General features: G+C 48.6%; 1 long non-coding RNA gene across 1 annotated transcript; it reads right to left on the bottom strand.

Moving 5' to 3' along the window:
• Positions 1-2,277: 2,277 nt before the first annotated feature.
• Positions 2,278-31,121, bottom strand: LOC114206684 (uncharacterized). Its single transcript, XR_003608705.2, has 4 exons — positions 30,979-31,121; positions 7,654-9,171; positions 4,082-4,343; positions 2,278-3,354 (listed from the first exon to the last, which is right to left on the bottom strand). It is a non-coding gene; the product is annotated as an uncharacterized LOC114206684 (long non-coding RNA).
• Positions 31,122-62,673: the final 31,552 nt, after the last annotated feature.

Genomic DNA, 62,673 nt, shown 5'->3' with positions numbered 1-62,673 from the left:
GGCTGTCAGCCACTGCCATGAGGACTGGCACTACAATGAGGTGTCTGGTGATAGGAAACGGGGAGGAGATAGGGGTGGAGGCAATAGTGGTCACCTTCCGAACAAGGGTTTTATGAGGCTGTGAGGATTAATTAGTTTGTATCCTTAAGCAGTTTGAGAAAGAGGAAGTTTCGATGAACACTAAACTGGAGTCGTAGGTGAGTGTGACTCAGTTGCAAGCTCTGCCCCCACCCCCAATCCCAGGTTCTGAAAACTCCTGTCTGAGCTGTGATGCTCTCTACAAAGGAAGTGGTGGAAAGGGAAGTGAGGGGGAAGTCCTCGCTTAGGGAAAAACAGAGAAGGGGAGAGAGGCATGAGTCAGGCTAGCATCCCTCTGAAGGCACAGCTAATGAAAATGCTGCAAGGGGGCGCTTACCAAAAAATAAAAATAAGAACCAGCCAACACCTTGCTTCAGATATGCCTTCCAGAGCTGGAAAATAAAAGGGGATCTGGGAGGTCTCATCTGTTGTTTTGTAGTTTCAGAAACAGCCAGGAATGCTTTCGAGTGAATTCAACAAAGGTACTTCGTATCCTAGAAAACACTTACGTGGCTTCCCCTCTGTTTAATAGAGAAGGGTTCAGGGTGCAAGATGACAAACAAGCCTCTACAATACAAAGTTTGAACTGCAGGCACATAATTGGGGATGGAATAATATATCCAACATACGTGGAAGTTATAAAAGTTGCTTCATTGTGGGCATATTAAAACATTGCATGTGCTTGAAGACGCGCTTTCGGCTCAATTTACAAGGCAGACAATTTGCTACAACAAAAGATAATTAATGCCACCCAGGGAAAACCGAGATGCTGGGTTGCTGTGCATTCTGGTATTAGTTTAATCTGAGTCCTTTAAAAAAGATGATTTCACTGTGATTTTAAGCCGCTGGGATCACTGAAACAACAATGGCTTCTAAAATACAGCTGTGGCAGTACCATTTCCCATTTGAACTTGCGACAAAGCTCCTCCTCCCCTCCCACATGTGTCCTGAAGTGGAACCCGAGACAGGAGCACGGACACCTATCTCTTACCTGTCCCCACTGGGCTGCCATATAAGGAGCACAGATTTACCGTCCATGGTTTTTTGGTTCTGTTGTTTTTTTTTTTAATCTGAATTTGGACCTCCATATTCATACGGGTAGACTCCTCGGCTGTTGGGATTCAGCACAGGCATCTGCAGTTTCATTATTTGTATCTGCTTAACAGGAACAATTAGAGAACTGAAGAGTGAGGACGCCTGCTTGGGGACCATTTCGGTATTGTACCCAGACCACACATTCCGGCTGGGAAGGAACACAGTAATGCAGAGAGCATTAGTGGATTTAACACTCTTGTGTTGTGTTTGGGGAATCGAATTGTCGATGTTTCTGGCAAGAACTCACACTCCAATTGAAATCTATCAAACACCTTAATTAGCTGTGGGTACCTACAAGCACCCAACCCAGAGGCAAGTTGGAAAGCAGGAGGAGAGGATTGGCGCTACATGCAGGAGGCAGCCCAGGGCCCCTCCCTCCATCCCTCCATCCCTCCATCGCCCCCCCCCCCGCCCCCGGCCCCACCAGCCTCGGTTTGCAGACCAGGGTGCACGGGCTGGGATGACTTGGGACAAGCCCAGGCTCTCCCTGAGGCATCCCCAGGGGACCCGGCAGAGGCGGCCTGGACCGTGTGCGGGGTGTTGGCGAACGGGATGGGAAGAGGCCACAGTGACACAGAGCTGTTGCCCACGGTAACTGGAGTCTTTTCCTCAGCCAACCGTTCCACCTGGACCTCAGCACAAATTATTGTTTTCAATTACCACCTGTGTATTCCTTCCCATTCAACTTATTGATGTAAAATTACAGCTACACCGGTATAAATAAGTTATGCTGCAGTTGTAAAATGGAAGAAATTCTGTTGTAGCAATTATGTTCAGCAAGATGACAAAATAAATTTCCAGAGCGGTGCCTGCAGTAACCTGGGGAATTTAAACCTCATAATTTCCATTCATTTCAGATAATTTGGAGTAATTTCTATATGTAATAACTTTGTAATGAAAAACACAGCGGTGCTGAAGTGATTTCGCTCTACTTTTTTCTCTGATGGTATACATGGCACAAAATAAATGATAAAAATAATATTTCCTTTTTATATGTGTGTGTGTTGAGTAATTCCTTCAGCAAAAAAATCATAAACTAATACCCAGACTAAATCTCTGTCCACAAAATGAAAAATAAATTGAGTTAAAGAAAGTGAAAAAGTATGAAAGGCTTTGGATGTTTTATTGTGAGTTTATTGAATTGTCTTATCCCCATGCTCCTTCTGATCTCTAAGGGTTACAGTTCCCAAGTAAGGGGCAGAGGCACGTGGGGCCCCAGGACTCCCAGGCAGAGGCCGCGGGAGACCCCCACAGCTAGGATGGCCGTGCCAGTCGGAGGCCATCTCTCCCCCAGAAGCGCTAAGAGACACGGTCCCCTCCTGAGATGAGCCGGGTTGTGCCTGGCTGCCGCTCCCCACCAAGCTCTTTGACTGCAACTTCCCTGGTAACAAGAAAGGACCTGCTAGGCTGAGCAGTGGTCACATAGATCCTCCTTTAATGAAAGACATGGCACGGGTTCCCTAGCTGCATCAGTGCCCAGCCCGGCCTCTGGTGGTGACATCCACCATGGACGTACGTGGCCCTTGAACAGCCACATAGTCCAGCAGGAGCTCCCGCCAAGTTGTTAGGAGGTGACGAGGCTCACGGTGGCTTCATTAGCCCCAGCACCAAGCCAGCCGCAGCCAGCCCGCCAGCCTCACAGCGCCCATCAAGGGTTTCCTCTGAGTGAAAAATGGACACTGGGGCTGGATGAGGCGTCCACCATCTAAACCCTGCCTGCTAGGAGTGGCAGCCAGGCCAGTCATCAGGCCCCTCCCCACCAACCAAGAGGGCTGCCTGCTGTGTCGGGTCCCCCCCTTCTGCCCCTGCCCTGCATGCAACCAGGGGCGCAGACCTGGTATCTCAGACCGTGTAAAAGGCGCCCAGTGGCTGCATGGTCTGGGGAGAGAGGAGAGAGTGTTCACTTCCCCACAAGGTGATCTCCCTTGTCACGCGGGGCTTCTGAACACCTGTGGGCTGGCGGTCTAAGCAGCGGTAAGCGGGCCTGGCCCAGGCTGTGATTTCGTCCTTTCAACAGCACACACAGACAGGGCACCTGCTCTGTGCCAGGCACAATGTGGAATACTGGGCCCCAAAGATGGCAGCACTGTATGATGGCTAGTACCCAGGGTTCCTCATTCAGACAAACCTGAATTTGTCTGAATTCAAACCAGACAAATCAGGTTTGTCACCGCTCCCGCTCTGAAAAATATAAAAGGTAAAGCAAAAGTCAATAACATGGTGATAAGACTATTCTAGATCCTAATACAGCCCACCGAAAGTACTCTAGCCTGCGTGCCCCAAGTGACATGGGAGCAAAGGAATAAGGGGCAAAGGTCCTGGTCACAGATGACAGGATTCTCCAAGACCCTCAAGGCCTACTAGGTCAAAGAGAGATGGTCTGATGACACCGTTAGGTGGTTTATCTTATTTTATCCTGGCAAGACAAGGACGTTCATCCCCAGGAAACCCAGGGCCAGCTGCCAAGAGGCAGGGACAGAACGAACCCCAGGCTGTCTCTACGTACAACCACACCAGTCTCCGCCCAGACTCAGTTTACAGCCCCCCTGCAGCAGGCAGCCAGAAACACCACCAGATGTGGAACTAGAACAGCAAAGGCCGGGTCAATGCAGGATGAAGACACAGAGGACGAAAGAGAAAATTAAAAGAGAAACAAGGTCTACAGTGGGGTCTGTAAGAGAAGCTTTTTTTCTTTTCATTCGGGAAGGCAAAATCCAGAAAAACATGACCACGGCTCTGAAACCAAATAACGGAGGGGGAGAAAAATGGGAGGAAGGACAGATCAAGAAGATCTGGAGATGTTGCGTCCCAAAGAGAACTGACCAGAAGAAAGGGGCTAGTGTAGTGAGAGGGGGTGGAGTAGACAGCGGATCTCCTGGTGAGATTCTGGAACAGACAAGTAACTCACAGAGGTGCAGAGTGTCACGGGGGATGGAGGCCTTCCCCGTCCCTGCTTGCATCTGCCCTTCCAACAACCTTGTGAGCCATGCAGGACAGGGCACAAGCAACTCGATGCACGCCTCCATTGAGGTGCTGGTTTGGGTCCCCACAGGGCCCACTGGGAGCTGGAAGACCTCATGCAAGCAGCCTCTCTTCTTGGCGTCCCAGGTCCTCCTGTACCACATCCGAGACTGTCATGAAGAGTGCATCAGATCATCCGTCCGCAGGGCCTGGCACATAGTGGGCATTTAATAAATAATATATACTATTAATCTGGAGGCCTTGTACTGGGCTCTGGAGGAGAACCACATCCATCCGAAGTATGGCACACACCTCAGCACTTCATCTCAGGCACGAAAAGAGTAATTTGCCCCAGGTTTCACTCATCAATAGATTCAACGAATACTGGTGAAGCTCCCACTATGTGCCAGAGACCCAGCTAACCTCCGGAACTGCCCAGAGGAAAACATGACACTCTTTATCGGCCAGTAGGTTGCCACAGATCAACTGGGCCCTGACCTCCACACAGACAGCCAGGGCGTGCCTCTTCTCCCCTGCTTGTCGCGAGCACATAGTAGGTCATCAATGGGTGAGCCAGCTAGACCTCACTACAAGACTAATACCTCTGCAAATTGGCATGGGGGCTGAAAAAGCCGAGCCCACAGAACAAAGGCTGGGAGGAAGCCTCTCAGTACGTTAATGGGTGTCGCTTGAGAAACGGGGATCACAGAGCCACCAGTCATTCCCTCCTCATAGTCTCGAAATTCCCCAGAATCAGCACTTGTGCCTTTTATGGTCAGCCCCCCAAAAGTTAAAAAAAAAGTTGCAGCAACAGTGCTTTGGGGGTGGGAAACCTCCTATGGAAAAAAAGATTGGAAGGAGATACAGGAATGGCGGCGCTACTGTGTTAGGATTATGGGATTAGAAGGGCTTTTAGAAGAACTTCATTTCCTAAACCTTCTAAAATGTCATTAAAGACTCGCCATATGTTTTTTTATAAAGGTTTGTGAAAGAATCAAAGAAGCTGGCACTGGGCTGTGAAGAGCTCCATCGGGGCATCTGAGATGCATGCGATCACAGGAGGACCCTGTGCTCGCACGGGGTTGTCCTGGGTGCAGGGAGACTGTCAGACAAGGCTGGATGAGAACCTTTACAAGAAGCTGCTTTGTTTTTCCCTCATTTCCAGCATCTGAAACTGCTCGTTGAGCTAAGATTTTCTAATGTCCACAGGGGCTGATTTTAAATGCCACCTCCCACCCCACCCGCCAGGGATGCGGAGCTCATGTTCCTGGTCCAGGTGGAGCTCAGGCTTCCACCCCGCAGCATCGGCCCTGGACTCGGAAAGCAGCCTGGCTGGGCTCTGTGCTGGGTGCACGCTAAGTGTGGGGTACTTTTAGACACTCACAATGAAGAATGTCCTCTTGAAGCTTCCCCCTCCTTCCCACCTTCTGTCATCCGGGGAGATAATTCATTTATGCAGCTTTCACAGAAGACTGACATTTTCGACTTTTTTAGCAGAATAAATTTATAAGGTAAATTAGGGGGTGGGAGCCCTAGTGTCCTAGGCAGATTCAAACTGGTAATTACAGAGGGCCTAATTATGTATTCACCACAGAGCCTTCTGGAACAGGGAAGTCTATAGGATGGCTCTTATTCTTCCTGCAGAGGACATTAGCCCCTGGAACTTTCACAACTGATGTTTGAGATGCTTTTGCTTCCAGCCCTGAGCAGTCGTGGGGAAGTACGCTTGTCATCAGCACTGCAGCCCTGATTATTTGTAGAGAATATCCTAACCCTAGTCAGGGCACCCAGATTTTCCCCAACAATCATGAGGTCAAATAGTTTTCAGAGCAGAGGTCCTGATTTGGATAAAATAAAACTCGAGAAGGGGGCAGGTTTAAAAAAGAAATTCTTGCTCTGCCGCATCTTCCCCAAATTCCTTATAGGGTTCTGTATCTACATCTACCAGCCTAAGGTATCCAAACCCCTGTTGTCATAACCACCTCCCCTCCTTGGCTGGGAGCTCCTGCAGGGAGGGAAGTATATCTTCTACTTCTCAGCCTGGGGTCTGGCCTCCATATAGTCACTGAATGAATGAAAGGCCTGCAAAAGTGCACAATGGCCCTTAGAAGAGAAAGACCCTGGGCCTCAGCAAAGTGGTGAACTGGGTAAAAAGCATTTCTTTCTCATGTATCACAGTGTGCCATGATGTGCGGATGGATATAGAAAGCACGTTTGACATGCAAAGCCTCCTCTCTGTGCCCCGTTCTGCTTCATTTTCCCATTAGCTCTCTGCTCTCAAGCATCTGATTTTCCACTTGGTGAATATGGATTGTGCTCTGTTTTGGGTTGAATTGTGTCCCCCCAAAAATATGTTGAGTCCTAACCCCTGTACCAGTGAATATGACCTTATTTGGAAATAGGGCTTTTGCAGATGTAATTAGTTAAGTTAAGGTGACATCATACTGGATCAGGGTGAACTTAATCCAATGACTGCTATCCTTATAAAAAAAAAAAAAAGGAGTGGACACACAGACAGACACACACAGGGGGAAAGGTCATATATCCACAGAGACAAGGAATGCCAAAGATGCCCAGCAGCCACCAGAAGCTGGAAGAAGCAAGGAAGCATACGCCCCTAGAGTCTTCAGAGGGAGCACAGCACTGTCAACACCTCGATATCAGACTTCTGGCCTCCAGGACTGGGATATAGTAAATGTCTGTTGTTTTAAGTGCCCCAGTTTGTGATACCTTGGTCACGGCAGCCACAGGAAACTAATAATGCTCCTCTATGAGCATGGCACAAGGGAGCAGAGCTGAAGAGGACCCTACCCTCAGGGGACTCAGAGGCCACAGGCCTTCCCTACAACTCATGAATGTTATATTTGCAAAGAACGTTGGTGAGAATTGTTGACCCTCCTTGTCACCCTCAAAAAAGAGTAGTTAATAACTGGACTATAACTATCTTGAGGCCAAGATGAAGGCAGACTCATCCTTCCATCCTGAAACCCACTGGTACATCCCAGGCCAACCTCTCGTCCTAGCTCCGTGCTTGCGGCATACTTCAAACTCCAATCATAATGGCCGAAGCTGGGGGAGAGCCACACTTCAGTGGAGGGAATATCCTGGAGCTCAAGTGTCCTTCCAGGAGCCTCAGATCACAGCCCCCAACGAAGCACACTCAAAACAAGCCAGCACCCCTCCGAAACTCTTCTGCCCCTGGAGGTGTTAGCTTGGTGGGTGTTTGGGTTTCATTTTCACTTTGAGGTTTAACAAGCAAAGAATTAAAAAAACAAGAGAAAACAGGAACCAACTATTTAGTGGTAGCAACTGACCATAACAGTGCTAAGGAAAATGGAATTGGATAAAAGACCCGTCTCGGCTTTTTACTGAAACCATTCTGGATGTAATGAAGGGAGGAACCAGGCTCTCCCCGAACCCCACCACACATCCCTAAAATTATTCAGGCAAATAAAACCAGCCTTGCTCTGGCGTGTGGAAGATCAGAAAGAAGCCTCTTTACCTTCCTCATCCACCTACCCGCTTAAGAAAGCTCAGGCCTGCGGCAGGACTGACTCCGGACGGCTCCGCCGCTTTTGGTCCCGGGTGTGCAGCCATAGGGGAGGCGAGCGCAGAATTCACACTTCTGAGAAGTGCTGGGTTCACGCCCAGACACAGGCATCTGCACCTTTGACCAAATGCACCCGCGGATGGCAAGGTGATATCACTCGGCCCATGGAGGGGACTGTCTCCCTGTGAGACCGTGAAGCTCCGGAGGGAGCGGAGTCATGGCTCTGGGGTTCCGGACGAGAACTGACATCGCCCGGGCCCCTCCCGGGTGCCAGGCACTGGCTGGACGTTTAAATGCACTCCTCCAGCACGCCCACCCCGCCGGTTAGATCCTGCATCCCAGTTTACTACGGAGGGGACACGGAGTTCCGGCGCGCAGTAGAGGCGCGACCCCACGGCAGCTGTTCCAGGGGCGTGGCCGACTCCTTTCCACGTCCTCACGTACGCAGGAGAAGCCAGGCTGCGCTACAAAGTAACCTCTAGCTGTAAGAGGCCCACAAGTCTTCCCCCCGACGGCCGAGGCTTCCACGCAGCCCTCGGGCTGCTCCAGTCACACCTCGGGGCCTCCATGGCCACAGCGAAGGAAGGGGGACCTCGCAGCGTGTCACCTGCTGTTCGCGGCCCCCGCCCACTTCCACTCACAGCCCATTGGCCACGGTCAGTCACGTGACCCCGCCTACCCGCAAGGGAGTCTGGGAGATGTGGATGGGCATCTGGGATACCGGCGGGCTGGCCCTCTCGCGGCCACGGTACCCAGGAACCGCATGCACTTATGTCCTCAGTGAAGGGTGAAGGGGGTTGAACTAGGAATTTATTCATCAGTCAGTTTTCGGGGCAGGAGTATGGCCCCGTGGCAGTGATGACATGCCCGATTTGTGACAAAATTGTACTTCGGCTACTTGTTCTGAGCCAGCTGGGTTTCTTTCCCTCAATCCTCTGGTATTTTACTGACGCCACTGTGTCTTCATCCATCTCTTACTGCGCTTGGCCGCATCACACTGAAGAACTCAGGGGCCGTCAGGGTAATACAGAGAGGTCTTAATTTCGGAGAATTAAGTCCTCGCTGTGCAACCTGCTGTCAGGAGCAAAGACACCTGCAGGATTTGGAAGTGACCAGTCAGCTCCTCGGACGAAGAGGCTCCCAGAGAGAGCCCCTCGGGCCCAGAAATGTGTCCGTTTGACATGCCACTCAAAAGAGACTTTTGAACTCTAGAAGGTGTGAGGTAGGTGTGTGGGATAATGTAAAACACCCAGGCTGCACTTCGAAACCCTCAAAATAGTGTTTGATGGATGGATTTAGAACAGAGAACTTGTAAGCTGGGAGGAACCGAGAGATGATGCTGTCCACCTACTTCAGGAGAGAGTCTGAGGCCAGGAGAGGAGGCACATGCCCAAAGGGGTGCCTGAGTCCTCCTACGTGGGCCATGATGCCTCTGGTCCCCAGGTCTGTGGCTGCGGCCCCAGCCATTCCCCAAATCTCTCCTAAACCTGTCAATCAACAAATGAGAAACAAGGTGTTGGGAAACCATAAGACTTTGTCTCCATTAGGCCTGGCAAAGGTTAGGACAACACCAAGTGACAGGGAAATGATGGGTGTGGTGGGAATCTTCAATCATCAAGGAAGGCAAGGGGCACTTTGGTGCCTCTCTGAAGACTCACTGAGATAATGCCGGGGAAAGTACCAAGCTTAGCATCTGGGTATGGAAGGTGTCTGATACACATAAATGGAATCCAGAAAAATGACCTAGACCTATACCAATACCAATACCAGTTCTAAGGAGACAAGGATGGGGAACTGACTAGGCAGATCATGGAAAAGCCTTCCATGACCCTCCCAAGGGTAGAGACCCCTTTACCTCCTGTTCAAGTCTCAACCCAGCACCACTTCCTCCAGGGAGGTTCCCCCGATTGCTCAGATGATTCAGGCCTCTCTGCAGGGTCTCACTAGGCCCTGGACTTCCCCATCATGGTACATCTCACATTGGGCTTTCAATCTCGGTAGACCTGTCTCTGGTTCTGAACTGTATGGGGGCAGGGATGGTGTTTCCTTCACCTCTGAGTCCCCAGAGTGCTATAGCAATGACACACTCTTGGTAGGAGAAAATGGCTCCTGTATTTGTGGCTTTAATTAAAATATGCTGTACTTTCTTCACATCTCTCCCAGGTGCCACTCTGTTTCTCCAAGAAGAGCAAATTCCTGAGAGGAGTTGTCTGTCCTTACTTGGTTGAATTACTATCTTCCCATTTCCCCTTGAAGGCACTCTGTTGGCTTTGGCTCTCCAGCTCTGCCCAGCTGCTCTTGTCAAGGTCACCAGTGACCTCCATTGCTGAATCCAATGGTCAGCACTCAGTCCTCACTGTACCAGACCCACTGGCTATAGTAAGGCTGACCTCTCCCTCCTCTCCAGTGGGCTTCAGGGAAGCCATATGCCCCTGGTTGTTTCTTCCTATCTTACTGGTCAGCAGTCTCTTTCCTGGTCCCTCCTCATCTCTCAACCTCTGGACATAGGACAACCCCAGAATCATCCCTTAGACCTCTTCTCAATTTACACTCACCCCCCTTGGTGACATCCACCTGTCCAATGGCTTTAAATACTATCCACATGACAATCACTCCCTAATTTATGTCCCTACCCGCTGAACTCTTCTTGCATGTATCAACCACCTGCTCTAACTCCTCACTGGGTGCCTAATAATAAACTAATAATACCTCTCCAAGACCAAGTTCTGAACTCTCTCCCTCAAACCTGCCCCTCCTGCAATATTCCCTAACTCAGTAAATGGTCATTGCTCAGGCCAAAACCCTCAGAGTCTTCCTTGTCCTTTTTGTTTGTCCCACACCCAACAACCAATCCATCAGTGCATCCCACTGGTTCTGCATTAAAAGGCTTTCCAGATATGCCAGTTCCTACTACCTGCACAGCCATCTATCTGGACCACGGGCCTCCAATCTGGTCTTTCTCTCTCTCTCCTTGAGTCTATTCTCAATAGTCAGTCTGACTTTTGCAACATAAGTCAAACCACAACACTCTTCTGCTTGAAACCCTCAATTGCTCAGAATAAAAACCAATGACCCTACAATGGCTTAGATGGTCTTAAGTTGTCTGGGCTCCATTACCTTGCTGACTTCATCACCATCATCCCCCTCTCCCCACTCTCACTCTTGCTCTCCACGGGCCTGCTTGTTGTTCTTCAGCACGCCAGGTACGTGCATGCTTCAGGGACTTTGCACCTTCTGTTTTCTCCCTCTGGTATAATTTTTTAAAACTGTATTTATTTGAAATCAAGAGCAAGAGAGAGAGCACAAGTGGCAGGAAGGAGCAGAGGGAGAGGGAGAAGTAGGCTCCCTGGGACTCGATCCCAGAACCCTGAGATTATGACCTGAGCCAAAGGCAGATGCTTAACCAACTGAGCCACGCAGGCGCCCCTCTGATATATTTTTCCCAGTCATCTTCATGGTGTGCTTCTTCTCCTCCTTCAGGTGGCTGCTCATATATTGCTTTCTCAGACAGCCTCTCCTGGACCAGCCTATTTTGCTTTAAAACACCAACAATTTAGATTAAATGGACAAATTCCTTGAAAAACACAACTAATAAAATGTGACATAAGAAGAAACAGAAAATTTTAGCAGTCATGTCTGTTAAACATTGAATCTGTAATTTAAAACCTTCCTCCCCTCCTACCTCTTTCCTCACCTTTCCCCAACAAAACAAACGGGAAAAAAAAAGACCCACATGATTTCACTGGCAATTTCTTCCAAATGTTTAAGGAAGAAATAACACCAATTTTATACAATTATTTTCCAAAAGTAGAGAAAGAGGGAACACTTCCTAACCCCTTTTATTAGGACAAATAATAGTAACACCAAAACCTGACAAGGATGCCACCAGAAAAGAAAGTTACAGACCTTTATCCCTTATCAACACAGATGTGAAAATCTTAAACAAATTATTAGAAAATTTAATACCATAATGTATTAAAAGAATGATATGTCCTGATCAAGTGGGGTTTATTCTTGGAATCTATGGTTGATTTATTATTCAGCAATTGATGTACTGATGTGGAGTGATTTCTAGGATGTAGTATTAAGTGAAAATGCAAGCATACTATAGTATACTATATTTAGTGTAAGAGAAAAGGAGAAATAAGGAAATATGCACACATGTGCTCATATGAACAAAGAGAAACAAGACAGAAACCAAGGACTAGTGAGATTGGTTACTGTATCAGTTTGCTGGGGCTGCCATCACAAAGTATCACAGACTGGGGGATGAAAGAGCAGAAATTTATTTCTTCACAGTAAGGAGGTTGGAAGTCCAAGATCAAGGTGTTGGTGGGGTCGGTTTCTTCTGAGGCCTCTCTTCTTGGCTTGTAGATGGCCATCTTTCCTCTGTGCTTATCTGTGTCCTAATCTCCTCTTCTAAAAGGAACCAGCCCACGCGTATGACCTCACTTAACCTTAATTACTTCTTTAAAGACGCTGTCTCCAAATACAGTCACATTCTGAGGTGCCAGGGGTTAAAGCTTCACCATACAGACTTCCGAGCTACACATTCAGTCTGTAACAGCTACGTGCAGGGCTTGGGCACAATCGCAGTGGGAAGAATAGAGAAGATGGGAGACAGTGGAATTTACTTTTCTGACTATAATATTTTGTATAATCCTGACCATGTTAATGTTTCTTTCAAAAAAAGAAAAGAAAATGAACAAGGAAGGGGACTTAAATGAGAATACAAACAGAATACAGAGTGATACTTCAAACAAAGGACATAACTGTACTGAAAGGAAAGAACTAAGTAACTGTTGAACCCAATATTTGCATTATATGCCCTCAGACAATAGAAAATAAGAACTTTAAACAAATACTGAATTCTAATTAGTATTCTTCCTTTTTGCAAAGGAATGGGTTATCAATTCTGAAACTACTCTTCGCACATTCCAGAATAGAACAGATAAGTAAATATATTGATAATGGGAGCCAGGCTGTTCACTGTCAAGAAAGGAATTGCAAATACAGAGAGGCGGAAATATAAAATGGACCATGAAGCATTGTTTGGATTTGGAGTTATTAATGTGAACTCATAGTTTTAATATACATAGATAGCTAGATATAGAAATAAATATACATGTGTATGGCTGCATATATGAGTGTGTGTACATGTGTGTGCGTGAAATTCCCCAGCTCTGTGTGCTAACAGAGCTGAGTAGCAATCAGCATATGTATAGACAAAATCTCAGTTTATAAATACTCCAATCTCCACTAAAAGGAATCAATGGCTGATTCCAGGGCTGGAGCAGGGAAAGTATGAGAAGAGCTTGAATATCTTCTTGTGGCAAAAAGTAAAGAAGTACCCCAAACTGATGGAAATATGTGAAAATCACAGAGCCAGATTGAGGGGGGCTTTCACTGGACCAATTTGAAACAAAGCATCAAAATAAATAATGACAACAAGGGATGATAACCTGCAGAATGAGGTAAGAATCTATGAGGTCATTCTGACTCATAAAATAAAAAATAAATACATGCGAAGTAAAACTCTTCCTTACAGTAGAAAGCCAGTGAAGAAAAGTAGAAGGAATGACATAATTAGAAAATCACCATCTGGTAATAATAATGATGATGATAAGAACCCTAATAAATAATTCCACCTGGAGTTATCAATGGATGCCAAAACTAGTGGATAAAAGTTTGAGAAATAACAAGATATTTACATAGTCTCAAAGGGTCTCCCCATGATACTTTTTAATTACAAAAGATAAAAAAGTAACTACACTGGAGAAACCTGGCAGACACCATCTTAACCAAATGATTAAAGTTCACATTGCCACCAATACAATTAAATGGCAATATATGCCTCCTGATATGATGCATGAGGACATATCCCTTCTGTGATTTTCCCACCAAAAGTTCCTAACCTGAATCTGAACATGAGGAGTCATCAACAAACCCATCCTACAAAATAACTGGCTTGCGCTCTTCGAATGTGTCAGCATCATGGAACAGAAGACTGAAGAGGCATGACAAATGGGTAGAGTGGGTGACCTTGGGTGTTCTTCTAGCATAAAGGACATCATTGGGACAATCGATGAAATCCAAATAAGGACGACAATTTATAATAGTTTTGTACCAATATTGGTTCCCTGATTTTGATGATTGGACTGTAGTTAGGTAAGAGAAATCTTTGTTTTTAGGAAGTACAGACCCTGAAATATTCAGAGGTAAAGTAGCATAATATCTACATTTTATTCTTAAATAGTTCATGAGAGAGAAAGAGCGGAAGGAGAGAGAAAGAAATAGGCAGAAAAAAAAGAGAAAGGGTGAGAAGAAGTAAATGTAGCAGAATATTAGCATGTGGATAGTCTGGATGAAGTGTCTAAAAAATATTTGTACTATTCTTGCAACTTTTCTGTAAGTCTAAAATAATATCAAGTAATTAATTCGTGAATGCAGTAAATTACAAACCATTCCTATCACTTCCTATCTCCTTCCTGTGCTTTATTTTCTTCTGTAGCTGTTCTTGATAAATCAGTATAGCATATTTCACTCATTTTGTTTATTTTCTCTCTTCACCTAACAGAATATAAGCTCCACGAGGGCAGAGAGTTGGATCTCTTCTATTTCCTACTGTGTGCCCAGCCACTAGAACAGTAACTACCACAGAATTTTATAATAAATATTTGTTAAATCTGTGATTTGCCTGGTTGTGTTTCATATCTCTTTGTTGAGTGCATGAGTGGGAAAAATGAATGTTAAGCTGGGCCTAAGAAATGAGGTCCTCTCTAGCGAAAGACATCCCTCAGGTGAGGGTCTCAAAATTAATATTTGAAAGCAAATATTAATGGGGAGATCCTGATAGAGCCTCCCCCGCAGGCTGTCACTGGAAACTGTGCTGTTAATTAACCTCGTTTGGACAAGCCTCACTCCAACAGGAGTGAGGCTGCTGTTGGCATGGCGCCAAGAGAAGAACCTGAGACATGATTCTACTTAGCCCCCGAGGTGAAATGGAAATCAATTCAATCTGGCAGCCTCCAGAACCCACCAAGACCCAGGACTATGAGTTAAAACCCCCTAAATATTATCTCTGAGAATACTCTGCTTTTCCTCGTGGGCATGGCTGGAGGACAGTGGAAGATCCCAGAATGCCTGGTTTATAACACACGTTTGGGAACAACTTGGGAAGAGGCAAAAGAATGCAAGGAAGTTAATGCTGCAGAGAAAATACCTGTAGAGCTGTCCCCTCCTCTCCCTCATTCTCTCTCTCTCTCTCCTTCCTTCCAGAACATTTATAATCAGCTGTTGTGCTTTGGCGGTTCTAGTCAATGTATCTTCATCATTTCAAGCCCTCCTTTTAGAGCAATAGTTCTCCAACTTGTAGAAGCATGAGAATCTCCTAGGATACCACTGATTCAAGCGGCCTGAGGGGGAGCCCAGGAATGTGTATTTTTAACAAGATAAAAGACCAGGCTTTGAACCCAGAAATCTGGCTCAGAGCCCATGCCCTCAATCACTGTGCTATGCATTTCTGATTCTCTGACAGAGCCACAGAAGTGCACAAAAAGGAGCCACAAAGATGTCCATTGCACGGTTTTTAATATCGCACAAGACTGGATATGAACTAAATGCTTAGCAATAAAAGTGTGATTAATTAAATTATGAGGTAATGGAACTCTGCTTTCAGTTAGAATGAAATAGCTTTCAGGAGACCAATGTGCCTTTTAAGAACAAGAAGAAAATCAAGATAAAGTTTAAAAAACATTTTTAAGACATTGGAACCATAGTGAGGACCATAAAGCAATTCCCAACAAATTTGAAAAGATTGAAATTGTTCAAAGTTTTTTGGGGGCCATGGTGGAATTAAGCCAGAAATCAGTAACAAAAGGAAAATAATAATTTTTAAAAACCTCCAAATGTTTAGAAGTGAAGTAAAACACTTTTAATAACCCCTTGGTCTACAATAAATCAAAAAGAAATTAGAATATATTCTGAATGAAATTATTGTAAAAACACAGCACATAAAAACATGTCACAGACCTAAAGCTGTGATCAGAGAGACATATATGGCCTCACAAGCACATGTAACAAAAGAAGAAAGGCTGAAAGACAAAAATAGGAAATAATAAAGACAAAAATTGTTCTTCAAAAAATATGATTAAAATTGATAAATATTCAGAAAAATCAGACAAGAAACAAGGAAAGGATTACCAATTTAGAGATGAAATCACTACAGGTTCTACGGACTCATTATGAATATTTTCCAAATCATTTGAACCTTGAGATGAAATGTCCAAAGTTGTAGAAAAATGCAACTGTTCAAAACTGATATAAGAAGAAATTTTAAATGTGCCTAGTATGTAAATATTTTTAAATTATTTTGTAATTTAAAATCTTCCCAAAAAGAAATGTCCTTGCACATACAGATTCCCTGGTGAATTCTTTCAGATATTTAAGTGAGAAATAGTGTCTTCTTTTCTATATTAAGGGGAAAAGATAGAGATGATAATAACTGTAGATTTTAAAATATATACTCTTTACCAGAGTATGGAAGTTTATTTCTATTCTGTGTTTGCTAGGTTTTTTTTTTTTTTTAACTGGGAGAGCGTGTTGAATTTTATCAAATGATAATATCCTTTTCCTGCATTTTCTGAGAATATAGTGGATCAAATGGGTTGATTTTCAAATATTAAACCATCCTTGCATTTCTGAAGTAAATAATATATGGTCATGATATATTATCTTTTTAAATAAATCATTTGATTCAACTTGCTCAAATTTTATTTAGGATTTCAGCATCTATCTTCATGAGAAGGATTGGCCTGTAATTTTCCATTCTTATTATGTCTTTTGACAACAAGATTATGCCGGTCACATAAAATCAGTTGGAAAGTATTCCCTCTTTTTTTATTCTCTGGAAAATGAATACCTCTTAGATTTTTGGCTTATAATGGCAGAGTGAATTGGTTGGGCAACTACTTGCAAAGGTAACAGTTGTAAGGTCCAGGAAAAATTTATCAAAAGAAAAACGATTTGAAGGTATGAAGGTGTTGTTGTTGTTGTTTTAAGATTTTATTTATTTATTTTAGAGAGAGACAGAGAGAGCACAAGCTGGGGGAAGGGTAGAGGGAGAGGAAGAGAAAGAATCCCAACCAGGCTCCCCACCCAGATGTGGAGCCCAACGTGGGGCTCAATCTCAAGACCTCGAGATCACGACCGAGCTAAAATCATGAGTTGGACGCTCACCGATGCCCCCATTTGAAGGTATTGTAAAGCAATCAAAAGAAGGCAGAAACCAGAGACTTTTGTCACAAAAGATGACCATTGCAATGGGAAAGAATTGCAAATATATGGGGTTTTTTCCCTCTGAGGTGACTAAGAGTGATCTCCAATCCTTACAAATTCTGTGGCAGAAAACCTTATGTTTACAGGCATGGGGGAGATAGCTCAGAGCTTGCAGAGTAGCTGGAAATGTATTGATGGGAGTTGGTGGGGAGGGGGGTCCTGAAAGCAAGAGAGCAACAGAAGAACAAGACTTAAAAATATCAGTGTAAACTCGGCCCAAATCCCTGGCTGATTGCTAATTTTATATGCGTAGAGGAGAACTCAGGGAGCCCAGGAAAAAGCAGACAGAAATCACAGAAGTGTCTGCCTTTAAAAGATAGAACTACACTGGGAAAGGTTTGTAAGTTGGCTGCATTTTTTTTTCCCTAAGGGCATTCCCCAGCTTTGAAAGCTCAGGCAGCAGAAAGTTGAATCCTTACTGGCTTTAGAGGTCACGGCTGAGGATTGGCAGACTGCTAAAAATTTAAGAGAGAAACCAAAAGAACAAGGAAGTCAGAGGAAGAGTGAATGCCAGAATGTAGGTATAAACTCAGTTCAAATCCTTGGCCAACCACCAAGGAGCCAAGCTAAAAATACAGCTAGAATTTGAGAAATTGAGGATGAAAGGTATGGTGTTCAGAGACTGAGTCCTGCCAAATTAACTGCCTTCTAGGACAAAACAAACAAACAAACAAGCAAACAAGCTGGGGGAAGGGTAGAGGGAGAGGAAGAGAGAGAATCCCAACCAGGCTCAAACAAAAAAAAAAAACAAAACAAAAAACTAACAATCCTTTAAAAACAGAATCCAGAATCACAACAATATGTTGTCTATAAAGTCTGGTTTTCAACAAAAAAGTACTAGACATGCAAATAAACAGGAAAATGTGATACATATGCAGGGTAAAAAGACAGCCAATGGAAATTCCAAATGGGCACAGACATTGGGTTAGCAAACACAGACTTAAAAGTAGCTATTATAGTTACTTACGATATATAAAAAGAAATGTAGTATTTTATTATTTATTATGTTTAAGTAGGCTCCACGGCCACCATGGAGCCCAATGTGGCATTGAAACTTATGACCCTGAGATCAAGACCTGAGCTTAGATCAAGAGTCAGGTGCTTAACTGATTGAGCCATCCAGTGGCCTCAGAAATGTGGTATTTTGAAAGATTAAGCAAAAATGTGAACTTAATGAGTGAACAAATAGGAAACTTTAACAAAGAAGATGAAACTATTAAAAAGTCAAATATTCTGTGAATGAAAAGTACATAACTGAAATGAAAAATCAAAATTCACTACAAGTGCTTAACAGCATATTGGAGATGGCAGAAGGAAAAATATCAGTGAACTTGAAAATAAATGAATAGATACTATCCAATCCCAAGCAGAGAGAAAAGATCAAAGAAAAATGAATGTCAGAGAACTAAGAAAGAATATCAAGAAGTCCAACATATGTAAAATTGGAGATATATAGAACAAAGAAAAGGAGAACAAAGAAAGAAGTGGTCTGAAAAAATATTTGAAGAAACAATGGTCTAAAAGTTCCCATATTTGGTAAAAAGAAAAAAATATATAGAGTTACTGACCAAGAAGCTAAACAAACCCAAGCAGGATTTATACGAAGAAAATGACACCTAAGCACGCCATGATTAAAAGGCTGAAATCCAAGATATAGAGAAATTCTTGAAAGCAGTCGAGAAAAATGGCACATTACATAGAGAGGAAAAAGAATACAATTAAATACTGACTTCTCATCAGAGACAGTGAAGACTAAAATGTATGCAAATTACATATTTGAAGTACTCAAGGAAAAATAAAACTGTCAACCAAGAAACTGTCCTTCAAAAATAAGAGCAAAATAGAGACAAAAAAATTATATGATTAGTTCCACTTTACAAGAAAGAATAAATGAAACTGGAGGGAAATGACACCAGACGGTAATTTAGATCTATAGGAAAGAATAAAGTGCACCAGAAATGGCAAATGCGTGGATAAATTTTGGAATGTACATTTTTTGTCTTAATGTCCTTAAAAGGCTTATGGTTACTTAAAACAAATCTAACAACACTGTATTGTTGGGTTTATAACGAATACAGATGTGATATATGTAATGAGAGCTATAGACAAAATCATTGTTTCAAGAGTCCTACATTTATCTGAAGTATTTCAATATAAACTCTAAGTAGATAAATTAAAGATGCCTATTGTAATCTCTAGGAAAACCATTAAAAAATAATGCTAATATAGAGCTAGAAAGCCATTGAACAAATTTAAATAAAACATCAGAAAATTTTACTAAGACAGGAGAAGACAGAAAAAGAGAAAAGAACAAAGAAGAGAGACATATAGAAAACAAATATGAAAATAATAGACCTAAACCCTACCAAATGGGTAATTACATTAAATATAAATAGATCACACACTAAACCAAAAGGCAAGTCTCTCAGACTAGATGAAAATGCAAAACCCAGCTAACTACTATCTGCAATGGACGTACATTAAATGAAAAAACACAGACAGTTCAAATTAGGCAATCTGGAAGAAATGGATGCATTCCTAGAAATATATAAACTACCAAAACTGAAACAGAAAGAAAGAGAAAACCTGAAAAGACCCATAACCAGCAAAGAAATTGAATCAGTAATCAAAAATCTCCCAACAAACAAGAGTCCAGGGCCAGATGGCCTCCCAGTGAAATCCTACCAAACATCTAAAAATTATGGTGCATTGCAAAGGCAGTTCTAAGAGGGAAGTATATAGCAATACAGGTCTTTCTCAAGAAACAAGAAAAGTCTCAAATAGACAACCTAAACTTACATGTAAAGGAGCTGGAAAAAGAACAGCAAATAAAGCCTAAATCTGGCAGGAGAAGAGAAATAATAAAGATTAGAGCAGAAATCAATGATGTAGAAATTTTTTTTTAAAAATGGTAGAACAGATGAATGAAAGTAGGAGCTGGTTCTTTGAAATAATTAATAAGATTGATAAACTCCTAGCCAGACTTATAAAAAAGAAAAGAGAAAGGACCCAAATAAATAAAATTATGGATGAAAGAGAAGAGATCACAACCAACACTGAAGAAATACAAATAATTATAATAGAATATTATGAGCAATTATATGCCAACAAATTAGGCAATCTGGAAGAAATGGATGCATTCCTAGAAACACATAAACTACCAAAACTGAAACAGAAAGAAATAGAAAACCTGAAAAGATGCATAACCAGCAAAGGAATTGAATCAGTAATCAAAAATCTCCCGACAAACAAGAGTCCAGGGCCAGATGGCCTCTCAGCGAAATTCTACCAAACATTTAAAGAAGAATTAATATCTGTTCTTATGAAACTGTTTCAAAAAATGGATATGGAAGGAAAACTCATTCTACGAGGCCAGCATTGCCTTGATCCCAAAACCAGACAAAGACCCCACCAAAAAGGAGAATTACAGACCAATATCCCTGATGAACATGGATGAAAAATTTTGCACCAAGATACTATCTAACAGGATCCAACAGTACATAAAAAGGATTATTCACCACAACCAAGTGGGATTTACCCCTGGGCTGCAAGGGTGTTCAACATCCACAGATCAATCAATGTGATATATCACATTAATAAGAGAAAGGACAAGAACCATATGATCAACATCACTTGGCATCAGGAAAATACAAATCAAAACCACAATGAGATGCCACCTCACACCAGTCAGAATGGCTAAAATTAACAACTCAGGAAACAACAGATGTTGGTGAGGATGTGGAAAAAGGGGAACCCTCTTACACTGTTGATGGGAATGCAAACTGGTGTGGCCACTCTGGAAAACAGTATGGAGGTTCCTCAGAAAGTTAAAAATAGAGCTACCCTATGACCATTGTTAGGTATTTTTCCAAAGGATACAAACATAGTGATTCGAAGGAGCACATGCACCCCAATGTTTATAGCAGCAATGTCCATAATTGCCAAATATGGAAAGAGCCCAGATGTCCATCAACAGATGAATGGATAAAGAAGAGGTAATATATATAAAGATAAATATATATAGATAAAGAAGAGGTAATGTGTATATGTGTGTGTATACACACAAACACACACACACACACACACACACACACACACACACACAATGGGATATTTACTCAGCCATCAAAAAGAATGAAATCTTGCCAATTGCAACGCTGTGGATGAAACTAGAGGGTATTATGCGATGTGAATTAAGTCAAATAAAGACAAGTACCATATGATTTCACTCATGTGTGGAATTTGAGAAACAAAACAGATGAACATAGGTGAAGGGAAGGAAACATAAAATAAGAAGGAAACAGAAATGGAGGCAAACCATAAGAGACTCTTAACTATAGGGAGCAAACGGAGGGTGGCTGGAGGAGAGGTGGGTGGGGGGATGTGTACTGGGTGGTGGGCATTAAAGAGGGCACTTGAAGTAATGAGCACTGGGTTTTGTATGCAACTGATGAATCACTGAATTCTACCTCTGAAACTAACAATACAGTATATGTTAATTAAATGAATTTAAATAAAAAAATTTTTAAAATTATGGTGCATCTACACCATAAAATGTCATGTAACCATTTTTTAATGAGGTAACTTTCCCTATATGCACTAATTTGAAAATGTCCTTAACACACCTTAAAGGAAAATACCAAAAAATATATATAGCATGACATTAAATTTTAAAATGATGTATTTATTATACATGTAAGTGTGTGTATGTATAAGTACACATTCATTTTAGAAGGATGGAGAGCTGAAAAAATAGATAATAAACTGATAGTTTTGAATGAAGCACAAACATAATAAATTTGAAATTCAAAAGAGTCCCAACCAATAGGAACATTTCCAAAGAAAATATCTAAGTCAGTAGCATATCATGGCATATCAAATATAAGTTCATGAGCATAGTCTACCTCATGTACAGGCAATTATCTACAGATAATTTTAAAACAATAATAAAACCAACTAAAATTTGATCTGCTTTTTATTAACACCATGCATTGGCCATTCTAAATAATGCCAGTAATAAAATACTTTCCTGGGGGGAAAAAAAAATTTTGTTGGTCTAAGTTCTAAATAATTGCTATTATTACATTTGAGTTTTAATAATATGTAGACAAGTTCCAAATTAGCACATTTTTATTACTTACCCTTTCTTGAATATTGCATCCTACAAAGAAATTAATTCAAAAAACTTCTAGTTAAATGATTTGCCCCCAACACACATGCACTCAGTTACATGTGTTCATTTGGAAAGTGAGTTCATAATGGTTGGGGGAATTGTTCAAGTTTGTAAACTGAAAGGGGTAGCATTTTTGTTTGATAAATGAAAATTTTAATTCACAAATAAAATATTTTACTGAATTTAAATATATTTAACATTGATATTTCTTTTTTAATTGTTTTAGAACTAAAAAATAATCAAGAAAATAACGAGTATTACTGACTATTGCATAATTGTTACTGAAAATAATTTTATTATACTGAAGAGGGGAAAGTGTTTTTAAAAAAATCATCTGCTGGGGCATCTGATTGGCTAAGTCATTAAAGCGTCTGCCTTTGGCTCAGGTCATAATCCCAGGGTCCTGGGATCGAGCCCCGCATCAGGCTCCCTGCTCCGTGGGAAGTCTGCTTCTCCCTCTCCCACTCCCCCTGCTTGTGTTCCCTCTCTCACCGTCTCTGTCAGATAAATAAATAAAATTTTTTTAAAAAAATCATCTGCTGCAGGAGTTAAACACACATATATGCTACTGATTACTTCACAAGGACACTGTAAGCATTCAGTAAGAAAAAGTATACAAAGTTCGTGGCATAGTGCCTAGTATATAGTAGATACTCAATGCATGGTAGCTTTCATTATAAACATTCATAAGTGATTGATCCCCTGTCCACCTTCCTCAACCTCTTATTCCTCTATTTCTAGACTTTGAGAAGTTGAGATTCAAATTGAGATCAAAGTTCCAAATATGCACCAAGTCCTGTGATTAGTGTTTTGATTATCTGATTATTTCTCACATTATCTAATGTATTTCTCACAAAGATCCTGTGAACACTATTTTTATCCCTATCTAATATATTACAAAAATACAGACAGTTCAATTTTCTCAAACTTACTCAGCTCATAGATGGAAGTTTTATGATCAAGCCTAAGTTTTTCTGATATTAACCCTGCACTCATTCTATGTATCCATTCTCCAAGTCGTGTTCACCATCATCGTCATCATCATCACAACCACTGATGGTTATATACTCCATATAAAGCCATTTCTACCCACATTTCAGCACTTTCTTAGTTCTTCATTCCTTCTCTCGCTTCACACTTTTCATTTGGGATCATTTCCTATCTGCTTAAAGTATATTTTTTAGAATAGACCCTATAGTGAGGGTCTACTGGTGGCAGATTTTCTGGGGTTTGTTTATATAAAAATACCTGTATTTAATTCCCATTGTTAAAAGATACTTTCACTGGGTATAGAATTAGCCGTTTTTTCCCGGTATTTTCAAGATATCATTCTGCTGTGCCTTGGCTCTAATTGTTTCTGTTGAGAAGTCACATGTCACCTTGTCCTTCCTTTATGTTAAATCTATTTTTACGCAATGTCCACCATAGCCAAACTGTGGAAAGAGCCAAGATGCCCATCGACAGATGAATGGATAAAGAAGATGTGGTAGATATACACAATGGAATATTATGCAGCCATCAAAAGGAATGAGATCTTGCCATTTGCAACGACGTGGATGGAACTGGAGGGTGTTATGCTGAGTGAAATAAGTCAATCAGAGAAAGACATGTATCACATGACCTCACTGATATGAGGAATTCTTAATCTCAGGAAACAAACTGAGTGTTACTGGAATGGTTGGGGGTGGGAGGGATGGGGTGGCTGGGTGATAGACATTGGGGAAGGTATGGGCTACGGTGAGCGCTGTGAATTGTGCAAGACTGTTGAATCACAGATCTGTACTTCTGAAACAAATAACGCAACATATTTTAAGAAAAAAGAAAAAGAAGAAGATAACAGGAGAGGAAGAAAAGGGGAGTATGTCAGAGGGGGAGACGAACCATGAGAGATGATGGACTCTGAAAAACAAACTGAGGGTTCTGGAGGGGAGGGGTGTGGGGGGATGGGTTAGCCTGGTGATGGGTATTGAGGAGGGCATGTTCTGCATGGAGCACTGGGTGTTATGAACAAACAATGAATCATGGAACACTGCACCAAAAACTAATGATGTAATATATGGTGATTAACATAACAATAAAAAAATAAAAAAAATCTATTTTTACACTCCTGCTTACAAAATCTTTTCTTTGTTTTTGCTGCAGTTTCATTGTGTTATGTTTTTCTTTCAACTTAACTTGCTTAGAATTTATTGGGCTTCTGAGGATTGTTCTTCCCCCGGTTCTGGAAAGTTCTCAGCCCTTATTATTGGCTTTGCCCCATTCCTTGCCCTCCTTGATCTCCCATTATCCCTCCACTCTCTTATCTCCTCTCCTCTGCTTCTGGAGATGTTATTAGGCCACATTTCATTCTTCACTCTATCTTTTAAGTCTCAGCCTCCTGTTCATATTTTCATCTTTGCCTCTTTATCTGGGCTATCAATAATTTTCTCATTTCCATCTTCAAATTCACTAATTCTCTCTTAACGTTTATCTAACCTTGTATTAAATCTGTCCACTGAGTTTGTAACTCCAATTATTATATATATTTTTCATTTTTAAGAATTCATTTTCTTTTTTTTAGTTCATTCTCTAATCTACTTTTTACTCACTCATTTTAAACCTCCTCTTATTTCTTAAATATATTAAATGTATTTTTTCATTTATTGTATAGTCCTAATATCTGAAGTTTTTCAAAGTCTGATTGATTCTGTTCTCTCTCTCTCTCTCTCTCTCTTCTGTTTCCTTGTATGTCTAGTGATTTTTAAATCAGAGTTGCTCATTTTCCATGGACCTTTATATGAAGTGTTTAAAGCCTAGGATGGAAGTGGTTTCCTTTTGAAAGAACTTGTGTTCTCTTCTGTCAAGTACCTGGACTCACTGTCAGGATGGGACCACTTTAAGATAAAGTTTTGACTTGAAGTTCTTTGGGTTCCCAGGTTGTGTTAATTCAGGCTACAAACTGTGTTGGTGACAAATTCTGAGAGGAAGCTTCATTTTCACTTCCACCCAGTCCCCAGGTCCAAGACAGGCAGTGTTCCTTGTAGTCTTAGGAGGGGACATTGATTTCTAGTTCACTCTTAAACTTTTACTTCCTCATCTCAGAATATATAAAATCAATGCTTAATTATACCTGGCTCAACAAATATCCTCAAGTCCAAGCTAGCTTCAGGCCTCTGCTCACCTTCCTGACTCTCTGTCTTCACTTTTTTCCTGTCTGCATATCTTATTTTCTTGCCAACTCATAAATGCATTTAGGATTCTTTCAATCCAAGATTTTTAGTTGATTCCAATAAGAGAATTATCCTTTTTGTCTACAGTGTTGACAGAAATAGAAATTCCTGGGCCTTGGCTTTTCTGTCTTCAAAGTGGGCTACTATCCCTGCTCTCCAGGTTAGATGGAGGAACAAATGAGCTAGCAATTTTGTAAATAAGCTGTAAACCAATGTTTCTGCTTTGAGAAAACAGGGTCAAAGACCTCAGAAATCAATGGGGATTCACACGAGGGCCCACAGTCCCGGGCTTCAGGTGAATCCCACCCCAAGAAAAGGCAGTCATTCCATGCCACAAAGACCCTTTGCGCTGCCCACTTGACCCTCAGCATCTGAGTGTCATGACCCTCCATTCCCTACAAAAACTGTAGGAATACAGGCTTCAGAGACCACGTGACATATGAGCCAGGGTTTGAAGGGGCTTCAGACAAGATTAGGAAGAGACGGGGGGAGAGAATGCCAAGCAGAGTAAACAGCACAAACTGAAGCATAGAGGCCTGCCAAGGCAGAGTAATTGCGGGGAACCACAGGTCATCCCATGAGGGGAGTGAAGATGAGGTTAGAAGGGAAGGTAGGTGCTGGATGGTTGATGCCTGAAATACCAGGATGAGCAATTACCACTCTGCTCTTAGGCACTGGAGAGCCCTGGCAGGTTTGTGAGTTAAACTGAGGCAGCAGCTATGTCTGCTTCACTCAATTTCTGTCCAACACCTAGCACATTGTGGGCACTCAACAAACATTTGATGAATGGATGGATGGATGAATGGATGGGCGAAGTCTATTGGTCTGGCCTCTTTAAATTGAGGCCATGTACTGCATCTTTGCTAGTTTAGTCTGGATTTCTTTGTAGCTACATATTTGGATGGGACATTAAATAATTTTAATAAACATTTCTAAGCATGCATTCCGAGGTTCCCCTGAGTGATCTGTGCTGTTGTTCGTTACTCACTGGCAGTTCCAGAATTCTCTTGTTGTCCTAGAAGAGGTTCTCTAGAAATTTCCAGACAATTCCCTGGGCATCCAGACACTATTCTGAGACCTCCCATCCTACTGCTTCTTCAGCCTAACACAGCTCCCCAGTTAGGTGGCAGGAGAACAGGTCCCACCTCCTAACCACAGGGATGAGCTCACAGTCAAGGCTGAGTCTGCTGGTCACTGTGATTGGTCCAAACATAGCTGTGGGATACAAGATGGCCAGTTGGGTCCTTCTCCAGCATGTTTTCTGGATGGAGCTTATGGAGAAGGGTCATCTTCCCTATCAAGTCACTAAACTGGAAGGGTAGGATTCAGGAACTGCCTGGGGTCATAAACTCCTCCCAGATATGTTTTGCAGGCACATGCAGACAGACTGCATTTAGAGAAACTGAGGTTATAAAATGGAGAGAGAGAAAGATGGGAAGGGGAGGGAACAGTGATGTCTAAGCCCCCATCTCCCATCTCCAGCTATCCTGAGGGCAGCTGTACCCCTGCCCTGAAGGACATTTTATCACATGAACTCTTTCCCCCTTAAGGCAATTTGAGTTGGAGTTCTATCATTTGCAATCAAAAGATTTCAATGAATTCAGAAAACTGGATGGTGTGTTACTTTGATGACATATATGGACTTCTTTGCTTATTCAATCAGTTATTGTCTAAATGTAGACAGTTTTCTATCAATTTCCTCTGGCAACTAGTAGCAGAGAATTCTTCCAGATACCACCTCTACTTTCTTCCAGTTACCTATAACCCAGGAACTCGGCCCAGGTGCTCTGGCCACCAAGCATTCTCTCTCTGTCTCTCACTCTTGTTCTCTTGCTCTCACTCTGTGTGTGTGTGTGTGTGTGTGTGTGTGTGTTGAAGGTGATGGGGCTGGTGTGTATGTGTGTGTGGTGGTGGGGTTCAGAGCCAGGGAAGAGCCAGAGCCTGGGGAAGCTCAGTGGCTACACACACACACACACACACACACACACACACACACACACACTCCACTGGGGTGGCGGCAGCTCACGCAGAGGAGATGCCTGGAGCTCCAACAAGTGAGAGCCCTGTTCCCTCCAAGTGTATCCAGCATGCATCCTCATCAAGGTGAGCTTATCATGGCTTCCCCTCGTACTACCTGGGCACTGAGACACCCATCTTCCAGCTGAAAACACTGAGACTCAGAGAGGTTCAGATGCCCCGCATCACAGAGCTACCAGGAGGTGGAGCTGGAAACAGAGCCCAGGTTTCCCAATTTGTGTCCAAGGTTATTCCTTCTAGAGATTATGAGGTTCGTAGGAGAGGATGAAGGGAGAAGACCTACACACAGGCGGCACCCGTTCTGCTTGTATTGCTGAGCAACCGCAGGCAATTACCCAATCTCTCTGAGCCTCAGCTTTGACCTCTTTGGAGCATGTGAAAGTGCTGGGTCAGTACCTGGCACAGGTTAACTATTACTATTTACACATGATGAAGAACAGATTAGTGGGATGGACGCGGCAGTGAGGAAAGAGGGGTGGGAGGGACTAAGAAGGGGCAGCATGAGGGGGCTTCTCCATTATGAGGGAGAATTCTGCATCTTGACTTTGATGGTGGCATTACTAATCTACAGGCGTGATAAAATGCCAGAGGGCTATATCAGAAACATGCCCCGAAGACCAGCGCATGCACACACTGGTGAAATCTGAGTTAAGGTCTCTAATCAGGTTCATCATATTGTGCCCACCAATGTCCTGGTTCTGATAATGTACATAATTATGTCAGATTTCACCGTTGGAGCGAGCTGAGTGATGGGTAAATGGGACCGTTCTATGATTTTTGCAACTTCTTGTGAGTTTATACCTATCTCAAAATAAAATTGTTTTCAAAGAAATCTAGGCAAAAAAAGGGGGGAGGGAACCTCAGAGGTACAAATAGTGCCTGCGACTTTGCTCTGGTAGATATCATGCAATGTAATGTTCACTCATCCTTACTTTCAAATTACAGTAGTTGATAGAACTAATAGTTGGTAAGCGCTTATGATTTAATACATTCAGAAGGAAGCACATGTATTTCTGTATCTCAAACTTGATTTTAAATATCTTGATAATTGTATTGCAATATAATCAATTTCCTTTGCAATCGTCTGGTTTTATATTATGCATTAGGAAAACATGGTTCTAGGAAGGGGTCCTTCAGCTTCCAACAGCATGGAAAAGATTAAGAACCTTCCCTGGGATGTGGACTGTAGGCTGACCACCATGGTCCAGATGAGGAAACTGAGGCCCAGATGGGAGGTCTAACGACACCTCAAGGTCTCGGATTTTCAGACTCACTTGGAAGGAAGTATCTCTTCTAGGAGAAAAAAGAGAGCTCCTCTCTTCATTGCCACCGGCCACCTCTGGGTGAGTGTTTACTCTGCCAGGTGGAGTCCATCTGGGTCCACTCTGGGGCCGCACAGTGGCCTTTGAGACAGAGAACAATGCCACATTGTGGCCCTGGCTTCAGATGAAAGAGAAACTTGGCCTGATTGCCCAGGCAGCAGCGACTGTCCTCTTAATATTAATACAAGGAGGGTGTGCCCCTCGCCCACACCCTCGCCACTTTCACCGTTGTGGCAGTTGTGTGGATGTGATCCCACTGCCGTCTAATGCATGGTCAAAGGCCAGCATGCCGGGCACTTTTATTGTCAGCTGCCTCAGTAATCTTTAACCTCCCACTGGCCAAAGGGCTGAAACCCAGAAAGACAAAACAAACATGGGTTGGGCACCAGAGTAGAATGACTCAAGAGAATCAGAACTGGAGGAAGACCGTCCACCCCCCTGGCCTTGCCCTCCCAACACCCCCAAGCCATAGAGCTGGTCTGAATGCTGGGGGACAAATGGTGAGACCCACCCCTGGGATGCCATTGACATCTGTCCCTTGCTGGTGGTGGAACGCAGGACCCTGGGGAATGGCTATTAGCTTGTCACTCAGGTTCAGGGAATGAAGGCAAATGCCACGCCGGCCATGATCACCCCTGACCTGTGGCTGAGATGCAAGGCTAGCTGGACCCACTCCAGGAGTAACACTTCTGCTGGGGTCAGTCAAGAGGGTAGAGGGGCAGGGTGAGCAGTGGGAGGGGTGGGCATCAGACAGGCCCAGCTGATCGGGCTCCACCATTCATCTGACCATCCTCCTGGAGCCTCAGTTTCCTCCCTGTGAAATGGGACCTCTAACATCTCCTCTCAGCTTCAGTACGAGCTGCTGCCATTGCCGAGCATTTGCTATGACCAAGGACACACTTTGCTCCAATTCTCACAACACCCAAAAAGTGGGCTTCACTGTCTCCATTTTGCAAACTGGCAAGTCTGGTGCAGAGAGCAGACTTGCCCAATGGTGATGCCAAGAGCTGAACCCAAGTCTCCATGACCACAAAGCTGTCCTCTTTCCACTTTACTGCACAAGGCAAGCCCTTCCAGCAAACATGCACTGAGCCTTCTCACGGTGGCTGTGAGGTAGGGATCATGGCTTCACTTGGAGGATGACAGTGAGGTTCAGCCCCCGTGCAAGTGAACAGGGGGTTCTGGTTGAAGCCTGGGTCATTTGATTCCATGTCCTTTTTACTTCCTATCAAACTGAGGAGGGCTGCCCACACCCATAGGCAACTATCATCACCAACATGAGAAGGTTTAGACACAGAGCCAGGGTCTGAGTCCATTTTAAGGTGCAAAGATGGAGACCTGGGACTCCCTAATGGGCCCTGGTAACAGGGGAGTGCCTGTCCCAGTCAGCCACCTCACTCTTTGATCAGACCCACTGTCACTGTGCAGGGGAAGGACAGACAAGGAGATCCGGGCTGAATTTAACCCCATCTCCACCCCCAAGGGGTAGAGGCTACAGACAGGTGGAAAATACACCAAGAGATAGGATGTTCTTAGTCTGGATTGGATTTCTTAATCCATTTCCTTCTCAAACCTGGGCAGCTCTGGGTCTCTGCTGTGCTGGCAGAATCCCCCCCCCCCCCCCCCCGCACCATCCAGGGCTGGGGCCCCAGCCAAGCCCTCACAAGCCCTGCTAATAAAGTTACCTTCTGTGCCTGGGGCAGAAGGTCAGGAAAAGCCAGCAGCAATTTGAGGAAGGTTATGGTCTTGGGATCTGCACAAGGGTGGGGCTTGGGGAGGGAGAAAGATAGGAGGGGGCAATAAAAGACAGGCAGAAAGAGACAGTGGGGGGGGGGGTACTGGTACAGGAGTGTGGCCCCTAGCGGTACCATCTCTTTATGACCCATACAGGGCACATAAACAGGCATCAACAACAGCTTTACCTTCCCCCTCCAATCTAAATGATCATCCAGAGTCCACTACTGGCCTCGGAAACATACCTGTGCTGGTCACACAGTGGGTGCTGAGCCACAGGGGACAGGGAAGCCCAGGATGGAGGGGCTCTGCTTGACTCTGCCCACAGGCTGGAAGGCTCTGGGCTGCTCCCCTCCCCTCCCAGGGCCTCACAACCTGTGGATGCTGAGTGAGGGGACCTGGATGTTTCCGGTGGAACGTAGTCTCTTGTAGGCCAGGGTAGCCCCTGTGTGGGCGGTGGGCACCGTGGGGTGAGGAACTTACCCCTTTGGATGGTGCAGATTGTCAGGGGTCATCCTTTGTGGCTGGACTGCAAGGATCATGCTGGAAAGGGAGACTGATGCCTACGGTGTGACCGGCACTTCATGCATTTTGTGAATCGCCAACTCGGCGAATCTGCAGGATCTTCACACCCACCTCAGAGCCGCCCCGCCCCCCCACCGCCTCTCTAAAACATGGGGAATGCCATGGATGTGGAATGAGCCTTTTCCTGATGCCCTGGCCACCAGAGATAGGTGACTGACTCTGCCCACCGTTCCCCAGGGTGCCACCCCTTGCCCACCCCATGAGTCACTTTCTGCCCTCCTCTGTCCTGCTCTGCGGCCCAGGGACCAGCAGCGAGCACTTCCTGGGTGGCTCTGCCCTCTGACTTCCTGTTGGGGCCAGCCAACAGGAAGCCCCCCCTGGGGATGAGACGGTGGTCGTGGTTGAGGTCGGGGTATTCTTGGCTTCCTTCGCTTTGTCCTCACATGACTGCAGCTTTGTCAGGTGACATCCACCCCACCCCCAGTGCCCAGGTGGGGCTCCCAGCCTCCTGCTGCTGCTGGCCCCTTGTTGGTTCCTTTAAGCTGGTTCACACCTCTGTAGAGCGTCTCGGTGTAACTCTCCCTTCCTGCATGCAGTTCTGCTTCCTGCAGGACCTCAGCTGGATGAGAACCAAAGCCCACCCTCAGGGAGGCCGAGAGGCTGGTGGCTGCCCCGTTGTCCTTGACCATCACCCCCAGGCCACAACAGGTGGTGACCTTGTCAGTCGTCTGTCGGGGCAGTGGGTTGGCTGCTCCGTGGCAGCCCACCTTTTCGGGGAGGGAAAAGAGAACAAGAGGGGACCGTGGCAGGCGGGAGAAAGCAGAGGGAGCACCGTCTGGCGAGACAGGGCATGCGTGCATCTCCCTAAGACCAAGAGGACGCAGAGCAAGGTGATGAGGTCTGGGCTCACCCAAGGTGGCTCACAGCCACCTTGGAGCAGAGGGCATGCTTGCAGGCCACGGGGGCCTGGCTGCGTTGGACAAGGCTGAATAGAGCCAGCCTGCCCGGCCAGCAATTGTGCAGCGGGACAGCCCCTGGCAACCACCCCCCTCATGACAGCCAGTGTCTGGACGGCGCCAGCCGCCCAGGGACCAAGGGGTCAGGGGTTAAAAGAGGGCAGGGGAGATGTGACACTGTCCAGATGGGGCCAGAGAGTGGAGAAAAGGAAAGCCATTTTGTGTTTGGGCCCTGCCCAGCAGGGGCTGGTGGGTAACGCTTGGAAGGCCCCCGACCCTCAGGTTTGAGAAACCTAAGCTCAAAGGATCCCGACCAGTGAAGCTGGAATAGAAGAATGACTGGGCACCTCCACCTGCCCCCCTTCCCCTCTGTGTTCAGTCCCCTCCTGTGGCCACACTGTCCTGTGCCGAAGCGGCCACCTTGGAGCCACCTCGGGCCACCTCGGTGCCACTGGTGTGTGAGCCCGCCGAGTATCGCCGTCTTGGGGCTGGGGTGGAGCCCCCAGGAGGGAGGGCGCCATGCAGGGTGCGGAGTTTGAACTTGAATGTCAGAAGACTTGGGGGATGAAGTAGCGGTGTGCCTGTCTCCATTTCTTAAGCATCTAATACACACTCACCGTATACCAAACACTGCCAAGCTGCCGAGCCCTTCCACACACGCTGCCGCAGTCAGCTCGCCAGCTGACCCGGCGCCTCCCCTCGCTGGGTGGCCGCATGTCTCTGAGCCTCCCTGTCCTCGTCTTAGACTGAGCATGAGGGACCCCAGTGTCTGGAGTGCTTTGGAGATGGAGTGTCTGTGAACGTCTGTCTCCTCTGACGGACTGTGGGCCCCGCTCCGTGGATAAGGCCTGACATGGGGCACGGGGCGGCTGTGGGAAGTGTTTTCTGGGATAATGAATACAGTTACTTTGCTTCTTTAATCCATAATTTGGGGGGTTATGATTTTCAAATAAGAGATTAAGCCCGCACACAGGTGATTTGCACTTTATGGTAACCCCAAATACAAGGATTTGCTGCAGCATGATATGGCAACATGAATGAAGTCTGAGCGAATGGACAAAATTGGAATTAAGGTAAACTCCCCCCTCTCCCCCCACCCCCCGCCCCATTTAAAAGCTCGTCAAGGAATCAGGGAATTTCAGGGTGGATGGGGCAGAGGGCCCTGTAAATGTGTTTGTTGCTCTTGCCACAAGGGGGCGCCACTCTAGCAGGTACACCCTTGTCCCCGAATCCGGTCCCAGCTGCCCTGCTGGTTGGGAGGTCTGAGGACTGGCCACCTGTGCAGAGAGCAGGTGGGTGGTGTGAGGGACCGAGGTGGGTGGGAGGCCCACCTGGAGGAGCTCCACGAGAACGCCCCCCATGGGCTGGTTAGGACAGACTGGGAGGCAGACGGGCAGAAAATGGTCAGCCCCAGGGAGGTCAGGAGGCTTCTCAGGGGCCCAGGGAGGCCAAGGTCAGAGGCCTGGGACAGCTGCAGGGTGTGGTCTGCAGGCTGTCACATGAGCCCCAGCAGAGGAGCACCCCCCCAGTGCTGGGCAATTGTGGGGGGCCACAGAAGGGTGACCTTCCGGAGTCAGAGCCTGCACTGGCTGGCTGACCACACAGATGGGCGGCCAGGCCAGGCCTTCGTGGAGGGTGAGAAAACACTCCTGAGCTGAGCTGGCTTCTCACCTCCGCCCACCCATGTGGCCTCGCTTCCACTTCCTCCCTGGACTGTCCTCAGGCGTCCGGCCCTGGCAGGTCATTCTGCTGGTGTCCCTAGGGGGACATCCAGGAGCAAGGACATGCTTTGCCTGACCAGACATGCCAGGGGGCACCTCACCCAGGCACACCTTCCCTGTTCCACCTGTCAGGGCTCAAGGTGAGGTCACGTTGCAAGTTTCGGATGCGAACCCCCTGCCTGCCCAGAGTGAGGAGGCTTCTTGGCTGCCCTGGGCCGTCTGCCATGGCAATGCTGAGACCCCAGCCAGCTCCTCGGGTGTTCCTGTCCTGTTTCTGGCCCCTCTTCTTGGGAGACAGGCCGGAGTACCTGAGGGTCAGCCAGCTGAGGACACCTGGTTCTCCTCAGCCCTTGTGGATACTACAGCCACGGGGCACTGCCACCAAACCACAGGTGACCAGCTGCCTACATGACATCCTCACCCACTCACAGGTGATCAGCAGACTATAGGGCACAAGCCCAACACTAAGCCCTGAGCATATGGCCAAGCGCCTGGGGAGTGTCTACACACTCCCAGTCCGTGCCCAGACACACTCTGATGTGTCTGCCCAACCTTGACCTTTTGTGCATCTGTTCATGGACCACTGCTCATTGAGGGCACTCTTGTCCACATGCACACACACACTCAGACAAGCGTGCACTCACACACACACTCAGACATGCATGCGCACACACACTGAGGCATGCATGCACACACACACACTGAGGCATGCATGCACACACACACTGAGGCATGCATGCACACACATACACTCAGACATGCATGCACTCACACACACACTCAGACATGCATGCACACATGCACACACCTCGTACCCCAGGGAACGCTGATGGCCTCAGGAAGGAAGAGTCTGCAGGTTTCCAGGTCCTGCTGTATGATGTGTCTGGAACCCCAGTCAACTCCTTCTCCCAACCCCTCCCCTCCCCTCACTGGCCCAGCCCCTGAGACACTGGCCCGCCTCCCTGAGGATGTCCCTTCCTCTCTGTCCCAAGACCCACTCCTCAGGTCAGGCCCCAATATGAGCAAGCCCCTCTTCTTTCCCAGCACCTCCCTGGTTCCTTAGCCTGGTTACTGGGAAGTCTCTTCAGGAATCAAAGTGGCTCCGTGCACCCAGACACAGACCCTGGTCTCAGGCTGGTGCTTGGGTTTAAATCCTGACCTCACTGACATTCTCCTTCCTGTGTGTTCCTGGGCAAAACTCGTGTAACACTTCTGAGCCTCCATTTCTTTGTGCTTGTATTTCAACATCCCAAACAGATGCATAGGTGGAAACACGCCTGCATCCCCTCTTCTACTCTGGCCTGATTCCGGCTTACTTCGACGGCTGCTTCCTCCTGGAAGCTCTCCTTGATCTCCCCAGGCAGTCAGTGACTTTGCCTTCTGGCTATATGGTCCCTGTTACCTCCTGTTCCTGTGTCTCGACTTACACATTGTGACCCCCTGAAGGCAGGGGCCTGGGTGACCCTGGTGCCCAGTGTCAGAGGCCTCTCAGAGCCAGGCCATAGAGACTCTAGTCACCGTCCCTGGAAGGCACCGGAGGGAACAGAAAGGAAACGGGACAGCAGGCTGAGGAGGGGGGCTGCCTCTCCCAGCAAATGTGGAAGACACTGGTTTTTCCATATGTTTCTCTCCCTGCGTCTCTCCCCGCACAGCATTCGCCTGAGGAGCGAACTTTGGGTTTGGCAGCGACCCCAGGACTCCGTGTTTCTCAGTTCCTTCCAAAGCTCCAGGAAGCATCTTCCTGCCCAACAAAGTTTGGATCCTGTGAAGGGGGCTCCCCTTTCCCAAGGTGGTTCTCCCTCCCAGGCACCCCTGTCTCCTGCCTCCAGTTCTCTGGGGTATTGGAAGGAAGGTCTGGGAAGGGGCCAACTGGCCTGAACCAAAGCCCCTGACCTGGCCTCGCCCTGGGAGGCTGGCCCCAGCTGAGGGTTCCCCTGCCCTGGCTTTGTCCCCTGGGTCCCAGCCCTCTTCCTTCCAGGGACGGGCACCTGACCCTTGGTCCCTGACCTCTTGCAGCTCATGCTGCTTCTGCACCCCCTCCAGTCTCTCACCTGCTGCAACTCTGACCCCAGACCCTGGCCTCAGAAACCACCCTGTTGCAGGGAAGACAGTAGGCCACAAATCCAGACATTGGGGTTTGACTTTGGCCTGTTATGTCACCATGAGACCCGGGCCTTGGGCGTTCTCATATAGCAGAACGAGGACCGTGGCCCCAACCCAGGGAGGCCTGCAGAGGATCAAGTGAGCAGGTGTATGCCTGTTCCTCCCGCCCGTGCTGCTTCTGTTCCTTGCACAGGCCGCCAGCCTGCCCACCCCTGCACCCTGACTCTGGCCAGGCCCGGCCCAGAGGCCCCTCTCCCCTCCTTCCCTGCTCTGGTGTCTCTTCCTCCAGGAAGCCCTCCTGTAGCCCAGCCTCAGAGATGGCTCTCCCCTTGAGCCCCCCTACTCAGCATCAAGCCCCAAACTTCACCAGATAGCCTGATCCTCCTCAAACTCTTCCCCGATTAATTTCTCAAGAAATTAAGAGACAGCTCAGAGGAGTTTCGCTCAAGGCCAAGCCATGTGCCACCCATATGGGGTTTGTCCAGGTGTCTGAGGCCTCTGGGGGCCAAAGGAGCCCTGACTCCTCCCCTCCGGGCTGCAAATCACTTCACCTCGCCAATCTCAGCCTCGGTTTTCCGCCCTGTCTAATGGGGATAAAAAGGGTGCTGCCTTCCAGAATGCAGTGAGGATTTGTGAGGATTGCTCCTGAGTGCTCAGCCTGGCACCTGGCAAGCGCTTAATAATTAGCAACTTAGAAAAGAAAGCCTGAACCCACAGGCCTCTCCCTCTTGCACCTGTCTTCCTTAAAGCAAAGCTGTCAAGTGGTCCCTCCTTGAATTCCTGTCCTGGGCCGGTCTGCCCAGCTGCCCACCGGCCCGTCTCCTCTTCCCGGGAGCTCGAGCACTCCTCCCGGGGCTCTGCGGACGTGGCCAGCAGACACGGCCCCGAGACGGGCTACATGGGTCCACAGTGTGATTCAGATGCTCAGCAGTCATGAAGGAGCTCAGACGCCCAGGCCGGGGCAGCAGGGAGGCCCAGGCCCAGCCCAGCTTCCTACGCACCGGAGACCAGATAACGGGCACGCCGAGTCTGCCTTGGCCTCCGGCTGAAACCGGGCGTCCCGGGAGGCTGGCATGGGGACAGGCTACTCGGGGCCACAGCTGCTTGGGGACTATGCATCTCACATGCATGAAGACATGAAAAATGTACGCATTAGCACGAAGGACAAGCCGCCCTGGTGTCTTCGTCCGCTCACACTGCCACAGTGAAATACCACTGACCCGGGGGCTTACCCAGCAGACATTGATTTCTCACAGTCCTGGAGGCCGGAGTCCAAGATGATTTCTTCTGAGTTCTCCCCTGGGCCTGTGGCTACCGTCTCGCTATGTGCCCACGTGGCCTTTCCTCGGCACGTGAGGCAAGAGAGTGAGCTTTCTGAGGCCCCTTTTCTCAAGGACGCTAATCCTATCAGATCAGAGCCCCACCCTTATGACCTCATTTAACCTTAATTACCTCCCAAGAGGCCCCATCTGCAAACATAACCACATGAGCCATCAGAGCTTCAACAGACGAACTCGGGAGGACACAAACATTCAAACCATAGTACCTGGTGACAGCCGCACAGTCATGCTGATTCTAAAATCTGTGCCCAGCTCAGATCCTAAGATGCCTGCCCCACTGTCAGGAGAGTCAGGAGGCAAAGCGAGGGAGAACTGACCCCCGAAACGTCCTCAGCCAGCATCTCATTTGTCCCCTGCATTTTCAGCCCAGGGAGGGCAAGGGCTGACCGTCTGGGTGTCCATCCCCACAGGCTGCCTCCCAGGCGCGCGCGCATGCGCGCGCACACACGCACACGCGCACACACACACACACACACACACACACACACAGGAATGGCCCTGTGCACACAGATGCGTGTTCGCGTCGCTGCAAGCGCTCGGGGATATCCAGGTGTGTTCTTGGGGACATACATGTTGTTTTGTGGCCGTGTGTACGCAGGAGATCACAGGGGAGCATACACACCGTGTTTCCCTACACCCTCCCCTACATTTTGCTACCGTGCCATTTTCTGACGATGTTTTCTGCCAAATTTGAATGCCTGCCCTGTCCCACAGTTTCAAGATTCAAAGCTGGCTTTTAAGAACCTAAACTTGCAGAAGCAAACAGGAACTTGAAAAGGAATGTGTGCAGATGGGGTCTGAGTCATCAGGAACTTAACTGGCAGGTTCAAGGGCCCAGCGTCTCATTATCAGAGTCCCCTAGAATGGCTCCCCAGACGTCAAGGCTGGGCACTGGGGGCAGGCGGGTGTTACAATGACCCTGCCTGAGGAGACCCAGGCTAGGAATGGGAGCCCCATTTGTCCACCTCAGCTCTGTGCCCCATCCCCACTCCAAGACCAACACAGAACATGGGCTGGGTCAGACCACAATTTGAGTCCAAGCTCCTCATGTATCAGTGGTGGGACCTATGCCAGATAACCTGACTCCTCTGAGCCTCAGTGTTCTCATCTATAAAATGGGCATGTTAGTGAAGATTGCATGAGATGATGTACATAAAGAGCTTGGCACACGGACTAGATGTTAGCTATCATTACCGGTATTGCTACTGTCAGTCTGGAGGTCTGGGGGGCCCCCCCCAGACTCTATTTGCCTGAAGGATGAAGTAGCCTCCTGGGAAGGAACTGCCCTGAGGAACAGGGGAGTGAGGTTCAGGACTTGGCCCTGGAGAGGTGAGTGTAAGCACAGGGCGGTAGGTCCCCCTACTCACCTTGAGCACCCACGGTGGCACCCACAAGGTGCAGAGCCTTGCCCACATCTCAGTGTGGTATCAGGGGTGACCCCTCTGGGGTCATGGAGCAGCTGACCCAGGCTCTGGCAGCCACACGAGGCAGTGTCTGAGGGTCTCTCTGGGGGACCAGAGCAAGGGAGGAGGAGAAAGACAGGATGGAAGCTTCTAGGAGCCCCCTCGGTGGGGGGGGGGGGCCCTCTGCATCCTGCTACAGCAGGTAGCGTGGAACCATGGAAATACTGCCTGGCTCCTGGATCCTAACTCTGTTTGTGCCCCCCTGATTTTGTGGAACGGAAAACAGTTTTGTTTTTCCTTACTGGGGGAAAAAAAGAAAGTCAATTGGGAAATTTCAGTGTGAGCTCCCGTGAGGACAATCCAACCACCTCCCACCCCTCTACGTTCCTGAGGACGGTCACTACAATGCCCCTTTCCCATATAGACCTACAGGGAAGGATGTTGTTTGTTTGCTCAACAAATGTTTACTAAATGCTCTGCACATTCCAAGCCCTGATGATTCTGTGTTGAACAAGGCAGATGGCGCGGCCCTGCCCAAAGGGGGCTCCCTGTCCCTCAGGGGCCCAGCTGCCCCGAGCTGCAGGAACACGGCCTTAGAACCAACTGCACAGACTCAGGTTCAGATCCCAGCTCTGCCCCCATCATGCTGGGACGCCGCTTGCCCATCTGTGAAATGGGCACGGCAAGCCTGCTCCACATGATTCCTGGGAAGTTCGTGAGAAGAGATACCTTTTTCTGAAGTTTTAAAAATGTAAAACCAGACAACATACCTCTTCTACTATTTACAGGTGAAAAACCAGATCACTTTCTTGTTTAATTTCACACCCGAGTTCAGGAGTGTGGCCACCTGGGTGAGGGGAGAGCAGTGGCCCTGGGTGGGAAGAAGTTATTGACGATGTTCTGGTTCTCGTGTTAGGTGGTGGGTCCCAGGGTCTCTTACTGACATACCTAAACTATAAACACACTGGGCCAGTCACAAGTGTGAGGCGTAAACCAAGGACCACCTCAGGACCCGGTCCTGTGTTTTGAGGTCCTCACAAGAATTAAAACAGAATGAAATGCTGTCTGTAGGGAGCCTGGCTCACAGAAGGCACTAAATAAATGCCTCCTCCCCAGCTTCCTTCCTGCAATGTGACATTTTCCTTGCTTTTACAAAGCAGATTTGTGCCATCCCGGTGAATTTTAGAAGAGACGAGAAGCACGTCTCCCTCCTGAAGAATCAGTGTTTGCTCCAGAGCCCCTCAGTTGCTGTAGGGGCAGGAGACAAGCGCCCACTGCGGCAGCCTGTGCCGGGCCCCCCAGCACCTCAGCTGTCCTCTTGTGTTCAGTGAACCCCTGGGACCCTGACGTACATGGAGCCAGCCACAGGGAGCTGCTGCAGCTGCAGGGAGCCATGCCAGCTCCCTATCCCCATGCTTGCTGTCCTAGTGAGAGCTCCCCAGACAGGAAGGACCAATATTTAATATTTAGGAATCTCTAATAAGGAATTAGAATTTATTTATTATTTTTATTTATTATAAGAAATTATTATTATTTGATGATAAGGAATTGGCTGATATGATTCCGGAGGCTGATAAGTCCTAAGGTCTGCAGTCAGCAAGCTGGACACTCAGGAGAGTCGACATTATGATCCCAGTCCAAACCTGAGGCCAGAGACCCAGGGGAGCCAAGTGGGTGGTTCCCGTGTGATCTGGAAGGCTCAAGGCCCAGGGAGAACTGGTATTTCAGTTCAAGTTCAAAGACGGGAAAAAGCCAATGTCCTAGTGTAAAGCCAGTCAGGAGCAAGAATTCTCTCTTACTCCTAGGAGAGACCGCCTTTTTGTTCTAGTTGGGCCTTCGCCTGATTGGGTCGGGCCCACCCCGATCCAGGAGACTAATCTGCTTTGCTCAGGCTACTGATTTCAGTGTTAATCTCATCCAAAAACACCCTCACAGGAACACCATAATAATATTTGACCAAGTATCTGGGCACCTCATGACCCAGTCAAGTTGATATATAGAATTAGCCATCACGTCTGCCAAGAGTCCCCATGGGAGCTCAGCATCAGAACCCCCGCTTACCTGGACCCGCAGACTGGGCCTGGCAGAACCCCACTTTGCGTCATGGCCCCCAGCCCACATTAAAGACAATATCGGAAGCTGCTGGGAAGCTTCTCGGTGAGTGGGACATTGAGGATGCTGGCAGCCCCGTCACCCCCTCTCCACTGGGTGATGGTTGCCAAATCTAGCAAATAAGAATACAAGACACCCAGGGGTACCCGGGTGGCTCAGCTGGTTGGGCATCCAACTCTTAATTCTCAGCTCAGGTCTTGATCTCAGGGTTGTAGTAAGTTCAGGCCCGTGTTGGGCTCCACGTTGGGCATGGAGCCTACTTAAAAGAAAAAAAAGTTAAAAAAAATGCAGGACACCCAATAAATTTAAATTTCAAGTAGATGGTGAACAATTGTTTTAGTAGAAGTACATGCCGTGCAATATTTGCCTCTATCTTACGTACTTACCGCACTCATGGCTTCACCGTTGTTTCTCCTTTACTCTGAGTCCCTTTTCCCTTCAGGTCTAGGGGATGAGCAGAGAGACTAGGAACGGGGCCACCCTGCCTTAACGTGGCCCCGTGGTGCATACAGGGCCCCCGCGTGGTTTTCCACCCCAGCCTTCCCCCCCTGCCCGGCCCCCTCTCTCCTCTGTCTCTGTCTCTGTCTCTCTCTACCTCTCTCTTTGGCCCTAAGTGCTTTGTTCCCTTCGTGTTCCCTCTCGAATCAGATCGTGTTGGCTGAGCCCAGGCTCATTGCTCCCAATCCCTGGCCGGCAGCCTCAGCAGTTCTGGTCACTCCGCCCGCGTGTCTCCTGAGGATCAGATGCTCTGAGTCCAGAGCCTGAGGAGCTCGTGACAGAAACGGTAGTGCCGTGGTCTCCTGGCGGAGAAGACGCGTCTGTTGAGGGGATCCACAAACCTCAAATCCTGTCAGACAGACTTGCCTGGCCTGTGACCAGCCATTAGAGGTACGAATCCGTGACTGAGATTGGGCAGAACTGTCCACACCCCACCTTCCACTTCAGATTACTGCGTGATCTGGAGCAATCTACGCCACCCTTGTTTCTTTGTTGTCATCTGCAAGAGTCCTGCTTGTCAAGCAGTCTAAAGTTTGTTCCTCTACCCCAAATTCTGTGATTCTGTATACTGGTAAAGCAGATAATCTGGCTAGTGTCAAGATTAGCAAGACAGAGAGGCTCAACCAATATTCAATCTGCCCCAGAATAAACATTCATCCATTTGTTCAACAAACACCAAAGGTTTGCTCATTGATGGTGCTTAGAACAAAATCACCCACACACTTGAAATGCTCACAAATGCTGACTTTCGGGGCTGCCAATTTAATGGCGAACATATTGGAAAGGGTGGTTTGGTCTTCCAAGTTTAGACGCTGGCCAAGCCTCTCTGGCTAATGCCAGAAGGAGCTGATGGACCTTGACATTAGGTGGACCCCACATCTTGCCATTTTATTTGCTTCATGCTTAGAGGAACCAATGGCAGAGAGAAAGAGGGTCACAGGCAAAGGGAGGGATGGTGATAGGGGCCACTGACCTTCCTCTGTCTCCTGCCTTGACCACATAGGACATAAAGTGAACCCTTGCTGGACAGGTCAGCAGGTCAGTGATCGACTCCCCCATCCGCTGTGAGGTTCAGCACCAACTTGGTGCTGCCAAGTTTTTCCCCAAATGACAAATTATCACCAAGGTCCCCGTAAGAACAGCCTATAAGGTCTTCAGACCCTCCACCGTGGTAATAAGTCATTCAAGCCCTAAAGAACTACTAACCTTCAAACTGAGAGAATTCTAAAAAAATCACCTATGCCCAGTATCTTAGTCCATATTGTACAGATGGGGAAACTGAGACTCAGAGGGGGAAAGTGATTTGCCCAGGATTGCACGGGTGGGCAGGGTGGCTGGCAGAGGACTCCCTACTCTGGTCGCTGAACCAAATGAAGAGATCTTAAAAGCACTCTACGGCCCCATCACAGGACTCCCGGCCCCAAAAGCACCCAAACACTGGTTTGGATGGTGCAGGTAACAATATGGTGCCATCACGACAGCAAGCAAAGCCACATCCATCAGCCCTGCTTTGGGCCACACGGGGGCTTTTACTTTTGCAGGCTGGTAGGAGTCCCCACACCAGGAATTAACCTAATGGCTCCAGAAAACAAGACATCAACTTCGAAGGGACTCTTCGTCCAGTTTTTAGACAGGGACCGTCAGATGATGGAAAGATTCTCTGCTGAGACCCCACACACACATCAAGCTGGCTTTGAAAGTCTTTGGAGCCGATGCTGCACGTGGAGCCCAGCTAACCCCTCCACCAAGCCCCGACAGGCTACCAGCTTCTCCCCGGCTCTCTGAGCTTGATAAAGGGATGGCCCAAATAGAGGAGATGAATTCCAGGAATTGGATCTTTCAACACCCAAGGAGCTGGAGCCTGGGGCAAACAATTCCTTCCTGCCTCTTTAAATGGTTTTGGTGCTTCTGGTACTTGGCATCCCATATGCCCTCTTCTGATCTGCGGTCATTCATTCATCCATCCACAGAGGCAGTGAGCACCTTCTGTGTCCCAGGCCGGCAGGGCACACCCAAGCTTCCCCACCCTCTCCTGGGTTCGGGACCCCGTGCCCTCTCTTTCAGGGCACACATTAGCCCATCTTCAACCTGCCTTGGGCGTGTCTGATTTTCCCAGCAGACCATGATGCTCACGGGCAGAGACTAACACAGAACAGGGTCAAGTTAAGATGAGGTCATGAGGGTAGACCCTAATCTAATATGACCTTGTCTTTATTAAAGAGGAAAGTTGGACACAGGCACCCACAGGGACAGTGTCTTGTGACGATGAAGGCAGAAATCAGCGTGATGTGTCTGCAAGCCAACAACACCAAAGACCACCAAGCAACTAGCCAGCCACTTGGGGCGAGCCCAGGAACAGATTCTCCCTCCCAGCCTCAGAAGGAACCAGCTCAACTGACACCTTGAGCCTGGACTGCCAGCCTCTAGGACTGTGGGAATATAATTGTCTGTTGTTTAAGCCCCCCAGTGCGTGGTGCTTTGTTCCGACAGGCCTAGCAAAGGGATGCAGATTTTGGTAGGAATTTGGTGGGACTTGGAAGGCAGTGAGGTGTGTGCCAGCTTCCTGCCTCAGAGGGAGGGAGGATGGGCTCCGGAGTCAGATGCTGACCCCAAGAACGACGGGGGTCGCTGAGCGCTGTTGCGCAGCAGACAATTCTCCAACACTCTCTGTGTTTCCTCACCTGCACCACCCCCCCACAAGGAGGCACTAGACTCGCCCTCGTGCCCTCACGTAGAGGTGGGGAAACAGCATGCTGGTGCTCCTGGTCCCCGGGGCCCTCCCAGGAGGACGGAAGCACCCATGGCCCCTCCCCCACTTCACGCAGGACTTGGCAGGGAGGAGTTAACCATCTCTCCCGCCCCCCAGGCATGCGTGAAGACAGTTTGGGAGGAAGAAGGGGAGGTGTGGGGGCAGCAGGGGGCCTTTGCCTCCTCTCACGCTTGCTGTGCTAGCCTCAAGCCCCTCCAGAAAGGAGCCCACTCCCCACTCCCGGCACAGCTGTGCTCCTCCCTGCCCTCAGTAATCCATCCCCCCATTGCTAATATGGATCTGGGGGCGCCCTCAAAGGAGAGGCCAGCGCCCCCACGGCACTCATGACCCTCCTGCCTGGCTTCCTGCTGGTGGGGACCCTCCAATCCCCGTGAAATGCCTGGCGTCCCCCGCACACGTGGTACTGCCCCTTGCTGCCGTGACAACTGCCGTTTCTTCTGCCCAGAGCGCCCCTCCTGCCCTCCTTTACCTGCTGAAGCTCTGCTTTCCTTCCATTCCCCCCTCAACACGCCTGGCCACCGTGAAGCCTCCCAAGAGCGCCAGGGGACCCCCAGCGCGGGTCTCACCATCTCACCCAAAACCACTCAGCACCAAGGAGAGGTCAGGTGAAGTTCCCTGAAACATGCCAAGGAGCGTTGTTCCTCTCCTGCTCAGAAACTATCCATGGCTCCCACTGCTTGTGGGACAGCCCCAGGTCCTTGCCTGGCCTTCCGCCTTCCCGGGCCTGCTGCCCGCCACCCCCCCACCACTCCCACTTACAGCCACTGCTTGTTCTACGTCCCTCTGGGGCAGGACACAGCTGGGTTTGAATTTCTGCTCCGTATAACCTCGGACATGCCACTGAATGTCTGTCCCCAGCTCTGAATGGGAAAGATTCAAGACATGAGACTCTGAAGCCCCTCCCAGCTCTGTGCCTCCAAAGCCAGAGTTGCTGCAGGCTGAGAAGCCCCTCCACAGGGCCACCAGGCACCCAAGAAAAGTCTCCCCGGCCACCCGCAACCACCAGGAACATCTGTGCAGGGCTCACATGTGTGACCCTGAGGTCTGCTCTGCAGAAACCACTAACCTTTGGAGTCTCACAGAAGACTAAAATAGGAAGCCGTCTCTGCCTCCCACACGGGGTAGACAGTTTTCACAGTTCACACGGCACTTTGGCTCAGAGAACCGCGGCTGCCATTCCAGCATTTTCAGACGTGACAATCAATACTTAAAATCGGGTAGAAGCGGAAAGGTGAGTGGGGGCGCCAGCAGGGTGCCTGCTTCCCAAAGCCTCCACCTGCCTTGCAGAACATCTCCCCTGGCTTCTGAAGAGGTCCAAGGTGGGGCCTGCACACGCACACGCACACGCACACACACAGGCACGCATGCGCAGCAAGCATGTGTGCAAACGTACTCACAGAGAAACACGTGCACATATGCATACACACTCACAAACATCCACAGACCCACCATCAGCCACACACACACACACACACCCCCTCACCTGTGCATGGGCACGGCCAGCCACGTGGCAGGTGCCCTTGTACACACACCACCCTTCTCCATGGTGCCCAGCCTGGCCCTATGTCCGCCCCCCCAGAGCTCCCCTCTTGATTCTGGCCCGCCTCTGACCAAATCTACAGGGTGACACTCAAAGACACAAACCGACACACACCCACGCACCCTCTCCACTCCCTAAGATGTACACACACACGTCAGCCCAGGCCAGTGCGCCGATGCACGCACATAAGCACCTGCTCCGAGATGGACGTTCTGTGCAGTGGACGGAGCTCAAGCCTCCAGGAGCCCCTTTAAGGTCCAAAGGGAGCAGAGGGTGGGTGGGCATGGGGGAGCCGCTGAGTCAAAGCTGGAAGTCAGGTCCCAGCAAGGCTACTGTGCAACAAGACCAGGACTGCTCTGCCTTTGGGCCCCAAGCTGGTGTCCCATCCTCCTAGAAATGAAGAAACCGAGTCCCAGCAATGGGTTGCCAGCCAATGGTGGGAAGGACTTCTGGGCTTGGCCTCCAGCCCACTCCAAAGGCTGGGCTCCGGGAAGTGTCACTGGCTCACTGGACACAAAGACCGACTGAAGCCCTCCTGTGTGCCGGGACCCCAGGGTATGGAAAACAAAGATGCTGCCATCTCTGTGCTTGAGGAGATGGAGGTTCTTGGGGGGGGGGGGTGCGGTGGCAGGCGTGCAGGGGGGCGGCCGTCCTGGCAGAGCAGAGCAGAGGGCAGGGGCCGGAGGGGCATTCGGGAAGGGGATGCGGGAGGGGACGGGGCCGGGCGAGCTTTCAGAAGCTACAAGTGGTTTGGCGGCGAGAGCATGCGGTGGGTGGAGCGGGTTGCTGGCACTTGCCGACGGTTTGCCTGAGAGTCAGGGTGGGCTCCTGGCATCCAAACCGTTTCTTCTGGAGCTGCTGGCTCCGAGAACCCAGAGGAGGAACTTCCCTCGGTTCCTAGCTGACAGTTTGCTTTCTGGGCAACCTTTACCATCTCTGAGTTACACGCTTGGCGGAGACTTCAGGGTGTCGCGCTGACATTTCAACTCCTCCAAGCTGCTTGTCACCTCCGTGTTTGATTTCTATGCAGCGAATAAGAGGGTGGTGTCTGGCCAGCCCTGGAGCCCAATGAACAGGTCTGGCCTTTTCTTGGGGAACATTTGAAAAGCTCTTGGCAGGACCCCGAATACACATGGGAGGGGGCTGCTGGGCCCACTGGAAAAACTCCAGCAGGGGGGAGAAGAGACTTCCAGAAACCAAGGGAACTTTCTGAGCCTGCAGTCTAAGGAACGCACCTGCTGGCCGGCTCCCCCGATCACGGGTTAGCTGCAGGCAGGGCTGTAAACCCGTGAAAGGTGACCCCTGTCCACTGCTATGTGACATGGGACCGGTCCTCTCTGTAGCTGTGGAGTGCTTGTCTGCTTGACAAGGGCTCAGAGCTTCAGGCTCATTATTTACAAAACTGGGATAATGATCAATAGCTCAGAGGGGTCCTGTGCTTTGTAAAACATCCATGCTTTGTAAAGTGGAAAACACCATCTGTACATAAGGGATTATTGTTTTCGTTAGTGACAGGATGATGGAGGAACCCAAATCCCTGAGTCACCACCAGGAGCAGAGCCGCCCACCAAACGAGACCCCTGCGGGAAAGCCGGACCCCCTTCCTGTCTTCATGGCGTCACTGGATTCGGGGCCTCCTTCGTGAGCACGGCTTCCCCCTGGCTCACGTGTGCACCTTTGTAGTCACCATCCACGGGCTGGGTAGCATGCAGGTCATCTGGGAAATCAGTTCAGGGGCGTGAAAGGAGCAGAAACCAGCCTGGGGTGGGCCCAGGGTGGGAGCACCAGACAACAGGGGATGAACAGACAGCTCTTTCAGGAAGTCTTCATTGGGGAGGGTCACAGGGAGTCAAGAAAATATTTTTTTAAAGATTTTATTTTTTTATTTGACAGAGAGAGACACAGGGAGAGAGGGAACACAAGCAGGGGGAGTGGGAGAGGGAGAAGCAGACTCCCCACTGAGCAGGGAGCACGATGTGGGGCTCGATCCCAGGACCCTGGGACCATGACCTGAGCCGAAGGCAGACACTTAAATGACTGAGCCACCAGTCAGTGCCCTCAGACAAAATTTTTTAAAAGGTCTTTAGTTTGTTGAAATATTGATGGGAAGGAGCCAGATTTGGGGGGAAGGCACGGAAAAGGTGAAAGTATAGGAAAGGGGTAGTTAACGGATTGTATAAGGTCCCTGAGATGGGAAGGATTTAGGGCCTGATGAGCAGGAGGAGGAGCAGGCCGTGGGTAGAGCAGATCCATGTCAAGGTCACCATGGACAGTTAAGATATGAACCCCATTAGTACTTAGCCGGGTGGTTGGCACCTAGGAAAAACTATTCTTCTGTTAAATGGTGCTATTTAAGAATGGGAATAAACTATTATTTTAGCCAAATGCTTTTTAGGCATCGATTGAGATAATCATATGTTTTTTTTTCTTTTCTCGTATAACCTATTGATGAGATTTCTTCTAACAGATTACCCAAAACACGAAACCATTCTCACACTCCTGGGACAAAGTCTACCGGACTTTGATGAATAATTAACACGCTATTGAATTTGACATGTGAGTGTTTTATTAAGAATTTTCATATCTGTGTTCACAAGTGAGACAGGCCAATTGTTTTGAGGTTAGCTTTGATAGATTTTGGTGATGAGATTATTTCAGTTTCATAAGATTATTTCAGGAGGTTTTGGTCTATTCTGTGCTTTGGAAAAGTTACGTGTCTGTTCCTAAATATTCTCAATAACTTACATGTAAAAAAACTACCTGGCCTACAACCTTCTTTTGAAAGTATTTTTATTAAAATTTCAATGTGTTCTGTAATTATGGAAGATTTTGATATCCTCTCAAGATTTTTAGTAATTTATAGCATTCCAGATAATTGCCTATTTTCATCGAGATTTCCAAAGCATTAGCATAATTATATATATTATTCTTCTTGTGAGCCCCCTCTCTGCAATTACATCTTTGCCATGTTGTATGTATTTTGTGTCTTTTTATTTAATTAGAGTCACCAGATTATTAAAGTTTATTTTTATTTTTCAAATCCACTCACATTTCTCTGTCAGCTGTGTTTTTTTACTACATTAAGTTGGGCTTTATCTTTTTTATTTTATTCTGGTTGCATTTCCTCCTTTTCTAGATTATTGAATTGAATGCTTCAATCACACCTGTTTTAGCTTTCTCTTTTGATAAATAACGCATTTAATACTGTGGATCTGTGAAATTTATGGGTTTTTTTGGGAACGCAACTGGATTTTTAAGACCTAACACATCTCTGGCTCTGGTCATTGTCCCATGGATGCTTAAAAATAAGGTGCATTCTTTATTTCTGTGCACAAAAGGAGCCATTTGTTGTTATTATTATTCTGAGACTCTTAACATTTTATTAGATGTTTTGCTCACTTTTATCTGTTCTGGGGGCGGGGAGGGGAGGGGGCTACGGAGGGAACGTTTGGGGGTGATGGATTCATGCCCTAGCATGATGGCCACTCTGGTGTCCACGCTAGAGTGTGTGAAATTGTAGGCTGAAGCATCGTGCAGTTTATTGTACGTTCTAGTATACCTCAATAAAGCTGTTTTTACTTTTACATTTACTTATTTATTTAAGCAATCTCTGCACCTAACATGGGGCTCGAACTCACGACCCCAAGACCAAGCATCCCATGCTCCCCTGACTGAGCCAGCCAGGCGCCCCAGGGAAGCTGATTCGAAACGCCCGCCACCTTGTTCTAAAAGATCTGTGACATCCTTGGAGATCAGCCCTGGGACCCCAGCCTCTGGGACCCCAGCCCCCTTCCCCGTGGCAGCCCTGCTTCCTGCGGACAGGGCCAGAATGGGGGCCTTCCCTTCTTACGCAAACGTGAAAACTCTCCTGCCGTGGCTTTTTTCATCTAGTATACCTTAGCATAATTTTGCTTCTAGCATAATTCTCCTTTAAAAGGAGAAGCAAATGCACACCCAAGCTTCTGTTTCTAGATTTGCCCAAATCAAGAACAATGTAACAGAGCCCACCTGCTTGCTCAGCACTTCTAGCCCTGGTGGAATGCCTCCCTTCCTCGCTGCCCCCCAAGTCCTGGTGGTTTCAGTTTGGGGTTATAGATCCAGCCTCTTCTTCAGATCGTTTTTAATTTTATAAATCTTTTTCTCATGAATTTTGGTGTTTTTTGGTTTTTTTCATTCTATCGTGCTGCTCTGTTTAGAGCAGCGTTCATTCCTCCACCTGTGTGTTTGGTTTGGCCTCCGCGCTTGGGGCCAGCCCCTGATACCGCCGTCTTCATTTTGCCTCATCTCTCCCTTGGCTACACATCTTTGGATAATTGTTTTCCAGGAAGGTGACAGGAGCCGTTGTTCCCCAGTCTTCACCTATCTAAGGATATGTCCCTGTGCCCTTCGTTCACAAGAGACACGTGGCTGGCACATAGCTCCTGGCCCCCAAACTTTTCCCCTCAAAGGTCTGAAGAGAGCTTGTATTTGCTTCCATTGTATAGTATTCAGAGGAGAAATCTGGAGCAAGCCTGTGTTTTCTTCCTGTTTAGGTAGCCTGTTTTTTAATACTTCTCCGCTCAGTGAAAGAAACTTGAGAAACACAAAAGAAAAATAACCGATCACCTATAATCAACCCCAAACATGGATAAGACTGTTAAATACTTTGATGCCTTTTTGATCTTTTTTTCCCCAATGTAAAACACCAGCTGATATTCAAAGCTGACCTGAGAAGAATTACGAACAACAAAAGCATAGGAAATGTTTGGTTAAACGTTTTCCGCTACTTGGAAGAGAATTAGCAAGTGAATCTGTTTCTGAATACAGGTTTTATTAATAGAAAGTCACTCTCTCTTTGAGCTCATGAAATTAATTTTAAGTGAATATTTAAAGAAAATGCATGGCGGTGGGGAGCAACATTAACGACTAATGTGTATGTGCTGACCACAGGCCTCGCTGTGGAGAAAAAAAAGCATCTGTCATTCGTGTGGTGATACCAGTCCGACCATTTCCTGTCAGCCTCCTTGAGGCCCTTGAGGCTTGCCCTCCCGTCCTCTCTTTCTGCCCCACTCCAGCTGGCATCACCCCATCTCTCCCTGGGGCCATCCCCTGGTCTTGTCCGCTCTGCTCCCCTCCTGCCCCCTCCAGTTCGTCATAGGCATCACAGACCCCCGATGTTTCACCAAGAGCCCCGAGGTCTTTGCATGTCATGGGCTCTTCCTTCTTCCAGAATGTTCCTACCTTCCACGACCATCTCCTCGTCATTACGTCCTATCTGGAGCCCCAGCCACCCCCTAAGAGCTTTCTTCCTTTCCAGTTCAGCATCGTTTCTCTACCTTGATCAGAGCCCACCTCCTCTGGGAAGTCTTTTCTGACTTCCTCTGAATTCCCCAGCACGTTCTCTTTCTCAGAAATGCATGCTACTTCGAGGATGGTTTTAAAAGGTAGGTTTTCCCAATGACTGATATATTTGCCAAGCCGGACCTCAGTGTGTGTGTCTGTGTGTTCTCGCTGGACAAACAGGCTTTGAGGGCTGGGAGGGAACACGGCCTTTAATGAACTTGAAATTTTTCCAGAAAGTCTGGTGTATGTGGTTTCTAGACTGTTCTGCCTCCACTAAGAGAAAGCACAACAAAAAGGAGCCAGGCAGAGTAGCTTCACCACTTACCACCCCAGCAAGCTACACCACCCCTGCGGCCTCAAGCTCGTCCCTGTAAAACGGGCATAAGACCGATATCACCGGGAGCACTCGCTGGGAGAAGGAGAAGCAGGAGTTAATGTGTCTATAAAGAGTGAAAGTGGGCTTTGAAAATACAAACTCCGCGAGTACGGACAAAGAAAAGTCTCCTGTGATGGGCGCCATGAGCATCGCTTCTTTGTGTCCCCTCCGTCTCTAGTGTCCCTGTTAGGGGACACTCAGGGAACATCCCCTCCACCCGGCCCGAGAATTTCTATCATCACCATGTAACCATTTTCCCCTCTTAGAGAAAACAGATGGGATTAACAGATTGTAACTATTGTCTCTTTTTCTTAAGCAAGGTACACAAGGATCTGTGTGTCCCCTCACAGAAGACAGGCTCTCGAGCTGCCGCGGGGAAGGGAACACGTGAGGTCTGCAAATACCCTCAGGGTTCCCCTTTGTTTAGAAATCAAGCTTGCTTGGTGTAGCAGTTAGGACTGTGTTCACCCACTTGTGACTGAAAACCCCAAATAACAGTAACTCAGTTGCTAGAGAAATTTCTTTGTCTTTCACGTTAAAGAGATCCAGAAGTAGAAAACACAAAACTGGTAAGGGACACAGGGCCATCAAGAATCTGGGCTCTTTCTAGCATACTGTTCCACCATCACTAAGGTGTGACCCTTGTGATCTAAAATGGCTGCTTGAGTTCCAGCCATCACATCTACGTTCCAAACAGCGGGACAGAGGAAGTATCAAAGAAGGGCATGCTTCTAACTTGTTAAGAGAAATTCCTAGTTGTCCCACAGGACGTTTATGCTCACCCTTTACTAGCCATAAATTAGTCACTTAGCTGCAAGGGAAACTGGGAGACAGTCTTTTGGATGCGTAGCAATATACAAGCTAAAAATCAAGGTACTGAAATGGCTCTATCGTAGGCCCATTGGCAGAAAGTTCCAGGGACTCCTGAAGGGGAAAGCACGGTGAGGAACAAGAGATCTTGCGAGGTGACCTTTAGTTTCTTGAGCGAGGCAGGGGTTGTTGCTGGAATATGGTCTGGTTCAGCCACCCTGGCACAAAAAGGAACATCTAAAAAGCCAGCTGGGAGCCCCAGTCAACCTACTGGGGCCATGCCTCTCTAGTGGCTGTGGTGAAGACCTCCGGCCTCAAGGGGTAGTGTCTGAGTCGGATTTCAAGGGTGACACGGGGACCAAGGCCTTTGCAGAGTCCACCCCTGCAGTTCTTGGATGGTGATTGGAGACTTCAGGAAGGGAAGCAGCACAGGACACTCCAGGAGCCACCGGGATGCGGAGCTCGGAGTCTGATTCATTTAAATACTGCTCGGCTGTGTGTTCATCGTTGTAGCCCAGGCCGCTGAAAGAGAAATGAGCAGTTCTGGGTGGAAATGTGGAGTTTGGTCTGAATGTTCTGAACGACCAGAGCCCCTTCAGTGGGGACTCCTGAGATATGAAGGCAGGAGGGTGTGATGGGGTCAACTTGGACACATTTGCATGTGCGAATACCATTAGCTTAACACCTATATCCCAGATGGGCAGAGAGCCAGTGCCGGAAGCCCGGAGCTGAGAAGGGCCCTACGGGCCACACGTGTGCACGCATAGGATGCCCATGCACACTCACACATGCAGCCTTCCTTTACAGGTGAGGAGCCAGGCCAGAGAGGGAAGGACCCGGCCGGGATGGCACAGGCCGGCGTCTGCTCTCAGGAGGTAAGTATGAAGAGAGGGGTTCGGCGCTACAGACGTGGGGAAATGAACTCCCACCTCCATTTGACCAGGAGGATGGTGGGGGATGACTCTTCCTGAAGACAGATCAGCCAGTCCCCAAGGAAGCAGGGGCCATCAACGGTGGCCTGACGCCCATCACACCATGAGGCTTGCCCTGACCCCTGGAGCCCAGCTCCAGAGTCAGCGAATAAAATCTGCAGAGACGCAAATGTGGCCAGCTGGCTTCCAAGCAGAGGGATGACGAAATGGGACCACGTGTGACTGCGGGGCACACTGGTGTGTCCTGAAAATGTGCCAAACCAAGTGTCCCGTGGTCCTCCATGTCTGTCCCGCGGGGCATGCAGGTTGATGGAAAGAAGGCTGCACCAGCACCCGAGGACCTGACCCTGGACGCCGAGGAGTCTTGGGCAGGTCACATGACGTCCCCGAGACTCTGTGCCCTCGTCTGCCGTGCAAGGCTCTGCCCGACTATCCCCAAATGCCATCACAGCTCTGAGAGTCCTGCTCTCTGCAGGGAGCTCAGCGGGAACCGCATGAGCCTAATGGGGGAAGCAAGGGTGGCTCAGGGCACGGGGGAGGAGAGAAAAGTGAGTCAAGGAGGGAACATCCAGGACATCTGTGCGTTTGAATCTAAATTTCCATCTCCAAGTCGCCCTTTTCCCCAGTGTGCCTGTTTCCTCATCAGCAAGATGAAATGAAAGCCTCTGTCTGGACTACCTCACAGCATTATTGTCAGGATGGAAGCATAATGCTTTGCCACCTGCCAGCCACTAAGCCCCATGCGCAGGTGGGCATTTCTCAAATTTTATTTTTAGCTAATTGGATGGAGAATGGAGAAATGCAGGCTCCGGTCTGGTGACCTTGGGTGAGCCCTCCTCTCTGATCTCCGATTCTCGCTGCTCCAGGAGGAGGCTGGCCCACTGGATGTGCCCCAAGGCTCCTTGTGGTCCTGCCCTCTGTGAACCGGGTTCTGCCTCACCAGAGCCCCGGAGTCCTAGGAAGTGGCAGGAGGAGGTAGTCCCAGCACTGGATCCCAGAGCTCGCACGGAGCACAGCGATGTGCTGAGGTCACCAGCCGCCCGTCTCCCCCACCCGCCCCCCGCAGGGTGGCTGGGGAGGCAGGAGGGGTTTGCTTGTACCGTAGTGTTCAGAATTGCCCACTCATGATTACATTTGTGTCTTATTGGACTCTAAGTGCCATGTGGATGAATACATGTTCCCAGAGGAGGCATCTGTCTTGCCGATCCTGGCTTTAGCTCATTTATGTGTCCATCTTGGCTGGCTTGAGTTGTAAGCAAGCCCCTTTAGGTAGATGCAAAAAGTGAGCCCCATGCCATCTGTCCATTTTGACTCCATCACCCCATTTAAGCAATGCATTTTTTGTAAGCCCCTGAGGACTGTCCTCTAGAGGTCTAAAACAAAACAAGACTGTAGAATGCTCTAGCATTCTGCCAGGGGCTCATAAAGTGTGGTATTGTCACCTGGCATTGGATGGGGTTCCATGCACTGTCCTGGGTGCTGTCCTGTCGTGGGCTTCCCAGAAACCCTGCCGGAGTTCCAGGGAGCCTGGTGGGGGATCTCCCACCACTCCGCAAGATAGGAGAAAGAACTCACTTGGTCTCAGATGGGACCTGGGTAGGAAACTAAAAAGCCCCGGTTTGGGGGTGTGGTGGATTCCAAGGGCTCGAGATGCCAGGGGTCGGGGGTCAGGGGTCAGTCAAGCCATGGCCAGTTATCCGAGGGAAACAGGTAGGTCCCGAGAGCAGAGCTGGTTCTAAGAGAAGGATCTGTGAGGAGGCAGGAGCTTTCTAGAAGACAGGGAAGGGACGGTCCTGCCTTTGCGAGGCTCTGGCAGAGCACCAGGCCCCCGATCCAGGTGGGCACAGTGGGGCATAAGTTCCTGGAGGTGATCAGCCACCACAATAGGAAGTGCCATTTAGAAAATGTACTTGGGGTTGGATAGTTAACCACAGAAAAGGGGGAAATGTTGCTGAAACATTAATCTCCTATTATTCTTTATTCTTATTCTTTCAACTCCCAACCCCTGCCATGACTCATGGACCGTCTCTCCCCTCCCCCCCTCCTCCTCCACCCAGGAGCTCGGCTCTGTGCACACAGGCCTCGTGTGTCGGCCTGACTGGTGACACCAAGACCAAGGAGCTGAATGGAAGTTCAATCTTAACCCGTGTTCCGGGCTTTCGAGCACACTAAAATAGTAGTACATGACCTTGCATTTAGCGGACCTTCATCAATCTGGTTACATCAGCCCCCACTAGCAGTTTTATGTACCTTTGTTTAAAAATCCCAAGAACAAATCAAATATTAAAGGTTTTTTTGTGTGCGTAGTAGCCTTGTATATCCGAAACATGGGGCACCTGGTGGAGGAACAAGGGGTGGATTGAGCCAAGAGAGAACCACTGTCCTTTGTCCGTGGTCTAACCCCTACTGAACTCTGGGGTCCGGAGAACAGGGGCCCCAGCTTCATCAAGCTCCCACGCCCCAACCTGCCCAGCTCGAGACTGTCCTCAAAGGCTGGAAAGACTTCCATTGCTATGTTCGTTTAATGAACAAATGTGGGGCCCACCTTTCACTGTCTTCTGCTCCTACCAACTAGGTAGGTCCTGGGTCCACAGCACTACAAAATCAACCCACTCCACACACACACATGCACGTGCACACACACACACACACACACACACACACCAGCTCACGTATTTGAGGGACACCCCCTGCAGGGGTCCTACATAGGCTTGGGCACGCAAACAGCAGCTGCAGGACAGTCATGTGGCAGGCCCATCTTTTCCAGCTTCCAGCCCCCCCCCACCCCATTATAGCCCACCTGCCTGGCCTCAGCACACCTGAAAGGCATCCACCGCTTCTTCAGGTCACCCCTGGATTCCTTGGGCACCACTGTCTGCTAAACCCCCAGCGTTCTCCAGGCTCCTCGGACGGTTCTGGGAGGAGGTGGGAGAAGAGATCTCCCCAGGTTATATTACCTTTCCCCACCTGGAGGGGGGCTCGTGGACCCAGGCCCCATCTGCATTGTCCGATATCTGAGTAGTAAAGTCTGAAAGAAGGAAATGTATGGTTTTCCTAGGTGACTCAGCAGCAGTGGAAATACCAGCGGAGAACAATGACCATCGAGCACTATCCGTTCATTCACTTTCGGCCTACACTGGGCTAGGTGCTTTCCAGAGATCAGGTAGACAGACTGATTAAGTTTTAGAGCTTCGTCAGGTAGAGGAATCAAACACCGATTTGATTCGAATCAAATAATCAAATAATACAGAAGAGTACATTAGTTGAAAGGAGGAGTCAGTCAACTTTTTCTATAAACCGCCAGAGAATTTTCAGCTTGGCGGGTCATGTGATCTCTGTCACAGCCACTCGACTCTGCCGTGTAAGTGAATGGGCATGTGTTCCAATAAAACTTTATTTGTAAAAGTAAGTGGCGGGCAGATTTGGACCTTGGGCTGTGGTTTGCTTGTCCTTGGTTGAGGGTAATGTTAGCTGCTGCTATAAACCAAATCAAAACTATCCTCATAGAAGTTTCTCTTTCACTAATGAAAAGCCCAAAACAGGCATTTCTGGTCAGTGGGCGGCTCTCCTCTAAGTTCTGATTCAGACTCCCAGATGCCTGCCCCCATGGAGCTCCGACATCCAGCAGGACTCTGAGGGCACCGTGCTCATTGGCATCGGGCCCATGAAAGGGCAGAAGAGAGGACAGGAGACCTACAAGACAGGCGCTGTGCCTGGAAGGGCGCTTACCCCTTCCCTTTGGGTTCCTTGGCAAGAACTAGTTCTGAGGCTCCATCAAGATGCAGAGGGACCTGGGAAAGTCCCCTCCCCGCATGACTCCACCGAGGCAGGCAACACCTCTCCTCTCTGCTACAGGCAGGTGGGAGGGAAATTACCAGAAGTATCTGTAAGACACAGAGGAAATACTGATTAAATCCAGAAAGGACTCAGATTTTGAAAAAGTCACGGACATCTCCAAGACTCAAGAGGGTGGAAAGGGCGTTCTGAACTGAGAGCAGCCCACCTGAAGGCCAGGAGCGATCGGGAGAGGCTGCGAGGGGAAGGAAGGTCCCGAGCAAGGTGCACGCAATGCCCACAACCCCAGGCTTCACCTTGGGGGGTGGGGTGGTGAATGTATGAGACGTGTGTCTTAGAGAGGTTATTCGTGTGGCTGTCGGGAGGATGGCTTAGGAAGGAATGGGATTGGAGACCGGGAAATCACAGAGTTCCTCAATAGGATTTACGAACAGGAGAAAGAGGGAGGGGCCTAGATTGTTTAGTACGTCACCTCATAAAATTTGTCAATGACATTGTAGGCATGCAGGTTTCTTGGTTGGGTGACTGGGGGGGGGGGCGGTGGGGACCCTCACAGAAATCAGAAAACCGAGAGGAGCCGACCTGGGAGAGGGGGTGAGGTTTGGACCTGCTGGATTGTCAGTGTCGGGGGACACTGGGCGAAGAGAGAATGCCCACCAGCGCTGGGCCCAGCGAGCTGCCAGCTGAGACCGCAGAAGTCATGTCGCCCGCTGGGCCAGCAGGGCGGGCACCCACCAGCCAACGCTTTAGTGAGGAGCTGTCTGGAGTGAGACCGGACCGTGGCACAGTGTGGAGGACGTGCCACAGTCTACACCAGAGAATATTGATTTCAAACAGCTGGAAGATACGAGCCAGCAAGGAGAGACGGGGAAAAGGCTTTGTCACCCATTCGTCAAGGGCTGTGGGTCAACAAGACCAGATGTTGCTGCACCAAAAAAATGCAAAGAATTTCATAATTCATCCCACAGACCAGAGGAGTCTGTTAAGGCCGGGACAGGCAGCCCGGACTTACAGGCCAGACAGGACTCTCAGGCGGGTAGGGGCGGTAAAGGGGACTGCCCGTTACCAACTGATGCCGGGTGGCGTCAGACACACCCCTCCAGCGACGCCTGCCCTGAGAGCAGAGACACTGCCATGGAAAAGAAGCAACATCTGGATGCAGACATCCCAAGGTTGGGCTCCCGGGGGGAGCCTTATGACCTGGACATTCGGAATACCCTTCCTGGGTACACTTGGGACCTGAAAACCCAGTGTTGCTATTGTCCTCCTCCTGGGGGCCAGGCCCCCTCCTGGGCAGGCCCTTCCTCTGTTGTTGGGTCCCCCCACAGCCCAGGCCATAGGGACTCTCCTTCCATTTGCCTCAAGAGGAGTCCAAGGGATGGAGAAGGAAGGAATTTTGCCTGTTCCCACTGCTGGGACCCAGCAGAGCCCATTTCCACACACACTTTGAAGGTCAAATGAGCTGGGATTCCCAGACCCAAGTTCACTTTATTAAGCTGGACTGGTGTCCATGGTACTTGTGATGCCGTGTAAGAGGCACCTGGCTATTTTACACATGTGGCATTGCCCATTATTTCCTTGTGAATGTGATGGAAACCAGAGTTATGACACTGGACATTTATCAGTTATGACATTTATCATCCATCACAGCAAAGCCTCTCTGCTCATGGGGCCCAGATCCCAGTTGAGTCTGACCACCTGAGGAGAAACCAGAGAGTGCGAGCTGCAAATCTCCAGTGGCCCAAATTCTCAACAACACATTAAAAGGATCATACACCATGACCAAGGGGGACTTACCCGGGGAGGCAAGGATGGTTCAACATCTGCAAATCAGTCAGTGTAACGTGACTGGGATGAAAGGTAAAGATCATATGATCTTCTCAATAGATGCAGAAAAAGCATTTGACAAAATACAACATCCTCTCACGATAAGAGCCCTCACCAAACTGGGTACAGAGAGAACATACCGCAACATAATAAAGGCCATATATGACAAACCCACAGCTAACATCACACCCGGCAGTGAAAGGTTGGAAGCGTTTCCTCTAAGATCGGGAAAGACAAGGATGCCAACTCCAGCCACTGCTATCCAACCTGGTGCTGGAAGTCCCAGCTGGAGCAATCAGGCAAGACAAAGAAATAAAAGGCATCTAAACCAGAAAGGAAGAAGTAAAATTGTCTTTATTTGGAGATGATATGCTCTTATATATAGAAAATCCTAAAGTCCCCACCACAAACCTATTGGAACTAACCCAAGAATTCAGTAAAGTTACAGGATATAAAAATCAACGTACAGAAATTGGTTGGGATTCTATACGCAAATGATGAAACATCGAAAAAAAAAGAAGCAAACTATCCCATTCGAATGCAAAATAATAGAATACTTAGGAATAAATTTAATCAAGGACGTGAAAGATCCTTTCCATTCCGTTGTAGTCTGATGAAAACTATAAGACTTTGATGAAAGAAATTGAAGGAGACACAAATGGAAAGCTAGCCCATGTTCATGGAACAGAAAATTTAATATCGATAAAATGTCCATACTACCCAAAGCCATCCATAGATTCAATGCAATTCCTACAAAAATCCCAAATGTTCCAAATTTTTCCTTGAAAGAGACCTCATTAAAAGTCATCGGCCGATCACAGACCTCTCTCCCACCCTTCAAATGACCCTGCAGCCATGGCTACTGCCCTGCTCGGCCCACCAAGAGTTCTGCGGGGACAGCGTCCAAAACATACTGCCCACCTGGGGAGACATCCACAGCAGTGGGGTGTGCGCACGAGTCCCCCAGAGCAACAGTGATGGGAACCAGCAGGCCAGGAAGAAGGACACAATGGGTGACTGTCTTTGGGTCAGAATGTCCCCTGCAGGGAAGGGAATGTGCTCCTCTGAGCCCACCCCTGGGGCTTGCAGGTGGCAGGTGCCCAGCAAGCATATGTGGTGGGGGTTAGAGGGAGGGCTGGGTGGAGGGATGCTGGGGGTGGCGGGAGAGACAAGGAATTTGGTAGAAAGGAGCAAATTTCAGGCAAGAAGATCCTGACCCCGGGGGCATTGGGGGGTCCGGGAGTGGCTGCCTCAGTGGTCCTTAGGGTGGAGAAACCCCTGTCCAGGCTACATGGACCTTAGTCCCACTCCCCTCAGACTGAGTCAGGGACCTCTGCTGGCTCCCCTGGTCTTCCTCCCCCACAACCCCGGCATCAGGGTACTACATTCTTGCCCCAACCTGCCTGGGGCATCCACAGGTGCAGGGGGCACACTGGGGGCACATGGGGAGACTCAGGTCCATTCGTGAGAAGGCACGTGGGGGTGGGGCTTGGAGTGGGGCTGGATGAAGAGGTGGAAGGAGTGGGCCTTCCTCCCCGGCCCCCACAGGCCCCCTCAGTCCCGAGGGGCTGGGCCCCAGTGAGGAAGCCGGCAGACAGCGGCATCCTGACTGCCGGGGGCGGTGACTCAGCCACCATCTGTTACTGAACGAGATGACAAGCCAATTGGCGTGTTTCCCCCCCCTTCTCTTTAATATGGCAAATCGAACAATGTGACTCTCTTGATCCATATTTTAATGATTCTGACTTGCTCGCTCTTACTTCTCTTAATTCAGCAGTAAATAAAGCTGTGACTGGCCCAGGAATCCCTACGGGGGCTTCTTCTGATTCTGCCTAGGGGGTTAGGGTCTTTCTTTTGGGGGGAGAAGGGTTTTGCCAGGTTACCCCTTTCCTGACTGCCCCTGGAAGGGACCTGTTCAATCCCATAGTTTGCTCTTTGAATCCCAAGGAAATGGGGCCTGGCAAGGCCCCCCAACCCCAGCCCACTCCAGGAAAGACAGGCGGCCGAGGCCCCGTGGCCCCGTGGCTGAAGACAAGCTGGCCTTGCGGCGTGAACGGAGCCCCGGGCTGCCTGTCCCAGGACCACACGGCAGCTGAGCCCACACGGCCCTGGGCAGGTCCCGCTCCTCCCCGGGCTGATGTCCAAGCTCTCGGGCTGTGAGGTCCTGAGATTCCGCCCTGCAGTTGGGCTTCTTGTTCATAGATTTTCTAGTGGTTTGGATGAGCACCATGTTCCGATGTTTAAGAGCAAACCCTGCGTCCACCACTCACTCCTCACATGACCTGGGCAGGTTCCCCACGAGTGGACGGGCCTTCAGCTGCGGTCTGTGGACGGGGAAGGACAGCGCCCACCTGCCTCGCAAAGCCCCGAGGCGCCCTGCCTGGCCCCCAGGGGAGGAATGCACCCGGGAGGAGGCAGCTGCACCCCATTATTGTCACGTTCTTCCTGTTGTGCAGGGGGGGCTTGGTCTGTGACCCAGAGAGCCGCTCCCACCCTGCGTCCATCTCTGATCCCCGAGCCCCAAGCAAAGTGTGCAGTAGCTCCAGGCTCAGGAGGCTGCTGGGCTTACTGAGAACACGGGTTTGGAATGCAACAAACCAGGGTTTGAATCTGCTTCTCGGCTGTGTGACCTTGGGGGAGACAGCCCTCCGAGACTCAGTTTCCCCATCTGTTCAGCAGGGCTGATCTGCCCATTCACCACGGGCAGGAGTTGGTGAGACAATGCAGGGCTCGGCAAACGAAGAGTCGGCGGCGGGGGCTGCTGTGTCTTGAGAAGAGACTGCTGGGTTTTCCTCGTTGGCAACAAGTTTGGCCCAACGGCCCAGGTGCCGCCCCCCTCTGCTCCCGCAGAGCCACCAGACCCCCACCTGGACGGAGGGCACGTGGGGGCGGGGGAGGGGGCGCTGCGATCTGGCCACGTGCTCTGCCTCAGTCCAAAAGCCACGCTCACGTGACCATCGGCAGTGGATTGATGAAATTAAGCACAGATGGCTACTTTGTTGTTGTTCTTTGAACTGACAGCTGCTGGTATAAAAATAAATTAAATTAAATTTCACATAAGTCAGACTTTTTTGTATTTTTTTTAAATGATCTAAGTTTTTTTGTGTTGTTGTCGTTAAATTGTTTTCTTTCTTTTTAACATACGGAGGCAGAGAAAACTTCAGGGCAGCAGAAACAAGAATTACAAGGAGAGCACTCCAGGATGACCCCCAGATTTGGAGAAAGGGCCCACCTTACCCTCCCACAGCCCCACACCCTTCAAAGCTTTGAAAGCCACAGAGCTGCGAGGTTAAAAAAAAAAAAAAAAAGTCTTGGCTCCTTTGTCTTAAGAGCCACGGGCCAGGGAGTCAAACAGCGCTGGGTTTGAATCCAGATTCAGCCACCTGCTAACCGTGTGCCCTGGGGCAAGTAATTCAGCTTCTCTGCACCCCATTCTTCCCATCTGAAGTGGAGGGATAGAGAAAATGCTTCCCAAGGAGACAACTAAGTGCTCAGCAGTTCATGGCTTGTTATCAGCTGTACGCCCTTGAGTAAACAGAGACTCTCTACCCCACGGAAGGAGTATTGGGTGGATTAAATGCAAGAGTATAATGGAAAGAAGCCCCCAGCCCTGCCTGTGTCCGGCTGGCGCTCCAAGCCCACCCACTCAACCCCTCACTCTCCCTACACCACGTCCTGTGCTCTGGGTGCTTAGGGCATAGCCACATGCATTCACAGCAGAAGCAAGGGGGCTGGGGCTGGAGCGGGCAGCCCTCCATCTCTGCCCTGGGGTGTCCGTCCCCCTTCCCGTGGCTTCGTTCTTGGACAGCCCACTCCTGGCCCCAGCTGACTGGTCCAGTAGTGAGCATCTGGCCCAGGCAGGCCAATCAGAGCCCTTCCCTGGGGTTTTTCTTCAAGAGGGAGGGTGGGGAGACTGGTCTTGTGTTGGCTGTTAAGCTGTGAGCCTTTGGAGAAGGTGCTCTCAAGAGACAGGTTGAGGCCAACACATGATAGGGGCAGAGATGGGAGATGGGAGTCAACGCCCCTTGGGGGCCCACTCTTTCCTGCATCCCTGCTGCATCCTTACCCTTCCCACAAGGCAAGGCAGGTCCACTGGACTGTGGTCTCTTTCTGCCCGAGCTGGCTCCAGCTGGGACCCAAACGCCCTG

This window comes from Eumetopias jubatus, unplaced genomic scaffold (genome assembly GCF_037043125.1).
Source record: "Eumetopias jubatus isolate StellerSeaLion01/CBP00866 unplaced genomic scaffold, mEumJub1_p1.0 scaffold_7, whole genome shotgun sequence".
NCBI lineage: Eukaryota > Metazoa > Chordata > Mammalia > Carnivora > Otariidae > Eumetopias > Eumetopias jubatus.
The sequence above is the reverse complement of the archived record's forward strand: the minus strand, read 5'-3'. Positions and strand labels throughout refer to the sequence as shown.